The sequence below is a fragment of the Dreissena polymorpha genome, chromosome 1 (assembly GCF_020536995.1).
Source record: "Dreissena polymorpha isolate Duluth1 chromosome 1, UMN_Dpol_1.0, whole genome shotgun sequence".
NCBI classification, from domain to species: domain Eukaryota; kingdom Metazoa; phylum Mollusca; class Bivalvia; order Myida; family Dreissenidae; genus Dreissena; species Dreissena polymorpha.
This window is the reverse complement of record NC_068355.1, coordinates 172,651,119-172,723,207: the sequence shown is the minus strand read 5'-3', so window position 1 is coordinate 172,723,207 and position 72,089 is coordinate 172,651,119. Positions and strand designations below refer to the sequence as shown.

Here is a 72,089-nt window from a genome sequence, read left to right as displayed (position 1 = left end):
ATGACTCCATGAAAAGACTTGACAATGCACGCCTCACTGCGGGGAATCACGTGATCACAAAAGTACAGGTATTCTCATATTTTATAATATCAAAATAAATGATAACTATGCGCAGATTACCCGCTTTGTCGCCGTATGTACTCTGGTAATTGTCGTTTTTCTCAGATTTCTGCAGTTTTCTCAAACATTCAGGAACAATAACCAATGAAAATTGTACATCGTCTGAACATACTTTATTTTGACGTGTTTGCTATTCAAGATGAGAAACAACGAAAAAAAAATTTTTTGCTTTATAATATGCTTAGAATATTTCGTACAATGATTTGCACGTTGTTTGAGCTTTTTTTAGATCTGTGGTGAGTAATTTGGAAAATAGTACATTGTCTGAACGTTTTTTGTTTGAGTACATCGTCTGAACGGTTTTGAGTACATTATCTGAACTGCTTCTGTTTTTACTTTTAATGCGATGTTTATCATAATAAAATTGAAATAACATCTGTGATAAGCCAAGCGATTTTTCGTCCAAATGACGTTCCGTTTACATGTGAACATAGTGTTTAATTTTATTAAATTAAATTAATTAAATTAAATACAAGTCACGCTCAAAAAAGGTTGTAATTTATATATATAAAGGCATGAACATAATATTATACGAGGCATGTCATTTGGACGAAAGATCCTTGGCTTTTCACATCTTTATATTTAAAGAGACCAAATGTAGTTTGTAGTAAAACTAAACTGAACTTAACATTTCTTTTTACATACTTGGCGCATGTGACATTTCTTTTTACATACTTGGCGCATGAGAGACCTTATTAAAAATATAATGCTCGGCTCGAAACAGTGGCAGCTCTGAGCTTGCGGTGATTTTGTCAAGCTTCAATAATATAATATGTAGTATATAATATTAAATTTAAATGTTAGTCTGAATAACATATATGTGGTTATCGATATATAATTATTTTCGTGAAGATAAAATATTGATGTCATAAAATACATTGGTATAATTAGATGTCTGTTATATATAGCTGTTTTGTTATTTTAGAATGCGCCAAATGCCAAGTATATCGCTTCATCACTTGAAGAAAAGCGCTTGAAAACATCGCAAACAATACGATTAGTTACACCAAAATGCATTTCGTCAACTGCATGTCACACTGGAGTTTGTCTGCAACAAATAACATCTATCATAGTATCTCCACCCAAAAAGTGAGCAAAGAAAAGCATTTCTGCAAGAGCTCTTTTTGAGCAGCAGCCATCTTATGAAAAATATGCCGTGGCATTCATGACGCTATTGAATCAGATTTTCTTTTAAACATTAACACTGGATCAGTCAAAACGAAAAGCGAATAGTTAATTGGAATCGATATCGTGTGAATCTCAAAGCTATGAGAATACTACAACACAAGCAGACAATTTAACGAGATTCATTTTCATAAAATAGTTTGTACTAATGTATCTAAGATATGAAATAGTTGTATATCTACATCTCAAATATTAACTCTTATCAGATTCTACCACCTCCTTTTAATACCAATTTTATGAATTGTTATAGACTTTCCGAATGCTTTAAGAATGCTTTGTGCTATTTTATGCCAAATACAACTTATGTTAATGTTATGTCATGAAATAAAAATTAATGTTAATAAAGAAGTCATTATGACCTAGTGTTATATTGTATATGCAACATCATATAGAGGTCATCGGATACATGTATGTGTTATTTAATCTTGACTGGGGTCAGAAGTGGCCACACGCAGGAAGTAAAATATTTTATTGAAGCTAAATAACTGATAAAATAACTTCCTACCGGACATGTGCCCAATGTGATGTGGGGGGGGGGAGGGAAGGGGGCGGACAGATATAAGACATTAGCAAAAAACAGTAAATACACTTTACACAAGTTATGATGCTTCTAGAGGAATTTACTGGATTAAAGCATTTTGAGGACTTCTATATTTATTATCTATTTTATATCTATTATACCCGATACATGAATGTCTTCCTATACAGAATATACTGCTGTTGATAGCCTAGTGCAATGTTGAAATTATGCATTTGTACACTTCAACATGTGGTGCATTACAACTAGTGATTTGTGTATTTTCTTCATTGTAAGATATAAGTTCCAATAGACAACATCAGTGCAGCAATATTTTTTTTATAAACGATAGCGTTAACAAGGTAAACTGCCCCGCTTCCTAGTGGCCATGTTTTTCAACGGACCGTAACAATTTTCGAATTTAGCCGAGGTATCATAACAACAAATGTTCGGACCAAGTTTCATGAAGATTGAAGTATAAATGTGACTTCTAGAGTGTAAAAAAGGTTTTACTATAGCCATGTGAGCAAATATGCCCCACTGGCGGCCATCTTTTACAACGAACCTGAACCATTTTCAAAGAAAGCTGATATATCATTAAGACATACGTTGTGACCAAGTTTCAAGAACATTGAACGATAAATGTGAATTCTATTGTTAACAATATTTATCTTTATTTTGACCAAGGGACCTAGGTTTTGACCTGGTGTGACCAACTTTCGAACACGACAAAGATATCATTGGGACAACTTTTCTTACCAAGTTTTATGACAATCAAGCAATAAATGTTACCTATTGAGTGCTAACAAGGAAAAATGTTGACGACGCATTAAGGACAAATGGTGATCCTAAAAGCACACCATGAGCACCTTGTGCTCAGATGAGCTAAAAATAAGAAACTTAACGTTATATGTTTTATGAAACAAATGTAATTTTTATTTGCACTAAACTAAATTTCCAGTACTTTGTATTGGTTATGTCATAGTCAGAGAGGTAAAGATTATGCTCATATACAGTACATAGATTGGCATGTTCACAAATTCAAATATATGACTGTTCGATTAAATAAATTCTTTATCACAGTCATTCTCAAGATTTATTAAAGTCATATCACGGTGATAATTTTCTCATCAATCCCTTGACCGGTTTGGCTGTTGGGGGGGGGGAATGAGGGGCAACAATACAGAACTCCTCCTCCAGTCAGGTCTGTTGTGTGCTGCTTAGAGTAATTCATCCATGGAAAGGGAAGTCAACTCTAACATTATCCAGCCAGCTTTTCTTCTGACGGCCTCCGCGTGACCTCCCTATAACGTGCCCTGGATAACAGTCTTGCACAGAGATTCGTGCCTGGTGACGTGTCCAAACCAAGCCAGCTGTACCTAAGCACAAATATTCGTGGTCATGGAAGTGCAGTTATAAAATTGCCCTTACTGAAGCTTGTTTCATTCCGTTCACTGTTGTTTATTTCTCAATATGAAACAATCAAAAGCAATCCAGTGTAATTTGTCCACTTCATATTGAGGGCTTAATTTATTTGCCCATCGATATGAAGAGAGAACATTACCGGATTCGATTTGCTGTTGGCATATATGGTAAAGTCTTCTTGGACCTTGTGTAGTACAATCTGATCTCAGTTCTGAAATGTAAATATAATAGCATACAGTTGACAATATAACAGCAAATACATTCTTTAACACATTGAATAAACACACATTCACAGATGGGCATGAAGGATTTCTTTGCCTATTAATTTTTGTAGTAAAATTAAAAGAATACTAGCGTTATAAATAAAGTTATTGGCTTATCACAGATGTTATTACAATTTTATTATGATAAACATCGCATTAAAAGTAAAAACAGAAGCAGATGATGTACTCAAAACCGTTCAGACGATGTACTCAAACAAAAAACGTTCAGACGATGTACTATTTTCCAAATTCCTCGCCACAGATCAAACGAAAGCTTAAACAACGTGCAAAACCTTTTACAAAATATTCTAAGCACGTTATCAAGCAAAAAATGCTGTATTTATTTCGTTGTTTGTCGTCTTGAATAGCAAACACGTCCAAATAAAGTATGTTCAGACGATGTACAATTTTCATTGTTTATTGTTCCTGAATGTTTGAAAAAACTACAGAAATCTAAGAAAAACGACAATTACCAGAGTGCACAAGGCGACTAAGCGGGTACTCTGCGCATAGTTATCATTTATTTTGACATTATAAAATATGAGAATACCTTGATTTCGTCATTAAGCGAGAGCTAGTTCCGCCATTTTGTGCGTACGATGTACTTTTGTGATCACGTGATTCCCCGCAGTGACGCCTTTTGTGATAATAATAATGCGCAATAAATTTTAATCGTTACTGATACGTAATGATTAAATACATTTTTTAGCAAATTTGAAATACAAAGAATATGACACTGAACTATGATATTTCAATTTCAATAAAAACATGTTTATGTAAAAGAAACCGGCGTCTCTCGGATTTACAAAAACATATCGAAATATCGAAAATAACTTAAACACCAATTAATACTGAACAATTACCCATTCGGTTACCGTATTCATTACCAAATGCACTGTTAACTAGAATTTAAGGAAATCAAAAAGATTTCTTTAATATCGGTACGCTCTCTTTGGGTTGGACATTTTCCTGAATTATATTGATGACAATACGGTGCCGCTAGTGATCGATTTCTGTATTTAATGACTCTAAAATAACTACTACAATTCCGTTAAAGCTTTTCGTGCTATACAAACTCATTAGGGTTGATATGGACACGTTTAGAAGAGGTTTGAGTGTGTATTCCTGTCACTTTGTAAAAATACGTCGTACAATATTTGTTTGTTATAGGTAACCGGAACGCCATCGTCGTTTCTCTATTTTCTAATGATTAAAACTTGTTTTGTTTTTAATGACAAAAGGTGTTAAGTTTTTATAGGATTCTCTCCCATTCAAAGTATCGTTTTTCGGATGTTACCGATATGCTTTTAACCGATATATTTTTCCGTTTATTAATTTACGAGATGTGGTCTGTTCTAATAAAGATCAAGTTTTGGTAGAAAAGAATGTATGGGCAAAATTGGTTAACTTACATTTTAGATGTCTGGATATTTGCCACGCAAAAAAGAAATTATTTAAGAAATATATTTGAAAAAGTTGTTTTAAATTGCCTTTGACTTTCGAGCGAGCAATAGGAAAACCTGAAATAAATGAAGCTAAAGTCTTAAAATCTATAGCACGCCTTATATCAGATTGACCTCTAAAAGTAATCTTGACCTTTTGACCAGCGTTAAGAGTTTTTCTACATCGTCTCCACATGGAGTTAATTAGTTTTTGCCCGGCATTGATCTTTAATGTCCCAATTTGATTTTTTTCTCTATTATTATCAAATTTTTAATTTGGTCTCAAAACGAACATTTTAAATGCCTAGATGTTTGCCATGCAAAGAAGAAATTATTTAAGAAATATATTTGAACAAGTTGTTTTTAATTGCCTTTGATTTTCGAGCGAGCAACAGGAAAACCTGAAATTAATGAAGTTAAAGTCTTAAAATCTATAGCACGCCTTATATCAGATTGACCTCTAAAAGTGGTCTAGACCTTTCGACCAGCGTCAAGAGTTTTTTCCACATCGTCTCCACATGGAGTTAATTAGATTTTGTCCGGCATTGATCTATTATGTCCCAATTTGATCTTTTTCTCTATAATTATCAAATTTTAAATTTGGTCTCAAACCGTATGGCATTAATTTGATCAAGGGCCATGGGTCTAACAAGACCCATATCGTGAACATTTGCGCTAATTTTTTGTAAATTTGCAAAATTATTGATGGAATACTAGTATGCATAGCCTGTATTATTCCCAAAGTTTGCCTTTGACCTCTGCGTTTGTCAATGAGTTTACGGAACACGGAATTTATGCGCAACACGCTGCCAAAATAAGGTGATTATTCGTGTGTATTTCAATTTACATAATAAAGTATAATGGTTAAGTCTTAACAAGCTCAGGCGTACGTGCAAACGCTAATACGCATAAGAGAACAGACGCACGCACAGGCACAAAATCGCTATTGTGACACCTATATCGAGCTGATAACAAGCGTGCTTGACAATTGAAAATAAGTATTTCGTACAGAACAAAGGTTGCTTTTCTAAACATCTAAAATAAGAATAAGTTACAGTCTGACAATTCAAAATGCCCTAAATAAATCCTTCTGTACGATTGTATTTGAAACTCATTATGTACCGAAGGCCAAATTTGGACAGAGTCCTCACAATGGGACACAGAAATTGTCTTATATCAATGAAGCTGAGTGAGGTCGAGCAACCTATTTTATCTGGTCATGCATAGTTTCTAGGTCAGTAGCGTTTACAACTTGTTAACAATATAATTACATTACATAAATTGAATGAACGCGGTATACGCGAAGTTCTACACGATACTCCATACAATGAGCTGTCGAATATACAAAATTAGAACAGCAATACAAACAATTTAAGTGTGTGTGCGTGTCAGTATGCAAATATAATAAAGGTTTTTTTTAACGTACAGAGGACATGGTTATGTTCCTTTTCCATGCAGATACCAGTATATGGCTATAATTACGACTTTGGTGACATTGGAATGCCTATTTCAGTCAATATTTAATAAATGATTTCCTGCTACGCTGTTGTCTTTCTGGAATATGTTGCTTTAGCATGAGTCCGCATGAATAAAATTGGACTAACAACCTTATGGAATCACTCAGTTTAGACGTGTGGATTTCTTATGTTCAGATAATCAATTTATTTTCTGCGTGACGCACTCATTATATAAACGTATGAACAAACAAAAGTCTTGTAATGTATCAAACGCACAAAGCCCAGCTTGCGCATCAACGCAGTGAGATCAGGAGCAACACTGTCGGCTGTTCTATGTATTTCTTGTCTTACCATCAAATTAAAGGTCTTAAAACAATTCGAATCGTTTTATAGAAGTATGACCTCTGTCATTGCATAACTTTTATGAGTTGCAAACTGCATTATGATATCTATTTCATTTACAATTTATAATAAAAATAAAATTATGTAAAAACCTTTAAACGTGAGTTCGCTTAACTGAGAATGGCTATTCGTACCACATTAACGCCAAATCGACTTTAGCACGAAAAACGGGTTGAAACAATTTAGTTCACGTATATTCGGAACACTTCCAAACAGTTAGAATGGCTGTTCAAACAATTGGCTCAGTTTTTTTGCAACTACTCGTCTTACGTGTCAACAATCAACGCCGATTGCTTCAAGCGTCAGAAGTGAGTCTTACTGGCTACGAATTTTCTTGAGGGGATCACACAATTACAGTTCCCGCTAAAAAAAATCGTAACAAATAAGGTCGAGATAAACATTTTACGGCGAATATCAATACGATATAAACGCTATTTACTACCTTACTGATATTGGCTGGAAAGTGAGCGATATTTAAAAATTAAACAAACCTATAAAAGGGTATAAAACGGCGAAAAATACTTGTCTCGGAATAGACGTCGCCATATTTACTTTCACGTGATTATCCCTTCAGATTAATAAACTAATATTTTATCTTTTTAATTCGAGAGTTTTATTTCGTTTTCTTAACATAATGAATATTTTTTTGTTTGAAACTATGGTTATTATTTTGAAAATCGTCATTTCACCAAACTATGCACAAGTCCCTTGAAATATGACGTAAGGAACTTATTAAGGATGCGTCTGAAATGGACCTCAGTGATCAACAAAAAATAACAAATAACATTAACCAAGATGATTGATTGTGTTTGGCGTTTAGAGAGAATTTATCTGCTGTGATTGTAGCCGATTGCTTTCGTACCAAAAGTGCACTTAAGACAGGCTTCAAGTTTATACCGTGTTTGCCATTGTAAATCGACTTATTGAAGCATTATTTAAAAGACACACACGCCGATAACCAAATTATGAAAAAGTAGTTGTTTAGGTACTCTAACTGTTTTTTGCCTAGGAATTGTTAAGGCTCCATTAGGAATAAAACATATTCTCCTTACTAAAAAACAATTTTGATTTTTTAAACAAACTACTAGTACGCTTTCGTTTAAATCAATAACACCAGTGGTACAAAATCTTAAAATGAACCGTATATATCCTGTAATCTCAGTTCATACTGTATACGAGCAACACAAATAAATTTTCTCTTGTAAATAAATAATAATGTCAATACACGCCAATATTCATTAATCCTTATGTTAAAAAATGCAAAGAAATGAGTAAATAATAAAGTATTTGTCATTTAAAGAAAGGTATAAATGACACCATTACTTAAAAAAAACAGATTGACTTACGTTTGACTTAATTTCTCTTACTTCAATAGTTAATAAAAGTTGTAAATGTGTGTTGTGACATTTCACCGAAAATAGAAACCACTTTTTAAAACTCAATTTAATTTATACGAGCAGATCGTATAGGTATGAATAGAATCGGGACATACGTCGTATTCTATGTAAGTGAATAATCAAGCACTGGTATATAGACTGCCTTCGATGTAGCAATGAAATATGCTCCACAAATGACCAGAATAGAATAGGTCTTCATGTTTCATCGTTTGGTGTCATTCGTCAGACGCTGGGGATCAACTCTGGCTGTGAGAACAGATGAGAAAGTAAGAGGTTTCCCAAACATAATCGCTCGGAAAAGATGTATTGCATTCATACTTAAAGCGAAGCATATGTGACAGCTGTGAATATTTATAACGTTTTTTGCAATTTGGTGTTTCAATTACAATATTCTGTTTAATAAGTGCTTTAGGCATTCACTCCATAAGCCAAGAACCTGTGACAGATGTGATCATGTTGTTTTGAATGTTGTTTTTTCAATTACAATAAGCTGTTCGATTAGTGCCTTAGGCAACAAACTAATTATTCTAAACGGAGATATCTCATTTATTGGTACGGTTTATTATTATGTAGATAATAGTATTACATAAGAGAATCTGGTTTGTTTAAAAATAAATATATTACACAGTATATTGTACGTTTTCATGGTTTAGATCTTTTAAATGGTAATAATTGGAAAATCACAATGGCTTGCTTTGTACTATTCTTAATAATATTTACTTTCATATCGGAAGCAAATTAGCTTTTAGTTCATGATTGGTTGATATATTTTACAAGTTGTATGAACCGCACGCTAGTTAAACCACAAACACATTCCGGAAAATTATCACAACATTGTAACCGTTGGTAGATACGGCCAACCTCTCTTAAATAAATTATACGTTCTCCGAATATTGTCCATAAATAAAACAATAACTTTCGCGTGTGTATAGCCACATCTTGCTTCAAACAAATAAGCACCGATCACTTATATATGTTACAATATTCCCATCCCTTTATAACCGTTTTGATACCAGTGTCGTTTAAACTGTCTTGTTAGTAATAAAAAATAAGCCCTGTCTAATTCTTGACTGTGGCAGAATGCTACTATGTTCACAAGTTTATCTGATCGTTATATCAAGATTAATTGGAGCCAGACATCATTTGTGTCAAATTGGCTAATACGGTTTAGAAAAACAAAGTAACTGCTACTTAACTGAGCTTCATAATGGCTTATAATAGTCTTACTGGTCGGAAGAGGATAAAGGCTTGATACAGAAGTGTGGCGTATGTAATGCAGTAGACTAATAAATAAGACTCTCGAATAATAAATGTATTTAATCTGATTTTTCGGAACTAAACTTGATTTTTACAGATTCAGATTATTGGCTATGGTATTTATTTGATATCGTTGCAATTACATTTTGTTTTTGTTTGGTGGCCGATTAAGAGATTTGATTTTGGAAAGAATAATGCGTTTCAAACAGGTACATAACATTATCACACACCGATTACTCTTAATACAATATATGCTTAACCCTAGTTTTATCCGATATTTCGATTTTATTTATTGCTTGAAATTAGAAATCATGAATGTGTGCTTCCGTCTGTTGATTTAGTAAGACTTCAAAAAAGCTGCATGGAAGTATTACGCACTGATGGTGATTTATGTAATACATTTTAATTGTTCGTAGAACCTTTAGATGATTCGTATGTCCTTTTTATTTCTAAGAAAAATAAGCACTTTATGAGCATTGTCGTAAGAAGCGTAGGTCCCCTCACAATCAATCTTTTGAATATTGCTTACAACGCTGTTAAGAAGCAAAAAAGCCTTAGTAAAATAGCCAAACAAGAATTATATGTATATCCATTTGTAAGAGTATTTTAGAAGCAGTTGGTCGTAAAAATTAAGAAAATTAACCATCCGTATTTAGAGTTGGAATACTAAAATGAAAACAATTGTGTATTTGCATGGACTATATTGATAATTTCGATTCATGCCTTAACAAACTATTATTGAAAAACAGTATCTTGAGTTAAACGTAGATTAGACAGAAACCTTCTGTGAGCACAATCCACCCTGATTTATTCCAATATCTTACGATTGTTCACCTGCAGTGACCAAATTGTTTGCTTGGTTTTATTTCACCATTTTGCGTTGCACCTGCAAATCGACTGATGCACAAGTGATTGGTTTTATGTTCATCGGTTTAGATTATGCAAAGATTGTAAACCATTTCATAAAATACTTATTATGTCGTTCAGATGAGATTGTACCATTGCCAGATGGAAGCTCCTCGCTGATTCGTCTCAGAGCGTCTCGTTTACTGAGTGAAATCTAACAATATTTAGCTTTTAATTATAACCTCAGACAAGTCATATAGTGCCGCCCCTTTATTTGTCCGGTTATCGGTTTTTCCAACGTTTACACAGCTCTGCATGTCCAAACCTAATGTGACAAACTGCTACTGCAATTACCCAGTCAAGTCAAGTCAATTTTATTGACAAATACATTTGTACATAGCCAAATAACATACATAATACATGTAATGACGGTGTGAATAAATGCATATACAACAATTGTGATGAAAAGTATGGTGTATATGATGGACATGAAATAATGATTAATGGTTGTGCGAATGTTGACAAAAAAACAAAACAACAATAATCAATATACATATATATATACATAATACTAATTGTGACTAGATCTTAAATTAAATGCCATTCTAGTAAATTTAGCCAAGTTAAGTAATGTTTTTCTATTCGAAGTAGACATCAGTTGCTTAAATTTTATAATAGAAGACCAGCGTAGATAATATTTAGGTAACAATAGATTTCTTAAATCTCTATGCAATGGACAAATTAACCAGACACAGCACGTTAAGACTGGTAATGTCCAGGCATGATTCAAAAGAGCTGGCATGTATTCTCTAAACAGGGATACCATACAAAAAAGAATACAAGTCTAGTTGAACTGCCTGACCAAACTGACTCAGATGACATAATTGAAGCTGGGGTACAATGCAAAATATTATATGATTGTTTGGAAAAGAAAATAATTAAACAGAATGAACACACACAAAAACTTGTAAAAAACGAATACACAAAAGGATGAAATATTGGTACAACTGTTAGTACAATTGTTGCAGATAATTAAAAATGAAGATACTAACTCGTTTATAATAAACAATTAACCGCTGTAAAGGTGAAAATCCCAAGTCTACAAAATCAAGTTATAAAGCAAAACTACGTAAATCACCCCATACATGTATGACTAAAATAAACTTATAACATCAATATTGCCTATCTTATTGTCCCGAAGTCTGCAGTTGGTACTAAACACGGTTTGTGCGGACCATTACTTTATCATAAATGATACAAGCCTGCCATTTAAAAAAAAATTTCCACAAATAACCACCATGAACAAACAACGCGGTACGTATAATAACGTTCGTTTGAGCTTTGAGATTTTCTTTATTATGATCGAGACAATACGGCGTGCTAGAGGTCAATTTTGACTATTTAATGACTCAAGTTACCGCTGCTATTCCGTTACCGCTTTTTGTGTTACAGAAACCACAGTACGAGTTCATTTGTTCACGTTTCGAAGACCTCTGAATATTTATTTCAGCCAGATTGTTAAAGATAGTCTTGAAATATATGTATTTCGAAATGTTACTCGACCACTGTCAGGCATATTGGAACCAAAAGACTCAATAAGATGTAGTTGTTTAAGTTAAATAAGTTTTTTAATATTCTCTTCAGTTTAATGTTTATTGTTTAAGGATGTGAGCGTTTTGTTTTAATTGAAAATTTTAAATATTTTCATTTAAAGAAATCATTCATTTGATAGTGTTTTCGTGTGTTCTATTTTTATCACGATATGGCAAAAGGGCGGAATTCATGTACTTACATCTAAGAAATCTCTCCATGTAAATATCTCCAATATTCGTCTATCTAAAATAAAAAAAAAAAGCTTCTTCAACAATACAAAATTTAAATCAAACCACACAGAATATGCATTGTCCAAGCTAAAAAAAGTAACTTCATGTGATTATATATATGTGCAAACAGGAGAATCTTCAGCGGTCACCTGAGTTCACAATCAATTATTTGGAAAGTTTTATGCCGTGTTGTATGTGATGTTATGTAATTATCTAAATGTATGTACCTACGACTGATTTTCTTGATGTTTTTTATTGTTATTTCACACTAGCTTTGTTCCATTTTATTTAATTTGACAGAGACGCAAGGAGCATATTTATTATCCAATCACTTATCCTGTTTTGTATGTATTATTATATATAGTTTACAATGATAACATTTCTCTTGCAAAGAAACATAGGTACATGATATTGTAGTAAAGTTGGCTCGCCGTTCGACGTTCGACATTCCAGCTCGACATTCAAATTACCGAATGTCGAGCTGGCTCGGCATTCCAGCTCGACATTCAGTTCGACATTCGGATAAAGTGTTGTACAATTGTTTTTGAATGTCGAGCTGGCTCGGCATTCCAGCTCGACATTTAGTTCGACATTCGGAGAAAGTATTGTATGCTTATTTTCGAATGGCGAGCTGGCTCGGCATTCAAGCTCGACATTCAGTTCGGCATTCGCATATAGTGTTGTATGCTTATTTTCAAATGTCGAGCTGGCTCGGCATTCCAGCTCGACATTCAGTTCGACATTCGGATATAGTGTTGTACAATTGTTTTTGAATGTCGAGCTGACTCGGCATTCCAGCTCGACATTCAGTTCGGCATTCGCATATAGTGTTGTATGCTTACAGCGCCGTAGCCACGCTGAGGCACACCGAGGCAGTTGCCTCGGCTAAAATTTGCAGAGCAATGTTTAGATTGCAAGGGAAAAAAAGGAAAATTTATGTCAAAGAATAAAATCTATATAAGAAATTGAGGCAATTTAATGAATTTGAGGCACTATGATATTCACAAACAAATATTATCATTGAGTACAATTGGTTCATGTTGAGGCAGATAATTATTTCATTTTAATAACTTCAATTAATTCCAAATGGCTCAGCAAAATGATTAGGAAAATCCGTATATTAAACAAAGCGTCGCACTGTACACTTCGATGTTACAATCATTGTAGACATCGGAACGTACCGAGCGAGGATCGGGTGTTTTACGGCCAGGTCTGGGTCTATTTTGGACCTAGACACACTTCGGGTGGTTGGCGTTTTCGCCTTTATTGGAATTCTCCTCTTTATGGCCGGCGTCGAGTTTAATCCGGGACCGTTTCAGGTGGTAACAATCTTTGTTTACATAATAATTTTCAAATTATGATATCCCGCGTATTAAACTTTTTTGATATCAAGAAGTTCAAGTCTTTTCTTTTTAATACATCTAGTCAATGAAGTTGATGATAGAGCGTTGATGATAGAACTGTCAACTGACAGAAAATGATGGCGCAGTGCTTAAACAAAATGTTACACAAGAAAATTGAAAAATGGCCAAAAACTTTACTCATTTAAGTTAAATATTTGTACTCCTCATGATAAGCAATATGCCCCTGTGACGCAATCGGTACGGCGTCAGACTCTGTATCCATTACTCACTATTATATTGTCACTACGTTGGTTCGAATCCCAGTAGGTCCGTGTTTAAGTAAATTCCAGCAATGATCCTTTTTATATGTGTTTATGATTAAAAACGCTTTTGATTTAATGCATTTAAATATTTCTTTTAAGAGCCATATTGTGCTTTCAAGCTCTAAATGGAAAAACAAACGTCCACGATTTTTTTAACGGTGAAACTGTCTGAACTACAACAGCAAGTTTGCAAAAGCTCATTTGATGTTAACTTAAGAAATATTTTTTTTATTGGTTCTTGTACATGTGAGCGGAGTTTTAGCGCATTGCGAAGGCTTAAAACGTGGACACGTTCTACTATGAAAGAGGAACGACTTAATGGCATCGCTTTAATGTTTGTGCATAAACACATTCGAGTTGATCGAAAACAAATTCTACAAATGTGGGATTCGACTGGAGACAGGAGAGTTGAATTAGCGTTCAATAAGATTGATATTTAAAAGTTGAAGAATAATAAAACATGTTCACGAAGCATTATTCGCTAAAATGTTTGATAGATCTGTTTCTTCATATTATAAGGTAGTTCTATTTTATTTAAGTATTTCAATAATAAATATGTAAAGCACATTCTATTATCCATATACATACACTTCAACACCGTTATTTCGAAGTCGTCGGGACCGTTAAGAAAACTTCGGATTAACGATAATTCGAAATAAACATTTGAAAGAAGACTACTTGGATTCTGTAAAAAATGAAACGTTGTGGAATTCACATGGTTCGGTTACACGATTACTGAAATGCGTAAACTAGTCAGATAGAAATAGATTTCCACTTGTAACAAACGGAGGAATAAAACGATTTTTTTTCTTGTTTTTATTTTTGTCTTATTACAAAACATATAAAATATAATGAATAGCACAAATTATCAGGCATACATACATATTAATACATTTTCGGAAATGAATTAACTTTTTTTTTAACTAGTACGCGATCTCTCTCTGAACACCGGCGTTCGCGCAGACGACACAGGTGTAATTATCGGCATTTGACGAGGCACGACAAAGGTGTGAAATTACGCTCAGTATTTTGCAGTTTTGACTTCGGATTAAGGATTGATAATAAGGTGCGAATTATAGTGTTGGGACCGTCTGAATCACTTCGAATTAACGATGTCTTCGGTTTAACAAAGTTCGGATTAACAATGAAATTTTACATTAAACAAAGAAGAACCAAAATCGGGACCCGAAAAATACTTCGAAATAACGGTGACTTCGGATTATCGGTGTTCGAAATAACGGTGTTGAAGTGTACTATGGCTTGTATGAGAGAGCAGCGTCTCATTTTTTTCATTTTTCTATCTGACTTCAAATGAAGTATATGACTATTTTTATGTAGTGAAGTTTGTTACATCATTGTCACGTCAAACACCGTTCATGGTACCACAATATAAAATTGACAATGAACTTGTAGCAGATTTGTTTTTGTTAACTTTATTGAAACCAAACGGTAATATGTAGCGTTCACGATTTCGATAATTAAGGTATAAAATGTAGTTTAAATGGCCTTTAAAACGCACCAGAGACGTTCTTAATATAAAAGATTTTTACGGAGGGGGGGGGGGGACATGCTCCCGGACCCCCCTAGAAGGACCTTAGATACTGCCTCGGCTTAAATTTGGGTCTGGCTACGGCACTGGCTTATTTTCGAATGGCGAGCTGGCTCGGCATTCCAGCTCGACATTCAGTTCGGCATTCGCATATAGTGTTGTATGTTTATTTTCAAATGTCGAGCTGGCTCGGCATTGCAGCTCGACATTCAGTTCGACATTCGGATAAAGTGTTGTACAATTGTTTTGAATGTCGAGCTGGCTCGGCATTCCAGCTCGACATTCAGTTTGGCATTCGCATATAGTGTTGTATGCTTATTTTCGAATGTCGAGCTGGCTCGGCATTCTAGCTCGACATTCAGTTCGACATTCGGATATAGTGTTGTACAATTGTTTTTTATTGTCGAGCTGGCTCGGCATTCCAGCTCGACATTCAGTTCGGCATTCGCAAATAGTGTTATATGCTTATTTTTGAATGTAGAGCTGGTTCGGAATTCCAGCTCGATATTCAGTTCGACATTCGGAGATAGTGTTGTACAATATTTTTTGAATGTCGAGCTGGCTCGGCATTCCAGCTCGACACTCAGTTCGGCATTCGCATATAGTGTTGTATGCTTATTTTCGAATGTCGCGCTGACTCGGCATTCCAGCTCGACATTCAGTTCGACATTTGGAGATAATGTTGTATGCTTATTTTCGAATGGCGAGGAGCTGGCTCGGAATTCCAGCTCGGCATTCAGTTCGACATTCGCAGATAGTGTTGTATATTTTATTTTAATGTCGAGCTGGCTCGGCATCACAGCTCGATATTCAGTTCGGCATTCGCATATAGTGTTGTATGCTTATTTTCAAATGTCGAGCTGGCTCGGCATTCCAGCTCGACATTCAGTTCGGCATTCGCATATAGTGTTGTACAATTGTTTTTGAATGTCGAGCTGGCTCGGCATTCCAGCTCGACATTCAGTTCGACATTCGGAGATAGTGTTTAACAATTTTTGGAATGTCGAGCTGGCTCGGCATTCCAGCTCGACATTCAGTTCTGCATTCGCATATAGTGTTGCATGCTTATTTTCTAATGTCGAGCTGGCTCGACATTCCAGCTCGACATTCAGTTCGGCATTCGCATATAGTGTTGTATGCTTATTTTCGATTGGTGAGCTGGCTTGGCATTCCAGCTCGACATTCAGTTCGGCATTCGCATATACTGTTTTATGCTAATTTTCAAATGTCGAGCTGGCTCGGCATTCCAGCTCGACATTCAGTTCGACATTCGGATATAGTGTTGTATGCTTATTTTCGAAGGTCGAGCTGGCTCGGCATTCCAGCTCGACATTCAGTTCGACATTCGGCGATAGTGTTGTACAATTTTTTTGAATGTCGAGCTGGCTTGGCATTCCAGCTCGACATTCAGTTTGGCATTCGCATATAGTGTTGTATGCTTATTTCGAATGTCAAGCTAGCTCGGGATTCCAGCTCGACATTCAGTTCGACATTCGGAGATAGTGTTTAACAATTTTTTTGAATGTTGAGCTGGCTCGGCATTCCAGCTCGACATTCAGTTCGGCATTCGCATATAGTGATGTATGCTTATTTTCGAATGTCGAGCTGGCTCGGCATTCCAGCTCGACATTCAGTTCGACTTTCGGATATAGTGTTGTACAATTGTTTTTGATTGTCTAGCTGGCTCGGCATTCCAGCTCAACATTCAGTTCGGCATTCGCATATAGTGTTGTATGCTTATTTTTGAATGTCGAGCTGGTTCGGAATTCCAGCTCGACATTCAGTTTGACATTCGGATATAGTGTTGTACAATATTTTTAAAATGTCGAGCTGACCGATGGACGACCAACAGAAGACCGACAGACGACCGACGGACGGGAGAGGGATAACCGATGGACGATCGATAGACGGATAAGGGACGACCGATGTACGACCGACGGACGGACAAGGGCAGACAATGGACGACCGATGGACGGCCAACAGTCGGACGAGGGAGACCGATTGACGACTGATGAACCACCGATGGACGACCGACAGTTGGGCGATGGACGACATATGGACGAATGACGGTTGGAAAAGGGACGATCGATGGACGACCTATGAACGACCGATGGACGACCGACGGTTGGGCGAAGGACGAAATATGGACGAACGATGGACGACCGACGGTTGGACGATGGACGACCGATGAACGACCGATGAACGACCGATGGACGACCGACAGTTGGGCGAGGGACGACATATGGACGAATGACGTTTGGACGAGGGACGATCGATGGACGACCGATGAACGACCGATGGACGACCGACGGTTGGGCGAAGGACGACATATGGACGACCGATGGACGACCGACGGATTGACGATGGACGACCGATGGACAAACGATGAACGACCGATGAACGACCGATGGACGACTGATGGACGATCGATGGACAACAAATGGACGCCCGACGGACGCCCGATGTAAGACCGATGGACAACCGATCGGTCGTCCATCGGTCGTCCATCTATCGTCCATCGTCGCCCATCGTCGTCCATCGTCCAACCGTCGGTCGTCCATTGGTCGTCCATATGTCGTCCCTCGCCCAACCGTCTGTCGTCCATCGGTCGTTCATCGGTCGTCCATCGATCGTCCCTCGTCCAACCGTCATTGTCCATATGTCGTCCCTCGCCCAACTGTCGGTCGTCCATCGGTCGTTCATCGGTCGTTCATCGATCGTCCCTCGTTAATCTGTCATCCATCCGTTGTCCCTCGTCCAGCTGTTGGCCGTCCAACGGTCGTCAATTGTCTTTCCTTGTCCGTCCGTCGGTCGTCCATCGGTCGTCCCTGATCCGTTTGTCGATGGTCCATCGGTTATCCCTCTCCCGTCCGTAGGTCGTCCGTCGGTCTTCGGTTGGTCGTCCATAGGTCAGCTCGACATTTAAAACTTATTGTACAACACTATATCCGAATGTCGAACTGAATGTCGAGCTGGAATGCCGAGCCAGCTCGCAATTCGAAAATTAGCATACAACACTATATGCGAATGCCGAACTGAATGTCGAGCTGGAATGTCAAGCCAGCTCGCCATTCGAAAATAAGCATACAACACAATATGCGAATGCCGAACTGAATGTCGAACTGGAATGCCGAGCCAGCTCGACATTCGAAAATAAGAATACAACACGATATACGAATGCCAAACTGAATGTCGAGCTGGAATGCCGAGCCAGCTCGACATTCGAAAATAAGAATACAACACTATATGCAAATGCCGAACTGAATGTCGAGCTGGAATGCCGAGCCAGCTCGACATTCCAAAATATTTGTACAACACTTTCTCCGAATGTCGAACTGAATGTCGAGCTGGAATGCCGAGCCAGCTCGACATTCAAAAATAAGCATACAACACTATATGCGAATGCCGAACTGAATGTCGAGCTGGAATGCCGAGCCAGCTAGACACTCGGAAATAAGCATACAACACTATATGCGAATGCCGAACTAAATGTCGAGCTGGAATGCCGAGCCAGCTCGACATTCGAAAATAAGCATAAAACACAATATGCAAATGCCGAACTGAATGTCGAGCTGGAATGCCGAGCCAGCTCGACATTCAAAAAAATTTGAACAACACTATCTCCGAATGTCGAACTGAATGTCGAGCTGGAATGCCGAGCCAGCTCGACATTCAAACATTATTGTACAACACTCTATCCGAATGTCGAACTGAATGTCGAGCTGGAATGCCGAGCCAGCTTGACATTCAAATATTATTGTACAACACTATATCCGAATGTCGAACTGAATGTCGAGCTGGAATGCCGAGCCAGCTCGACATTCGAAAATAAGCATGCAACACTATATATGAATGCCGAACTGAATGTCGAGCTGGAATGCCGAGCCAGCTCGCCATTCGGAAATAAGCATACAACACTATATGCGAATGCCGAACTGAATGTCGAGCTGGAATGCCGAGCCAGCTTGACATTCGGAAATAAGCATAAAACACAATATGTGAATGCCGAACTGAATGCCGAGCCAGCTCGCCATTCAAAAATAAGCATACAACACTATATGCGAATGCCGAACTGAATGTCGAGCTGGAATGCCGAACAAGCTCGCCATTCGAAAATAAGCATACAACACTATATGCGAATGCCAAACTGAATGTCGAGCTGGAATGCCGAGCCAGCTTGACATTCGGAAATAAGCATAAAACACAATATGTGAATGCCGAACTGAATGCCGAGCCAGCTCGCCATTCAAAAATAAGCATACAACACTATATGCGAATGCCGAACTGAATGTCGAGCTGGAATGCCGAACAAGCTCGCCATTCGAAAATAAGCATACAACACTATATGCGAATGCCAAACTGAATGTCGAGCTGGAATACCGAGCCAGCTCGACATTCGAAAATAAGCATGCAACACTATATGCGAGTGCCGAACTGAATATCGAGCTGGAATGCCGAGCCAGCTCGACATTCTAAAATTAGTATACAACACTATATGCGAATGCCGAACTGAATGTCGAGCTGGAATGCCGATCCAGCTCGACATTCAAAAAAATTGTTAAACACTATCTCCGAATTTCGAACTGAATGTCGAGCTGGAATGCCGAGCCAGCTCGACATTCAAAAACAACTGTACAACACTATATCCGAATGCCGAACTGAATGTCGAGCTAAAATGCCGAGCCAGCTCGACATTCGAAAATAAGCATACAACACTTAATGCAAATGCCGAACTGAATGTCGAGCTGGAATGCCGAGCCAGCTCGACATTCAAAAAAAATTGTACAACACTATCTCCGAATGTCGAACTGAATATCGAGCTGGAATGCCGAGCCAGCTCGACATTAAAAAATTATTGTACACGCTATATACGAATGTCGAACTGAATGTCGAGCTGGGATGCCGAGCCAGCTCGACATTCGAAAATAAGCATAAAACACAATATGCGAATGCCGAACTGAATGTCGAGCTGGAATGCCGAGCCAGCTCGACATTCGAAAATAAGCATAAAACACAATATGCGAATACCGAACTGAATGTCGAACTGGAATGCCGAGCCAGCTCGCCATTCGAAAATAAGCTTACAACACTATATGCGAATGCTGAACTGAATGTCGAGCTGGAATGCCGAGCCAGCTCGCCTTTCGAAAATAAGCATACAACACTATATGCGAATGCCGAACTGAATGTCGAGCTGGAATGCCGAGCCAGCTCGACATTCAAAAATTATTGTACAACACTATATGCGAAAGCTGAACTGAACGTCGTGCTGGAATGCCGAGCCAGCTCGACATTCGAAAATAAGCATGCAACACTATATGCGAATGCCGAACTGAATGTCGAGCTGGAATGTCGAGCCAGCTCGACATTAAAAAAATATGTACAACACTATCTCCGAATGTCGAACGGAATGTCGACAATGTCAAACTGAATGTCGAGCTATATTGCCGAGTCAGCTCGACATTCAAAAATTATTGTACAACACTGTATGCGAAAGCCGAACTGAATGTCGAGCTGGAATGCCGAGACAGCTCGACATTCGAAAATAAGCATACCACACTATATTCGAATGCCGAACTGAATGTCGAGCTGGAATGCCGAGCCAGCTCGACATTCGAAAATAAGCATACAACACTATATGCGAATGCCGACTGAATGTCGAGCTGGAATGCCGAGCCAGCTCGACATTCGAAAATAAGCATACAACACTATATGCGAATGCCGAACTGAATGCTGAACTGGAATGCCGAGCCAGCTCGACATTCAAAAACAATTGTACAACACTATATCCGAATGTCAAACTGAATGTCGAGCTGGAATGCCGAGCCAGCTCGCCATTCGAAAATAAGCATACAACACTATATGCGAAAGCCGAACTGAATGTCGAGCTGGAATGCCGAGCCAGCTCGACATTCGAAAATAAGCATACAACACTATATGCAAATGCCGAACTGAATGTCGAGCTGGAATGCCGAGCCAGCTCGACATTCGGTAATTTGAATGTTGAGCTAATGTCGAACGTCGAACGGCGAGCAAACTTCACGCACCTATGTTAGACATGATATGGTCATTATGTATTTACTAACATGTGACACGCTCACGAAAACATTTAGTTTTATTACGTGTATTTTTAAATTGATCTTTGTTCGAAATTATATATTTTATATATTTTCTTCAAACGCATGCTGTTATTGTATATGTTTGTTTATAACGATGAGCTTTATATGCTTAAGTCTACTTAACTTATCAGTTCTGTTCTGTGTGTAATTATCTGGCTTTATCGAATGTCATTCCTTATATTTTTTCAGGAGTTACATTATTCTTATATATTTATTTGCTCATACATAACTTGAGGAATTTTAGGATCATAAAAGAGTCATATTGAAATAAACCAAATTTAAACGATCAATCATTATTGCAATATCGTTGTTAAAAGTTCACTAAGACATTCTGTGTGATTTTGTGATTTAAGAAATATAAACGTTGCTTATGATAGAAATAATTCATAAATAAAATGAACTACCATTTACCCATGCTGTCCATTTTACAGATGAATTAGGAAGTTATGGTCTTCACAAGCTGTATTATTTCCATATTGTTGAATTGATCTCAATGTGAGATGATGACCATTCAACTAGGTGATTCTTAGGTCATGCACAAGAAAAGCCGTGTCCATATAATTAGTGGTAAGTTATTTTAAAATACACCATGAATGATCAAACTACCGCCTGCACATGCTGTACAATGCGAAATTTTGACATTTGTTGCAATCGACGCGTGTCACTAGCTGGAGACACCGGTTTTAAACGAAATATGCCTCCTTCATAAGTATAAAATAACGTTTCTTTTCGATATAAAGATATCCAGAATAGCGGACCACAGACTGACCTTGATATTCTGAGAGATATTACGTTCAAAGAAAGATATTTATGCTGCACTGTTGGCATAGAAAACCTGATATTTTAAAATGTTTGCATCTCAATATACAACTATATAAACCTGATGTTTCGTGAGTCTATCATGGTAGGCAACAAAATGGAACATGAATTATAACATGATATACAGTATATGTATGCACATAACGCAATACGAACATAATGTCTATATATTAGAACACAGCCTCTAAGTATAATGCACTAAGTAATATAAAAGGACGCGCAAAAAATATTTTGTGGGTTCGGTGTGGAGCTCTACATTTCTATAATGATCTACGATAACTTCACGCTCAATATTAGGCTAGAAAATTTATGATGATAATGATATTTTGATTGATTGTCATAAAAAACCTGGTTTGAGTTTGCTACGTTGGGTCGCCAAAGCTACAGAGGCAGACTTACTGTGGCACAGATGGGCATTATCCGGCTTTGTTGTCTGACCTAGTTTATCACATGCTATACCCTGTTTCCCATGTAATACAACCATTACATATTGTTTTTATTACACATGTGTAATACAACATTTTTAAGCGTTTTCATTGGCTTAGTTTTCGTTAATTGACCAATCGCATTTTGTTATTTTGCTCATATGACGTCACGAAATGTAAACCACATTCAGGATTCATCATTATGTTTGCGTAAATATTTATTTAATTTGCTCATTTAAAAGCATGTGATAAAAAAGATCTGACACTCGTTGTCATATCATACCATATTTTTTTAACTCGTCCAGGAAATTCGTTAGTAAGCTCGCCAAAGGCTCGCTTACTAACAAAATTCCTGAACTCGTTTTATAAAATATGGTATGATATGACAACTCGTGCCAGATCCTATATGTATGACATGTTTTAATACGAGATAATACGATTTTGTCAAATATTTATGAATTTATACAAAATGTGTAAAAAAAAATATTATACATATATTTCAATATAAATTATAAATTATAATAAAAGTTAAGAAGAACATGTGTCGAAAAATGCGAAATAAGCCAGATATTTAATTCTGAAATCGAAAAAGTCTGTACAGTCGAATTCGCCAGCATGTATATCATGCATGTACGGTGTGAATCATAATTTAGTTTTAGTGCAGATTCGTTCATACGACACACAGACACAATTTTGTTTTACGGAACATTTTAACGATTATCTTCGTCGCAATCGGCTCTGGGCGCTAATTTGTCTTTGCTGCATTTTATGAAATTCGTTTTCAATGTATAATTTTTCTTGCCTTTTTTGTTTTTTTGTGACATATTTTTATCATTATATTACAATTTAACACATATAAATCGTATAATCTCGCTTTAATCAACAGCCAGTGCAATAGTTTTGAAATAACCCGTCAAAAGGCCCGAATGAATAATTGATCTGCGTTGCCCAAAGAGATTATGATAAATATTACAGTGGCTGCTTTATAAACACGTAGGATATTCAAATGAAACATTAGTAAACAATTTAAACAAAACCTTAAGCAACCATATACCAATGGTTGATTAACACTTAGTATTTAAGCCATTAGTTGGCGCTGATAGCTGCTGATATAGAATCGTTTGATAGGAGATGCAAACTTGGCAAATAAAGTGAACAATCGAGAAAGCGCATGCAGTATTGGCGTGTATTAAGCGATCTGCTTTAGAACGTGTTTATCACTGCATATATTTGCAAGATGTATGGTAGTAATAAGGCATAGTCAGTCAAATACGAAATTATCGGCTTTAAAAAAAACACTCAACGTACGTAAGATTGGAATGGAAAAGGTTAACGAACTGTATTTAATTAAAAGCAAGTTATTTAAGGAACAAAGCGCATTCGTAGGTTAAACTTGAAACATAAAACAGTCAATTTACGTAATCAATATTAAGACATTAAACTGATTTAATACTGACGTTGCAATAATCTATTTTCAAGATACGTATTCAAATATTTAAGAAATTCTTTCAAATAAGCAATGCAATCTTCTGGATTGTCAATTCGTGTCTACTTGCATGAAATAAATTCAACAACTTATTGTTTGTCAAAAATATTCATTTGTATTTGCATACAGTTTCATATGTCCTTACAGCGTCCTTATCGCGTTCTAACAGCGTCATCACAGCGTCCCTACAGTGCACTCACGGCGCGAAAGAAATCACAACACCGCGTACACGAATCTCTCACAGCGCACACACCGCATGTTCATGATGCCGCGAAGGCGATGTTACGACCCCGTGGGAACATCACCCACATCTACAGCGCCGTCTCGGCGCGCTCAATGGGCTCTAGAAGACCTCAAAGAATTGCTAAAGCGTTCACCCTCGGAAACCCGATATGCTGTGAGAAGTTGGATGTGCTAGGAGAAGTTGCCGATAGATTTCGATAAATTTCGGTAGGGTAAGTAAATCCAGTTCTATAATTGTTTAAAGGCATTTTTGAATTAAAATATATTTTGGTGTATGCAATGGATGTATTATCATGTATGTTAGAACAATCCTGGTTATTAATATTCAGGATTTATTGAAATACGGCTATTTAAAGTTTACGATGCAGGGATTTGTCCCATATTTAGCACTTTATTTACAAATTTGTTTAAAGGTATGCCAGTGAAAAAGTTTTTGCACCGACAATTATATTAACCAATGTCCCCGAGTAACATATCCGCCAGGGTTTCTTAAAAAAAATCGTATTGTTGGAAAAAATCGACTTTACATGCAACATGTTGATGAAAAAATGGTATGACATGGTTTTGTACAAAGATGTCGAGATATGACAAGTGTAAAGTTCATTTATAAACTTAAAAGCTCACTATTACAGCTGATTTATGCCCACTCTGATGCATTGTAGATCATTTTCATTGAACTTTGAGGTTTTATAATTATATCCGTTCTGAAGCTAAGTTAATTTCCAGCTTATTTGTATCCTTTTTTTTATTGTATGAAAATCATTGTAAATGTAAAGCAATTGATTCATACAGGTAAAAATATACGTCCGGTAGGCAATCTAAACATTTATAATAATATTTTGTGCCTATAGTTCCAATTATGGGTAGACTTTCATAAATGGGAACTAAATTTGGATCTATTATGCATGACTTCAAGGTTTCCGGGGGTGGATATGACATTTTATGAAATGGCACAGCAACCCTGCAGCCTTGACACGGCGTTGCTGCCTACTTCACAGTGCAAATATCAGCTTTCTGCATATTTTAGGACACGATTTGAGCGCCGCGCAAAGGCCGTCCCGGTTTGACTGGGATTAGTATATTTGAGTTTGATGCATATTAATATCTTTAAACGTATTCTACAATAAGATTCCTCTGCTAGAGTTTCGTTTTTAAAACCTCAAACATTATTTCGGTTTCCATAGGGTGAAACAAGTAATGAACGTTATTCAAAGTAAAAGAAAAGAATGCAAAGTATAATTTGTCCGAATATTATTAATATCTGACGTATACGGTGCCACGCACTTAACTGAATGGTTAAATAAAATCAACACATTTAAAATTCTTTAAACACGGTGAGACGTTTAAAACAAATGATATGAAATGTATGAATAATATTGAACTGTATTTATGTTTTTTTTTAATCTGAGATTTTGAAGCAAATTTTTTTTTGCCAAGTAAGATTTGTTTAAAGCTGTAAAGAAGAAGAACAATATCAAGTGAACATGCGCAAGCAGAAGTTAGAAAGACATTCCATACTGTCATTTCAACATACAAAAATGCATTAAAATCAAATGCATAAAAAGTCCATTAAGGAATATTTTTTGGGATCGATAGCCCTGTTCCATAGTTCATTTTAGTCAATCAGTACAATCTGTATACAGTGTCCATCCTTCAGTATTGTGTGGTGTGCAGATCGTTTTATCACTGTATTAACGTATTCTTATTTTCAAAGTCTGTTGAAAAAAGTCCTTTATTCATCAATCGTGCATGGCATATTACGTGCATTTAAATTCAATGCGTTGTTAAGAAACGATCGAAAAACAACGTCTGCAAGAAAACAACAAGCAGTCAAAGGAAAACATATATAAGACACAAACATACATGACCGATATATGAGTATGTCAGTTTCATGCACAGCCAAATGTGTTAAATTCATATGACAAGAATAACAATCTGTGCTGACATTTACTCTCAATTGCCTTTGGCACGGATTTTGGGGTCAAACCAATTTATTTGACACCACTTCAGTTTGTATCCAAAAAGTGTGATCTGCTATTCAAGAATTGGCTCAATTTTGCAATGAGGCTTTTCATGTGTCAACAATGTACGGTAGCGAAAGATACGTGTTATTAATTTGGCGTCGGTAAGGGCGCAATAAAGGTTACTGAAATAACACAATTGTAGGTCATACGATTGGTATGTATTTGAGTCACTCTCAGTTGAAACAGAGCCCACTGTTAATACTAATGCAGTACAAATAACATTACTTAAACAAAAATTCGAATTCCAATACGCATATTGCATTTATCTATTTTGCCATAGAAATTTAGAATAGCTCCGTCTCATTTCTTCTACTGATTAATCCATGTCCTACACGCACAATCTCCATGTAGAGTTATCGTTCCATGCTCTCACATACAATCTCTACCATCACAAGAAAATCCTTCCAGATTGGTAAGATTTTATTTTATTTTGTTTATGTATATATTATGAAAAGTAGTATCATTTTCTTTTATATTTTGAAAATAGTGTATAGGTTTAGGTTCATAATAAAAAAAATACCTGAACTAAAAAAGTCAAGAAATAACAACGGGAAAATAATTGTACCACGTGGCTCGACTATAATCACGTGGTTGGTTATGACGGCAGTGATTTTATTCATCCAAGCTGGTTCCATTCAAATCTCTACGCGGAGGTTGCTACACGCACTGCTCATGAATGATGTGTTGCAAAGCTACAATAAATGGAAAACAAAATCTTACATGTGACGTCATCAAAAACGTGACGCCATTATACATGCAAGGTCATCATATATGTAACGTCAACATAAATTTTACAGCACCAAACACCTGAAGTTCCAATGGTGGGGTAACGGCACTAGTCTGCTGACTGCTTATAATAATATCATTTAATGTTTGTAAATTTTACTAAACAGAACAAAAAAAGATAAATAAAAAAATTAGTCGTCTATGATGCGTTCGCACAAATATTGGATGATCCAACACCTGTTAAATATATGCACTGGTATAAAATGTCTCATTTGAATTTTAGCGTTGAAATTCATTTGAATGAGCGTTTGCTTCATTGTAAAGAGTTATATCAGCAAAACACAAATAATTGTTACTATGTAATGTCTACGTAGCTTAAACTTAGTCTCTCTTAGCGTAAGGTAACGGTGTCAAATGTTCTTAAGAAATTGCATCATCGCAAAACTAACCGTCCGTTGTCATAAGAATCTTACTTTTCTGCTCTCGTTTACATTTTGTTTATATCGTATGAAATTGGAAATGCCATATACGCACCCCCCTCCCCAAATATTTGGAAACTTGTTATAATTTGACGTCGCATACACGGCAATATCAAGTCCGGTGGGTATTAATAAAGAGGTAGTCAATAGGACGCATAGATGTGATTTAGGGGGTTTTCTCAGATGATTGAGCAATCAGAATCGTACGTCAAAGAGAACTAAAACAATGTGCAATATCTACCAAGATGATTGACTGTAGTTTGTTCATATGTTGGAATAGTGGACGAATCAGGAAGTAATATGTTCGCTGGACTTAAGTGTAAATACAGAATCGCTGTCCGATACTATCGTGTTTTGACATCGTGAATGTTAAAGTATTATTAAATAATTAACAAGCGACAAGAAGCATACACAGAAACGACTGGTGTAAGGACGCTAAGTTTTTACGAATAGTAAAAAATAGATCAAGAATAACACATGTCGTTATTACAATACAGTATGTATGCATGCTTTCAAAAGATACATGCTATGCAAATGGCATAATCATAAAATAAAAAAGGAAAAGTCCACAAATCGGAAAACTATTCACACATTTGAAAAAATCAAGACTAACGTTTTCATCCAAGATAATTGATAACGTAATCAATCGTTCTTTCCGAAATCAAGAGAGTTTCGTTACCAGAAACAGCACGATGTTTGCAATTAAAAAATGATAAAAGCTTTAATAACATGTTTTTTTTAACAAAGTTCTTTACATCCAAATCATATGTGTTCACTGAAATAAATATATATTTGAAAAATCAGCTGAAAGTATTTCGAGATGCGGAGATGCGTTTATTTATCTACAAAGCGAATCATCAGAAACTAACAGACAGCTCGCTGAAGATAGCACTGTGATATATGCTCCACAAATGAACGGAGTATTATACGTCTTAATTCTTCATCGGTCGGTGTCATTCACCAGACGAGTGGTATCTTGCATTGTAACCTTAAGAAAAAGCAAAGTAGGTGTCCGCAAAACACTAATTTAAATAAATATTCTGTACTCTTATCGTGAGTAATAAATATGTAACAGCTGTGTATAGAAGTTAATTAGTGTAAATATAAGATTATTATACTAAAGTTTTAAACATGCATTTTTCAGAAGAGTGATCAATTTGTTAATGCTGTGTTACTATCAGGTGTTTGCGATCTCGCAAATGCGTGCTTAAAAGCCTTAGTTGTTCAAGTAAATTCATAAGAAATCAGAATCGCAATGTTTTGGGTTGTATTTTGCGTTGAAACGTCGGCTTTTTTTTTTGTCTTGATGACGTCAGTAATTCCGGATTTTCATAATTCCGTGTTGACAGAGTTGTCGTTTGTGCGGGACGGTATACGTACTTCCGGTGTCAGTATGAACAGTGGCAAAATACTACTGCTGCATCTTTGAATGTCACAATTTTATTAGCAGAGTCAGAAATTTTCTGGGAAAAAAAATTACCAAAGGACTAATATACAAAAAAGACTGGGTAAGAGCAAATAGCCGGAAGAATTTGATTCCAATGTTTTATACACACGTTTGTTGGAACCACTTCCTATACGGTAATGTGCCAAACTCGATTTGTCGACCTTAAGAATCTTTGAAAATGAGAATTTACGCCATCAAAGAATTTTACAACAGCATGAAAAAATAATTTGTACAGCCCCCTCCAAAACTTTAAAACATTGTCTGTCTTAGATCATGATGAATTATAACATGAATAGGGACAGATAATTGTTATTTCAACAAACAAACATCTTGTTTGGAAGAAGGATATGCCAATCTACAAGAAAACAATTATTTTGATGTTATTATATACTTCTAGCGACCCACTTAAACAGTCAAAAATGTTGACATTAATAAAGGAGGGAAATAAAGTGTTGTAAAAAAATATCTTCTATTGAAGTGTAATAAGGTAACTTCCAGTTCCAACAGCCTTTCTGTTGAGCTAGCCTTTAAGCGACGCGGTTAGAGTTTCTGGTTACAACTCGAAGACCTGGGTTCGATACACGGTTGAAACTCAGAAATTTTCACTTTACTATTATCAACAATCTATATTCTATTCACCATAATGGAGTTTATGCTACTTCATTGTGACAATGTTTTGTAGACTCTTGAAATGTGTCTATGTAAATAATAGTTAAAATCATTATTATTATGGATAAACACCAAGTAAAACCCTTTCTATATCAGAATTGGACTCATCCCTTATAGTCTCCAATCTTTGATGGCACGAGGAGTATATAGAACGAGTTATAAGAAGGTATTAGAGGATTACCTCATTTATTTCAATTTCATTTGCCATCTGCATCCTCTTAAAATTTGGGACGGTTAAAATGTGTCATTTGGTGAAGGGTTACAGCATTTTGCAATAAAATGAACATGAAAGTAATTTTGTTTAATGTGTGCGAAATTTTGTTTTCTCTGTAGAAAATTACCAACATACAAGCATAGCATATATAACAATATGAATTTCATACATTAGTTTTGCATTTTATATACAATGCATTTCATGTACAGCTTCTTGATTGGTACGGTACATAAATATACTTGTCTACATACATTATTGTACAATTCTAATTTTCAAGGATTGTACAAAATAAACTATCTTTAACATACAAACAAAATTAATTTTAAATATAAGAATGTATAGCATTTATCAATAAAATGTTGCACATAAGAAAACTAACTAGCACATGCTGAATTACTTTGTGTAATATAAACTGATAATGCAGGTTTTACACAATACTTGAAATAAAGAATATGTATATTATGCGTTATTATGTGTTATGACATCATGGGAGACATCAGTAAATATTATAACAAACGGACCAGACACATAATGTTTCATCTGCTTTAATTGTTTATTGTACATTTCAAACCTGTGTCTCATGCTATTTACAAATCCATGCTTTGTAGGGCTTCTAATTTTCAATAAAAGATATATCTCTAGTTACACTATTTTATCATTCATTTTTGGATTTGTATTATCTCCTGATATTTAAGATGAATATGTAAAACCCAGCGATTTCCATTGAAGCAGACTCCTGCTTATAGAGGAAGCATTGTGTAACTGTGTCACTTTTGACTCCTCCAAATGATCTTCCTTGCATCATTTATATGCAAATGTTACTGGCGCCATCTGATCTATATTCCCTTAGTTAGATTAATCAAGAGTGCATGAACATTTTTCCAGTCAATATTAAAGAATTCAAGTTCCATTTTTGTATAACAAACTGGAATGTCACAGTTTTTAATTAATCCTCTCAATGGTTTTTTACTATTTTCTTAACCCTTTGCAAGCTGGGTAATTTGTCTTCTGCTAAAATGTCGTCTGCTGAATTTCTAAAATAAGCATTTTCTTCATTTTTTTTCAAAGAATACTATCAGAATAGCAAACAGTTTGGATCCAGATGAGACGCCACGTTCTGTGGCGTCTCATCTGGATCCAAACTGTTTGCAAAGGCCTTTAAAATTCGGCTCCAGCGCTTTAAGGGTTAATGTAACTTGGTAATATAGGTAATATAGGTCATTGGGATTTTTTTGTCAAAATATTTTCTGCAAACATTTTACCAGTATTAGATATTGTTTTGAAACTTATTAATGATGAAACCAGTGAATAACAATTTCCTTCGCCTTACACTTATCTCTTAAGCCATGTTATTTTCATGTATTTTTCAAAACAACATATATCTATTATATTTAAACCACCTATGTCACATTCATTAAAAATTACAGTTGAAAGAAGCATATAATTTCCCTTTTAACAACACTGTTTGTTAGTCTTATTATACGTTAAATTACATAATTAAGAGCTAATGACATAGGTGATTCATATATTTCAAATGATATTTCTATTTTGAACAAACCTCTGTGTTTTGGGGTGCTAATTAGAATGTTGGTTTATTAAAGATTGTTGAATACAATCAATATAAGATTTATTGAGCAACATACCAGTTTTTTATTTGTAAAGACACCTTTTACTAATTACCAAACACTAACTTAATTTTAAGAGGTTTTTTCAGACAGTTCTAAAAATTGTGGGATATAGAAATATTGCTCATTTTGAGAATTTTCCCTTTTTACCACAATTATTTCTACCACATGTAAGCTATTTCTTCTTTTTTTGTTTAGTTAATAGTTTAAGAACATTATCTAGACAACGGTTACTTTTGTTTTGCAGACAACATTTGAACCATATTGCTGAATGAAAATTTAAATCATAAAAAGCAATGACTTCTTTTGTTACAATGTTGACAATACAAGCAAAAGCTCAGATATAATTTAACTTAAAGGGGAAAATGTAATAAATTATTTAATTTTAAAGACAATACAGTAACAGTTATCTATTTAAAAAAAACAAGTAAAACTGTATATATGACAAACAATAATTAAAGTTCACCTGCCGCGGTTTTAAAAACCCGTAAAACACCTTTATTTATCGAATTAAGTGCATATCTAAACTATTTCGCACCTCACTTCATTTCAAATACGGTGTTATTAGCGAGAACGAATAGAACAAAGTCGCGATTTTTCACACATTCCGATGTTCTCGCCATTTTCATTCAAACCGGAAGTGACGTCACTGGCACTCAATAACGACTCAATTACGAGCCGGCATTATAAATGGCTTCGGATGTATTATATCGTGCAACTTTAGTTAAACAATTGTTGAAAAATGGAAGATGATAGCGATTACGATGAGTTTTCCGTTCAACCGTATATGTATGAGCCAGAATTTAGTGACAGTCAATCAGATTTTTCTGATTCTGACTCGGGCAGCGAGGACAATTTTGCCGATGCCCAAGACGACCATCGTGTTGGGAATACGGATTGGTAAATATATAATTTTGTTACATGCAGGTGTCGGCAAAAAAAATAAATTAATAATTCTTTGTTATTCTACAGTACAAGCTTGTTGAATATGACTAGGTTGTATGGTCTAATTATTATAAATTAGAACGAATACTTGAACCTGTTCTGAATAGGAAGGAATGTTTGTATTGCAATTCGACGTATTTCTTTTATTTTCAGGTGTACATGTTCATGTTGCACACCATATCGTGTGCAGATAGAGTGCAAATGCTGCACAGAATACCCAGAGCTGATGGAAAGGATGGACGAGGCAGGGGTAAAATGCATTACTGAGCACACTGGCTTCAAAGCTAACTGTCTCCATCCAGATGTCATTGAAGTTTCGTTTTATGAGTTCCTTGATGTAAATGGTCCCATCGGTGATGAAGAACCAATACATGAGTAAGTTGTCATTAATTATTAAAAATGTTTATGAAACCAGGACAGATTGTTTGTAAAGAAAATACACTGTAGACATTAAATAACACAATGTTTTGTGTGAACTTGTCATTTGTATTTCATACTGTAAATATGTTTTGATACAAATAATAAAAATAACATAAAAAGACAACAATTTTAATCAACATTAATATACGCGTGTATACAAGATGACTGGGTTATCTAATTGTAAAATGAAGTATCAATTTGCTACACAATGATTTTTGGTTACTTACAAATGCCAGTTCATTATTATTTTTCAACATTTGAACTAAAAATATAAATACAAGCTGTTTAATTTTTTCAAAAGAACACTACAATAACAACCTGCTACAACATGATGTGAAGTTGCTAAAAAAATCTGATTTCTGACATAATTTCAGTAAAATATATATTATATACCATTATATTCAAGCTGAGTAAGTTTGTTAAACTGTAAACTTAAGTAAGAATCTGCTACAGCATGGCTTGTGTAATTGTCAAGTTGAAAAGTACCTTTGTTTTAATAAACATACTAATATTTATCATAATGGTATCCTTATACATTTATAACTTCAGAGTATACAGATACATTTCATATAGAAGACTGGCTCGTTGGATATGGCACCGTCTGAGCAAGAAGGACCGACGACCTCTTCCGTCATGCGCTGTGGCAGCCATTCGCCAGAGATTTCCGTCCGACTCATACATTGGATTTTGCTTCGCCAGGGATGGAAACTAACGTTTTACAGTTGGTTGCCCACATGGACAACCATCTATGGTTTTTTGGTTTCCCATCGTAAGCCTTAACGCGCCCAGTACTATGTTCATGTAGTGTCATGTGTAACCAATACTTTCTTTAAAAGTAATAGATAACAACAACAAAACGGGCAACCACTAATTTCCATCCCTGTTCGCTAATTAAATCGCGAACGATGGTTCTGCACAGCCTCTGACTTCAGGATTCTGTTTGCAGATGAAGACAGGGGTGGCGGTGAAAACAGAATGTTGCCAGAGGCAGCCCTTGCATTGGCATCGCTCTTGTACTCCTCTTTCATCCTAAGCAGCTCTGCCATTAGTTCATCAACATAGTCTGAAAGTTATATTAAAATAAATTATAATTATTGAAAAATTGTTCCTTCTTATTAGAGAATAATAAACAATGAATGTTTTTTGTATTGTTGCCTTCAACCATGTATTACAGAAATCTATTGCTTTAAGAACCCAAACATTTTGATAAAAGATTGCATGTAAACTCATGTATTTATTTTGATATTTTAGATAATTTCACTATCTGTTCAGAAAAAGAGACTTGTATCAAGATTATTCTAAAAACTCAACGAGTTCAACATGCAAATACATTTAATGTTGTTTTACATTGAGAATAATCACCAGATTTTATAATCATAATTTCTAAATTTTGTTTCAACATATTGGACAAGTTCAGGTGATTTCTGTAAGCGGTGATGTATTTTTTTTTATGTGCAAAAACAAAATTCTTCAACAAGATAATTCAATATTGCTATCTGTGGTTATTATTTATACAATAAAATTCATAATGAATACATTACCATAAGTGCAATTCTCTTTAACTGCTTTAACCACATGATGTCCAGCCTTGTACTTAGGATAGGAGAGTCTGTACCTTTTTTCCCCCTGTCTGGTCTCAGCCTGCTTGCGGTTTGCATTTGCCACAGAATGCAAAGCAGCAAGATGTAGTCTGCAATATAAAAGTAACATTATTTAAATGAACAAGCAAATTCGTTGAATTGATATCCCCCGCCTATATGCTTCTGGGCACAAGAGTATTATATTTGACACTCAAACACGCATTTTTTTAAGATACAAAGGGCCATAACTCCGTTATTAACAGATGGTGTACAATTCCATTTGGCGTGCATTATCCTCTTATCCATATATATACTCATACGAAGTTTCAATGAAATACGCCAAAGCACTTCCAAGATATGGCTCCGGACACAAAAGTGACAGCCGGACGGACAGCCGGACAACGCCAAAACAATATCCCTCAGCCTCTGGCGCGGGATATATACTCATACCAAGTTTCAATGAAATCCGCCAAAGCACTTCCAAGATATGGCTCCAGACACAAAAGTTCCTATAGTAAAAGCATATTTTCAAGATACAAAGGGCCATAACTCTGTTTTTAACAGATGGTGTACAATGCCATTTGGCGTGCATCATCCTCTTATGCATATATATACTCATACCAAGTTTCAATGAAATCCGCCAAAGCACTTCCAAGATATGGCTCCGGACACAAAAGTGCCTATAGTAAAAAGCATTTTTTCAAGATACAAAGGGCCATAACTCTGTTTTTAACAGATGGTGTACAATGCCATTTGGCATGCATCATCCTCTTATGCATATATATACTCATACCAAGTTTTAATGAAATCCGCCAAAGCACTTCCAAGATATGGCTCCGGACACAAAAGTGCCAGACGGAAGGACGGACGGACGGACAGACAACGCCAAAACAATATCCCTCCGCCTCTGGCGGGGGATAATTACAATATGAACTGAGACACACAACAGAGGTTTGATTGAGTACAGCATCAAGGATTATTGCAATTACTTTGTCAGATATATATCACTAGAATTAAACTATGGTCAATATATATACAATATAAATTTAGAAGTTACAGTTTCCACAAGCCAAGGAGACCCATATTATGTAGGTATGGGACAGGATCAGTGAGTAAAATGTACACTTGTAATGATACAATGAGCTATATACCAGGTATTTGTTGCAATAAAAGCTTACAAAAACCTATAAGTTTATTTTTACATATTGTATCTTATAGATTATAGAGTTTGTAAGAATAGTGACAGAATTTCACCAGACACAGCATGGGGTACTGTGTGGCTTAATGTTACAGAAAGTCGAACTTGAAAAGAAACACAACATTTGACTTTTTCAATGTATGATGAAATGTAATGCACATGTATAACTTCATATCACAAGGACCAATGCCATCAAGTGTCCTTAATTGAAAAAATTAAAAAAATAAATATCGCCCTTTTGACACATTTTTGTTGCCGGATGGACTTATATGGTGATTCCAGTATATTCAATTTGCGGATGTGGAGCCTTCCTACCTTTGTTTCATTGCTGCATAGGAGAAGCTGAGGAACTTTGGGGCAAACTGACACACCACCTTGTGCTGCGCCTCCAAGGCTGATGTCTGCTCAGTGGGTGACAGCATCCGAATATCTGCCACGAAACGCTTTCGTTCCGTTATTAAGAGGAGCTCTTTATGGGCCTTTGAACCTGAAATTTAAAAAAAAAATAATTTCTTCTCTGCAATGAAATTCTAACACACCGATTATCACTGTTATTTCAGAAATAATCAAGAAGAGAGGGAAATACACAAGGGGCTTATATAAACAATAAGGCCCTGCTATTTCAGGAACGTGTAACTTTACTAGTTTTGCATGTGTATAGGAAGAAATTGATAAAGTTGCTACTGGTTATTATGTGTTGATCTATTTTGTATTTTACAATGTCTTTAACAAATTTAACTTTGCCGTACCAGCCTTTATCCATTTTTTGCTTCTGTCTATCGGTCCATGAAGACATCTGGGAAACAAGTCACCATGGCCATCATGACGATTCACAACATGGTTCCCAATTGAAAGCCACTTTGCAACAACCAAGTCACCGTTTCCCTCACTACATATAGTACAAGTTGACTAGAATGAGTAGTCTCATTTTTAAAAGACAAACTATACAGCCAAAAAAATAAAATAAAGTATAAGTACCTGTACAAGCTGTACATCCAGGACATGGTTAGTCTCAAGATCCATGAGAGTGTACGAGCCATACTTTGCCGTGTGTCCAGGTGAGCAACACCGAGCGTCCCCTCCCAGCCGTAGCGATTTACCAGTGCGCATCTCAAAAAGGCGTGCTTGAGTCTTTTTCCACACATTGTCAACCGCTGGCAATATGTAAATGGATTGAAGACGCATATACGTCCTGTATGACAGAATGGGAACTTTTATAAAACTTAAACAGTTCACGAATTTCCTCAGGCAGACACCACTAAAAAACAAGGCCCCTGCCACTACCAGGTTTATTAGTGGTGTTCCACATATGTTGGGTGAACTGTCCCATGTTCTCCAATGTCCAGTGCCACATATAGTTGTCACTCTTAGCTGGCCTCCTCTGGTCGACTTCTTGGTGATGGTGCATCTGTCGCCACACACAGAGCACATCAACAGTAGTGGCAGCAGACAGCTTTCATACACTAAGTATGGCCTGTCAGTCTGCTCACTGCAGTCTACCCTGAAAAAACATTCTACATTATTAAGGTTAAGACAATGTAAATGTAAGTAATAACTTAGTTTACAGATAATACTTCTTTGAAATACATGTATACACCACATGCAGTATAATATTGTTATTCACTAGTTACTAGGTCCAACTTCATTATTTCTTTTTACACAAGCAGTTGATATTATAATAGGTTGATGTCATTTTGACCAGGAATAACTGATGTCAATGAAATACCAAAGAAATACAAAATATAAAATGTTGATAAAATATAACTGAACTCAATCTGAAAATACTAGACATGAAAATTAAAATACCTTACGATTAGAATTTTTTTTTAAACATTGTACTTCTCCAGAAAAAGAATCCTGGTTCATTTATTCGTGTACTGGGCACGGATGGCGAACATTCCAGTTTTGCAGGACTCCATTCATATATGACCTTTGACCTCTAAGTGTGAACAAAACCTTGCCTTAAGTTATGATATTTAGCGTTTGTACCATGTTTGTTCAAAATCAGTCAACACATTGCAACCTGATGACTGAGGCATGAAGTTTCACGCAAACAGATAGACAAACATATTGACTGTGTCATATCTTCTTAGGAATATAAAAATAAAAGTATCGTATTGAAAATATTCATCGTTAAATAAGAATAACAACTTAATAATCATTATATGGATACATATATATTAAACATAAGTTTTCACTCTACTTATGGCAGTTTTTAAAATACTTACCAAACGTTTTCTTCATCGCCTGATTCATATTCCTCATCGGAATCGTCTTCTGGCTCCCATTCAGGATCATCATCAGCGTCATCAGCAACATATGCATCATTCATCTCATCATCTTCAGCATCTGATGACTCCGACTCAAAACAGGTAGGGTCTGTCCCCACATCTGACATCACTGGCATGGCCCCAACACTTTTGTCCTTTCCCTGTGGTTTGACAGTGAATCCCTTATGTTCTGTTGGCCGAAATACAACCGTCTGAAATGATGAACATTTTGCATTTTTCAGAAATACACAATGCCCCCTGCTGCGCCACTTTACAGCATATATTTGACATTTGACCTTGAAGGATAGCCTCGACCTTTCACCACTCAAAATGTGCAGCTCCGTAAGATGCACATGCATGCCAATTATCAAGTTGCTATCTTCAATATTGCTAAAGTTATGACCAATTTTAAAGTTTTCGGACGGACTAACAGACTGACAGACGGACGAACTGATGGACAGTTCAAAAACTATATGCAACCCTTTGGGAGCATAAAAAAATAGAAAGTTTCCCCATGTATAGAAACAGAAAATAAAGAATAAAAACTATATCACAAGAATTGAGGATTTTTTTCAAGCCAATGTAAATATGTAACTCCTATCACATAAAAAAAGGCTGTTTGGAAATAATTAAACACACTTATTAATAATTGACATTGTTTGGAGATTGTTAATCAAACTAATTATTAATTGACATTATTACGAACCTCAGATGTCTGTGATGACTGCGAATACACATTATCAAAATGTGATTCAGGATCACTGATCCGAACAGGCGACTGTTCACAAGACATTTCTTCACAGACATCTGGCTCTTCGACACATGATGAATATGGGTCCTACAAATAATTGTCATGTTACTTTTTATAAATTCACACAGAATAATGACAGAATGACACAAATGTTTATATCACTTAATATAAGCCAAACTATGCTATTGAACTTTGAAATAATATGTGTCGCCAGTGCTCCAGCTAGGATTTGAAAAGAGCAGGGGGCTTTTTTGTCAAAAGGGCACTTTCGAAGCGCAGTATTTTGTCAAAAGGGCACTTTCGACGCGCAGAATTTTGTGAAAAGGGCACATTCGAGCGCGCGGGTGTTTCTGGAATGCTTCCTATTGCATGTTAATTTATATTTTATAAATAATTGTATTATTCCCATTATTATTAAACCATTCAAATATAATGTCTACAACTAGGATTAAACTAATAACAATGTAATAAGAGATTTATGAATTATCATATGTAAAAAAAAAAAAAAAAAAAAAATTTTTGAGGGGGGGGGGCCAGGGCGGAGGTTGGGGGGGCAGGGCGGAGGTTCGGGAGGGCAGGGCGCGGCGCCCTTCTATTTAGGCCTAGCTGGAGCACTGGTCGCACTCTGAGAAACTGGGCATAATGCAGGTGCATAAAGTGTTGTCCCAGATTAGCCTGTGCAGTCCGCACAGACTAATCAGGGACGACACTTTCCGCTGGAATGGTATTTTTTGTTTAAAGGAAGTCCCTTCTTACTGAAAATCTTGTTAAGACGGAAAGTGTTGTCCCAAATTAGCCTGTGCGGACTGCACAGGCTAATATGGGACGACACTTTACACACAGGCATTATGCCTAGTTTTCTCAGAACGCGACAGATATATTGCAATCATTAGCCTTTTAGTGGTAGTGGGGATAGTCTGATCAGTTTCCTTTTCGGATTTTGAAATTGAAGGGTGCTAATTCTTAAAAGAGCTCTTCAGTGCACAAAGCCATATTATCTCATTTGCATAATTTTAATATAAAAGCATGTGTTTCATTTTAATTACTAAGTAAATATTTCTAATAACATGATTGTTTATTGAAAACACAATTTCTATTATAAATAAAACTAGTTTCAGTTTGAACATTTATATTAAGTTATTGATAAATACAACTTCCTTTATAATCATATGATAAAATCTACACAAGAGCATTGTGTAGGGCATAGTGAAACCTTGGGTGGGACTTGGAACTGCACCCCTTGGTTAGCTAAGCTAGGGCACTGGTCTGATAGTAATACATTTTATGATTGTTTGTTGATTTAAATGGGCTAGGAATAATCTTTTATCTTGAAGCCATACTGTGTTCTACCATAATCTTGTGATATATCCAAAGATAAGGCGCTATTCAACAACCAAATAGCCATAAACTCCATGACACTGATGGCAGTTCTGTATGGATTAATACACAACACTGGTAACTGGTGTCAATTTGACTGGTAACCATGGACATTATTGAAACTTAAGAAACTAAGAAAGCAATCATGTGCTTTGTTATATTTAATTGAATCTAGAGAATTTTATTTTAGAGAAATGCCAAGCTGTTCATTATTTAAGAAATAATAAATTGTACAAATAATTACAGTACATGCACAAAACCCTTCTCAATTTACATTTTTATCTGAATAATTCAATACAGCATGCTGAATAGTGTTAGTAAATACTATTAATATTTTTATTAATACTATTCTAATTTACTTTTACAATGTCTATTTATCTTCGGTGTAATAGACAGTACTTTTTTTATTTTGTTCAATATATCAGTATCAGAAAGTTTACATAATTATTGTTTTACCAGCACTTTGATTCTCTCATACTTTCTTATCTTATGGAAATGTAATTGAAATAAGCCCAATATTATTTTTATACTTTGAATATTTTTGGTGAGTTAGCTAGTCTTATTTATTTATCAAATGGAATGTTTTTGTCATTTTTAAAGCTGTTCCACTGATTTACCTATTTTTCCGTATTAATAAGAGAAGTGTTTTAATTAATTGTTTGTCACTAAGCCATTAATTCATACCTGCATACAAAATATAAAAAAAATTTGAAAAATATATATTAAAAGGTAAAAATTATTAGGCATATCCATACTGGGCATAAGGCTGTACATGATCGAACCCATGTGTGCCCCAGCATTCCTTATAAACTGACTAGACTTTTAAAGTGTGGATGAAATTGGAATTATCATATAAGCAGCATTTTCCAGCTACTTGGTACAGAAAGATTTCCTTTTTTTGCGGATGTGTTCTGAGTGGAAGGCTCACTATCCAGAAAAACCTAATCCATCCTGTATGTTGACCATCAACAGCTCTGACATTAATCAACAATATACAGGAAATGGCCTTGAGCTCAGGTCACCTAGCTGAGGACACATATCAACCACTGCGCTTATAAGACCACCTTTATGTTATTGATAAAATATAATTTATTTAAATATAATGCATGGTTAATACTGTGTAGAAATACTTATAAGTTGTTTGCGGATTCAAATGTTTGACAAAACAATGTGTGAGAATACTATAGTCTATAGGTCAAACAATATTTCTACAGTACAGTACAGCTTCCTCTCCTTTGTATTAGCCTGACCAGTATTTGAAATAAACTTGCATCGGAGACTATTGTGCATTATTTTCTAACCAGATCTCAACGCATTTTTTAATACAAATGTCTTGAAATCATTTGTAATAATATGCTGACTAATCAGACTAAATTTATTTAGCACTGTGAATATCAAAATAAACAATTATAGATTAGTCATTAGAAACATAATTACCGGTTTCTGGTTCCTTTTAGAATAGGCGCCATACTTCGCTCGGTTGTGCTTCCCTGGTCCAAGGTCGTTGGGATTTAGTGGAGCTTTCTTTGAAGCTTTGTATGCCTCTGTTTCCGGAAATATCGTTGGAATTGCACCAGCTTTGAGCTTGAGCTTTAACTCCATTCCAACACTAGCCATAACACTTGGAGGATGAAAAAAACAACTGTCGTCAAAATGTTTCAAGCACAATCTAGCTGCCTTACTCGGTTTGAAATCAACCAGTCTCCCATCGATTACTCTCCTGGAATTGACTGCCTTTATCCATTTCTTACAAGTAACATCATCCTTCGGAAAACGGAAAAAACCCTTCTTTCCCTTTTCCTCGCGTTCTTTGCACCCGAAAGCAACACACTGAACCATATCGAATAACGATTGTCATGCAAAAAACCCAGAAAAAGCACACGATTTCAATAAAACTTGTGTAAAAGAATTGTATTGTGCTAACGTGATAGATCTATTGAGTGTCAAATTTGACATTAAGCGCGAAGTGTTCACGCTTCGATTCGTAATAACAATGGACGAATTTCCGAGTAATGCGCGTTGAGTGCCAGTGACGTCACAACCGAAATAGGTGGCGGAAATACCCGGGCGGTTTACGCAAAACAAAAACATCGTTTTTTAGTATCGTAATATTTTTTGCCATAGCTCTTGATGATACCACTCGTTTTAGAATATACATATTTATAAAAATGCATTTTTCGTTATAAAATCGACAGTTCACCTTTAAAGTTCACCTGCCGCGGTTTTAAAAACCCGTAAAACACCTTTATTTATCGAATTAAGTGCATATCTAAACTATTTCGCACCTCACTTCATTTCAAATACGGTGTTATTAGCGAGAACGAATAGAACAAAGTCGCGATTTTTCACACATTCCGATGTTCTCGCCATTTTCATTCAAACCGGAAGTGACGTCACTGGCACTCAATAACGACTCAATTACGAGCCGGCATTATAAATGGCTTCGGATGTATTATATCGTGCAACTTTAGTTAAAAAATTGTTGAAAAATGGAAGATGATAGCGATTACGATGAGTTTTCCGTTCAACCGTATATGTATGAGCCAGAATTTAGTGACAGTCAATCAGATTTTTCTGATTCTGACTCGGGCAGCGAGGACAATTTTGCCGATGCCCAAGACGACCATCGTGTTGGGAATACGGATTGGTAAATATATAATTTTGTTACATGCAGGTGTCGGCAAAAAAAATAAATTAATAATTCTTTGTTATTCTACAGTACAAGCTTGTTGAATATGACTAGGTTGTATGGTCTAATTATTATAAATTAGAACGAATACTTGAACCTGTTCTGAATAGGAAGGAATGTTTGTATTGCAATTCGACGTATTTCTTTTATTTTCAGGTGTACATGTTCATGTTGCACACCATATCGTGTGCAGATAGAGTGCAAATGCTGCACAGAATACCCAGAGCTGATGGAAAGGATGGACGAGGCAGGGGTAAAATGCATTACTGAGCACACTGGCTTCAAAGCTAACTGTCTCCATCCAGATGTCATTGAAGTTTCGTTTTATGAGTTCCTTGATGTAAATGGTCCCATCGGTGATGAAGAACCAATACATGAGTAAGTTGTCATTAATTATTAAAAATGTTTATGAAACCAGGACAGATTGTTTGTAAAGAAAATACACTGTAGACATTAAATAACACAATGTTTTGTGTGAACTTGTCATTTGTATTTCATACTGTAAATATGTTTTGATACAAAAAATAAAAATAACATAAAAAGACAACAATTTTAATCAACATTAATATACGCGTGTATACAAGATGACTGGGTTATCTAATTGTAAAATGAAGTATCAATTTGCTACACAATGATTTTTGGTTACTTACAAATGCCAGTTCATTATTATTTTTCAACATTTGAACTAAAAATATAAATACAAGCTGTTTAATTTTTTCAAAAGAACACTACAATAACAACCTGCTACAACATGATGTGAAGTTGCTAAAAAAATCTGATTTCTGACATAATTTCAGTAAAATATATATTATATACCATTATATTCAAGCTGAGTAAGTTTGTTAAACTGTAAACTTAAGTAAGAATCTGCTACAGCATGGCTTGTGTAATTGTCAAGTTGAAAAGTACCTTTGTTTTAATAAACATACTAATATTTATCATAATGGTATCCTTATACATTTATAACTTCAGAGTATACAGATACATTTCATATAGAAGACTGGCTCGTTGGATATGGCACCGTCTGAGCAAGAAGGACCGACGACCTCTTCCGTCATGCGCTGTGGCAGCCATTCGCCAGAGATTTCCGTCCGACTCATACATTGGATTTTGCTTCGCCAGGGATGGAAACTAACGTTTTACAGTTGGTTGCCCACATGGACAACCATCTATGGTTTTTTGGTTTCCCATCGTAAGCCTTAACGCGCCCAGTACTATGTTCATGTAGTGTCATGTGTAACCAATACTTTCTTTAAAAGTAATAGATAACAACAACAAAACGGGCAACCACTAATTTCCATCCCTGTTCGCTAATTAAATCGCGAACGATGGTTCTGCACAGCCTCTGACTTCAGGATTCTGTTTGCAGATGAAGACAGGGGTGGCGGTGAAAACAGAATGTTGCCAGAGGCAGCCCTTGCATTGGCATCGCTCTTGTACTCCTCTTTCATCCTAAGCAGCTCTGCCATTAGTTCATCAACATAGTCTGAAAGTTATATTAAAATAAATTATAATTATTGAAAAATTGTTCCTTCTTATTAGAGAATAATAAACAATGAATGTTTTTTGTATTGTTGCCTTCAACCATGTATTACAGAAATCTATTGCTTTAAGAACCCAAACATTTTGATAAAAGATTGCATGTAAACTCATGTATTTATTTTGATATTTTAGATAATTTCACTATCTGTTCAGAAAAAGAGACTTGTATCAAGATTATTCTAAAAACTCAACGAGTTCAACATGCAAATACATTTAATGTTGTTTTACATTGAGAATAATCACCAGATTTTATAATCATAATTTCTAAATTTTGTTTCAACATATTGGACAAGTTCAGGTGATTTCTGTAAGCGGTGATGTATTTTTTTTTTATGTGCAAAAACAAAATTCTTCAACAAGATAATTCAATATTGCTATCTGTGGTTATTATTTATACAATAAAATTCATAATGAATACATTACCATAAGTGCAATTCTCTTTAACTGCTTTAACCACATGATGTCCAGCCTTGTACTTAGGATAGGAGAGTCTGTACCTTTTTTCCCCCTGTCTGGTCTCAGCCTGCTTGCGGTTTGCATTTGCCACAGAATGCAAAGCAGCAAGATGTAGTCTGCAATATAAAAGTAACATTATTTAAATGAACAAGCAAATTCGTTGAATTGATATCCCCCGCCTATATGCTTCTGGGCACAAGAGTATTATATTTGACACTCAAACACGCATTTTTTTAAGATACAAAGGGCCATAACTCCGTTATTAACAGATGGTGTACAATTCCATTTGGCGTGCATTATCCTCTTATCCATATATATACTCATACGAAGTTTCAATGAAATACGCCAAAGCACTTCCAAGATATGGCTCCGGACACAAAAGTGACAGCCGGACGGACAGCCGGACAACGCCAAAACAATATCCCTCAGCCTCTGGCGCGGGATATATACTCATACCAAGTTTCAATGAAATCCGCCAAAGCACTTCCAAGATATGGCTCCAGACACAAAAGTTCCTATAGTAAAAGCATATTTTCAAAATACAAAGGGCCATAACTCTGTTTTTAACAGATGGTGTACAATGCCATTTGGCGTGCATCATCCTCTTATGCATATATATACTCATACCAAGTTTCAATGAAATCCGCCAAAGCACTTCCAAGATATGGCTCCGGACACAAAAGTGCCTATAGTAAAAAGCATTTTTTCAAGATACAAAGGGCCATAACTCTGTTTTTAACAGATGGTGTACAATGCCATTTGGCATGCATCATCCTCTTATGCATATATATACTCATACCAAGTTTTAATGAAATCCGCCAAAGCACTTCCAAGATATGGCTCCGGACACAAAAGTGCCAGACGGAAGGACGGACGGACGGACAGACAACGCCAAAACAATATCCCTCCGCCTCTGGCGGGGGATAATTACAATATGAACTGAGACACACAACAGAGGTTTGATTGAGTACAGCATCAAGGATTATTGCAATTACTTTGTCAGATATATATCACTAGAATTAAACTATGGTCAATATATATACAATATAAATTTAGAAGTTACAGTTTCCACAAGCCAAGGAGACCCATATTATGTAGGTATGGGACAGGATCAGTGAGTAAAATGTACACTTGTAATGATACAATGAGCTATATACCAGGTATTTGTTGCAATAAAAGCTTACAAAAACCTATAAGTTTATTTTTACATATTGTATCTTATAGATTATAGAGTTTGTAAGAATAGTGACAGAATTTCACCAGACACAGCATGGGGTACTGTGTGGCTTAATGTTACAGAAAGTCGAACTTGAAAAGAAACACAACATTTGACTTTTTCAATGTATGATGAAATGTAATGCACATGTATAACTTCATATCACAAGGACCAATGCCATCAAGTGTCCTTAATTGAAAAAATTAAAAAAATAAATATCGCCCTTTTGACACATTTTTGTTGCCGGATGGACTTATATGGTGATTCCAGTATATTCAATTTGCGGATGTGGAGCCTTCCTACCTTTGTTTCATTGCTGCATAGGAGAAGCTGAGGAACTTTGGGGCAAACTGACACACCACCTTGTGCTGCGCCTCCAAGGCTGATGTCTGCTCAGTGGGTGACAGCATCCGAATATCTGCCACGAAACGCTTTCGTTCCGTTATTAAGAGGAGCTCTTTATGGGCCTTTGAACCTGAAATTAAAAAAATAAATAATTTCTTCTCTGCAATGAAATTCTAACACACCGATTATCACTGTTATTTCAGAAATAATCAAGAAGAGAGGGAAATACACAAGGGGCTTATATAAACAATAAGGCCCTGCTATTTCAGGAACGTGTAACTTTACTAGTTTTGCATGTGTATAGGAAGAAATTGATAAAGTTGCTACTGGTTATTATGTGTTGATCTATTTTGTATTTTACAATGTCTTTAACAAATTTAACTTTGCCGTACCAGCCTTTATCCATTTTTTGCTTCTGTCTATCGGTCCATGAAGACATCTGGGAAACAAGTCACCATGGCCATCATGACGATTCACAACATGGTTCCCAATTGAAAGCCACTTTGCAACAACCAAGTCACCGTTTCCCTCACTACATATAGTACAAGTTGACTAGAATGAGTAGTCTCATTTTTAAAAGACAAACTATACAGCCAAAAAAATAAAATAAAGTATAAGTACCTGTACAAGCTGTACATCCAGGACATGGTTAGTCTCAAGATCCATGAGAGTGTACGAGCCATACTTTGCCGTGTGTCCAGGTGAGCAACACCGAGCGTCCCCTCCCAGCCGTAGCGATTTACCAGTGCGCATCTCAAAAAGGCGTGCTTGAGTCTTTTTCCACACATTGTCAACCGCTGGCAATATGTAAATGGATTGAAGACGCATATACGTCCTGTATGACAGAATGGGAACTTTTATAAAACTTAAACAGTTCACGAATTTCCTCAGGCAGACACCACTAAAAAACATGGCCCCTGCCACTACCAGGTTTATTAGTGGTGTTCCACATATGTTGGGTGAACTGTCCCATGTTCTCCAATGTCCAGTGCCACATATAGTTGTCACTCTTAGCTGGCCTCCTCTGGTCGACTTCTTGGTGATGGTGCATCTGTCGCCACACACAGAGCACATCAACAGTAGTGGCAGCAGACAGCTTTCATACACTAAGTATGGCCTGTCAGTCTGCTCACTGCAGTCTACCCTGAAAAAACATTCTACATTATTAAGGTTAAGACAATGTAAATGTAAGTAATAACTTAGTTTACAGATAATACTTCTTTGAAATACATGTATACACCACATGCAGTATAATATTGTTATTCACTAGTTACTAGGTCCAACTTCATTATTTCTTTTTACACAAGCAGTTGATATTATAATAGGTTGATGTCATTTTGACCAGGAATAACTGATGTCAATGAAATACCAAAGAAATACAAAATATAAAATGTTGATAAAATATAACTGAACTCAATCTGAAAATACTAGACATGAAAATTAAAATACCTTACGATTAGAATTTTTTTTTAAACATTGTACTTCTCCAGAAAAAGAATCCTGGTTCATTTATTCGTGTACTGGGCACGGATGGCGAACATTCCAGTTTTGCAGGACTCCATTCATATATGACCTTTGACCTCTAAGTGTGAACAAAACCTTGCCTTAAGTTATGATATTTAGCGTTTGTACCATGTTTGTTCAAAATCAGTCAACACATTGCAACCTGATGACTGAGGCATGAAGTTTCACGCAAACAGATAGACAAACATATTGACTGTGTCATATCTTCTTAGGAATATAAAAATAAAAGTATCGTATTGAAAATATTCATCGTTAAATAAGAATAACAACTTAATAATCATTATATGGATACATATATATTAAACATAAGTTTTCACTCTACTTATGGCAGTTTTTAAAATACTTACCAAACGTTTTCTTCATCGCCTGATTCATATTCCTCATCGGAATCGTCTTCTGGCTCCCAGTCAGGATCATCATCAGCGTCATCAGCAACATATGCATCATTCATCTCATCATCTTCAGCATCTGATGACTCCGACTCAAAACAGGTAGGGTCTGTCCCCACATCTGACATCACTGGCATGGCCCCAACACTTTTGTCCTTTCCCTGTGGTTTGACAGTGAATCCCTTATGTTCTGTTGGCCGAAATACAACCGTCTGAAATGATGAACATTTTGCATTTTTCAGAAATACACAATGCCCCCTGCTGCGCCACTTTACAGCATATATTTGACATTTGACCTTGAAGGATAGCCTCGACCTTTCACCACTCAAAATGTGCAGCTCCGTAAGATGCACATGCATGCCAATTATCAAGTTGCTATCTTCAATATTGCTAAAGTTATGACCAATTTTAAAGTTTTCGGACGGACTAACAGACTGACAGACGGACGAACTGATGGACAGTTCAAAAACTATATGCAACCCTTTGGGAGCATAAAAAAATAGAAAGTTTCCCCATGTATAGAAACAGAAAATAAAGAATAAAAACTATATCACAAGAATTGAGGATTTTTTTCAAGCCAATGTAAATATGTAACTCCTATCACATAAAAAAAGGCTGTTTGGAAATAATTAAACACACTTATTAATAATTGACATTGTTTGGAGATTGTTAATCAAACTAATTATTAATTGACATTATTACGAACCTCAGATGTCTGTGATGACTGCGAATACACATTATCAAAATGTGATTCAGGATCACTGATCCGAACAGGCGACTGTTCACAAGACATTTCTTCACAGACATCTGGCTCTTCGACACATGATGAATATGGGTCCTACAAATAATTGTCATGTTACTTTTTATAAATTCACACAGAATAATGACAGAATGACACAAATGTTTATATCACTTAATATAAGCCAAACTATGCTATTGAACTTTGAAATAATATGTGTCGCCAGTGCTCCAGCTAGGATTTGAAAAGAGCAGGGGGCTTTTTTGTCAAAAGGGCACTTTCGAAGCGCAGTATTTTGTCAAAAGGGCACTTTCGACGCGCAGAATTTTGTGAAAAGGGCACATTCGAGCGCGCGGGTGTTTCTGGAATGCTTCCTATTGCATGTTAATTTATATTTTATAAATAATTGTATTATTCCCATTATTATTAAACCATTCAAATATAATGTCTACAACTAGGATTAAACTAATAACAATGTAATAAGAGATTTATGAATTATCATATGTAAAAAAAAAAAAAAAAAAAAAAAAAAATTTTTGAGGGGGGGGGGGGCCAGGGCGGAGGTTGGGGGGGCAGGGCGGAGGTTCGGGAGGGCAGGGCGCGGCGCCCTTCTATTTAGGCCTAGCTGGAGCACTGGTCGCACTCTGAGAAACTGGGCATAATGCAGGTGCATAAAGTGTTGTCCCAGATTAGCCTGTGCAGTCCGCACAGACTAATCAGGGACGACACTTTCCGCTGGAATGGTATTTTTTGTTTAAAGGAAGTCCCTTCTTACTGAAAATCTTGTTAAGACGGAAAGTGTTGTCCCAAATTAGCCTGTGCGGACTGCACAGGCTAATATGGGACGACACTTTACACACAGGCATTATGCCTAGTTTTCTCAGAACGCGACAGATATATTGCAATCATTAGCCTTTTAGTGGTAGTGGGGATAGTCTGATCAGTTTCCTTTTCGGATTTTGAAATTGAAGGGTGCTAATTCTTAAAAGAGCTCTTCAGTGCACAAAGCCATATTATCTCATTTGCATAATTTTAATATAAAAGCATGTGTTTCATTTTAATTACTAAGTAAATATTTCTAATAACATGATTGTTTATTGAAAACACAATTTCTATTATAAATAAAACTAGTTTCAGTTTGAACATTTATATTAAGTTATTGATAATTCTAACACGGCACGTGACTTCTTTTCTATAGACAAAGAAGGAAATCAAGCGTGGGTTATTCTGCAATAACTTATGGGCGGAGCTTATACACTGAAAGCACGCGCTGTAGCTAAATAAAACATGCCGATACATTTTCCTCCAGCGTAATAATCTGGTATTATATGAATGAAAGTCACGTGACAAAATACTACGCTATGAACAGAAATGCGTAAAATTGACCCAATTTCCCACGGTGTTCGTCTGCTGCTTCGATACTAAAATGGCTGAAGTTCGAATCGGAGTTCTTTTCTTGTAGATTTAACACTCTTGCGTTAATAAAAAGTGTTCAGTGAAAACATGTTAGTTTACGCAAGTTGTTGTTGTTCTTAGTTAACCAAACGTGAGAAATAAAATGTTGTTTTTTTTCATCCAGTTTGGCTGTTATTGAGGGCGGAGATCTGATCGACAGAACAGCCGAAAGCTATTTTTTTATGGGCGGAGCTTCACATAAAATAGTATGCAAGAAAAATAAGATACATTCTATAAATCTTTAGTAAAAATCGTGTTAGAATCGAAATAATTCGTGTTCGTTATAGTTTTTTGTCGAATAACCCACGGCCGGAAGTTTAGATGCGTGGTTTCAAATCACTCGTGCTTCGCACTCGTGATTTAATCCCTACGCATCTAAACTTCCGGCCGTGGGTTATTCGACAACAAACTATAACGTACACGAATTATTTCTTAATTCTAACACGGCACGTTACTTGTTTTCTATAGACAAAGAAGGAAATCAAGCGTGGGTTATTCTGCAATAACTTATGGGCGGAGCTTATACACTGAAAGCACGCGCTGTAGCTAAACAAAACATGCCGATACATTTTCCACCAGCGTAATAATCCGGTATTTTATGAATGAAAGTCACGTGACAAAATACTACGCTATGAACAGAAATGCGTAAACTTGACCCAATATCCCACGGTGTTCGTCTGCTGCTTCGATACTGAAATGGCTGAAGTTCGAATCGGAGTTGTTGTCTTGTAGATTCAACACTCTTGCGTTAATTTAAAGAGTACAATGAAAACATGTTAGTTTACGCAAGTTGTTGTTCTTAGTTAACCAAACGTGAGAAATGAAATGGGTTTTTTCCATCCAGTTTGGCTGTTATTGAGGGCGGATATCTGATCGACAGAACAGCCGAAAGCTATTTTTATGGGCGGAGCTTCACATAAAATAGTATGCAAGAAAAATAAGATACATTCTATAAATCTTTAGTAAAAATCGTGTTAGAATCGAAATAATTCGTGTACGTTATAGTTTGTGGTCGAATAACCCACGGCCGGAAGTTTAGATGCGTGGTTTCAAATCACTCGTGCTTCGCACTCGTGATTTAATCCCTACGCATCTAAACTTCCGGCCGTGGGTTATTCGACAACAAACTATAACGTACACGAATTATTTCTTAAATACAACTTCCTTTATAATCATATGATAAAATCTACACAAGAGCATTGTGTAGGGCATAGTGAAACCTTGGGTGGGACTTGGAACTGCACCCCTTGGTTAGCTAAGCTAGGGCACTGGTCTGATAGTAATACATTTTATGATTGTTTGTTGATTTAAATGGGCTAGGAATAATCTTTTATCTTGAAGCCATACTGTGTTCTACCATAATCTTGTGATATATCCAAAGATAAGGCGCTATTCAACAACCAAATAGCCATAAACTCCATGACACTGATGGCAGTTCTGTATGGATTAATACACAACACTGGTAACTGGTGTCAATTTGACTGGTAACCATGGACATTATTGAAACTTAAGAAACTAAGAAAGCAATCATGTGCTTTGTTATATTTAATTGAATCTAGAGAATTTTATTTTAGAGAAATGCCAAGCTGTTCATTATTTAAGAAATAATAAATTGTACAAATAATTACAGTACATGCACAAAACCCTTCTCAATTTACATTTTTATCTGAATAATTCAATACAGCATGCTGAATGGTGTTAGTAAATACTATTAATATTTTTATTAATACTATTCTAATTTACTTTTACAATGTCTATTTATCTTCGGTGTAATAGACAGTACTTTTTTTATTTTGTTCAATATATCAGTATCAGAAAGTTTACATAATTATTGTTTTACCAGCACTTTGATTCTCTCATACTTTCTTATCTTATGGAAATGTAATTGAAATAAGCCCAATATTATTTTTATACTTTGAATATTTTTGGTGAGTTAGCTAGTCTTATTTATTTATCAAATGGAATGTTTTTGTCATTTTTAAAGCTGTTCCACTGATTTACCTATTTTTCCGTATTAATAAGAGAAGTGTTTTAATTAATTGTTTGTCACTAAGCCATTAATTCATACCTGCATACAAAATATAAAAAAAAAATGAAAAATATATATTAAAAGGTAAAAATTATTAGGCATATCCATACTGGGCATAAGGCTGTACATGATCGAACCCATGTGTGCCCCAGCATTCCTTATAAACTGACTAGACTTTTAAAGTGTGGATGAAATTGGAATTATCATATAAGCAGCATTTTCCAGCTACTTGGTACAGAAAGATTTCCTTTTTTTGCGGATGTGTTCTGAGTGGAAGGCTCACTATCCAGAAAAACCTAATCCATCCTGTATGTTGACCATCAACAGCTCTGACATTAATCAACAATATACAGGAAATGGCCTTGAGCTCAGGTCACCTAGCTGAGGACACATATCAACCACTGCGCTTATAAGACCACCTTTATGTTATTGATAAAATATAATTTATTTAAATATAATGCATGGTTAATACTGTGTAGAAATACTTATAAGTTGTTTGCGGATTCAAATGTTTGACAAAACAATGTGTGAGAATACTATAGTCTATAGGTCAAACAATATTTCTACAGTACAGTACAGCTTCCTCTCCTTTGTATTAGCCTGACCAGTATTTGAAATAAACTTGCATCGGAGACTATTGTGCATTATTTTCTAACCAGATCTCAACGCATTTTTTAATACAAATGTCTTGAAATCATTTGTAATAATATGCTGACTAATCAGACTAAATTTATTTAGCACTGTGAATATCAAAATAAACAATTATAGATTAGTCATTAGAAACATAATTACCGGTTTCTGGTTCCTTTTAGAATAGGCGCCATACTTCGCTCGGTTGTGCTTCCCTGGTCCAAGGTCGTTGGGATTTAGTGGAGCTTTCTTTGAAGCTTTGTATGCCTCTGTTTCCGGAAATATCGTTGGAATTGCACCAGCTTTGAGCTTGAGCTTTAACTCCATTCCAACACTAGCCATAACACTTGGAGGATGAAAAAAACAACTGTCGTCAAAATGTTTCAAGCACAATCTAGCTGCATTACTCGGTTTGAAATCAACCAGTCTCCCATCGATTACTCTCCTGGAATTGACTGCCTTCATCCATTTCTTACATCATCCTTCGGAAAACGGAAAAAACCCTTCTTTCCCTTTTCCTCGCGTTCTTTGCACCCGAAAGCAACACACTGAACCATATCCAAAGACCTATCAATATACAATATTGATAGGTCTTTGCCATATCGAATAACGATTGTCATGCAAAAAACCCAGAAAAAGCACACGATTTCAATAAAACTTGTGTAAAAGAATTGTATTGTGCTAACGTGATAGATCTATTGAGTGTCAAATTTGACATTAAGCGCGAAGTGTTCACGCTTCGATTCGTAATAACAATGGACGAATTTCCGAGTAATGCGCGTTGAGTGCCAGTGACGTCACAACCGAAATAGGTGGCGGAAATACCCGGGCGGTTTACGCAAAACAAAAACATCGTTTTTTAGTATCGTAATATTTTTTGCCATAGCTCTTGATGATACCACTCGTTTTAGAATATACATATTTATAAAAATGCATTTTTCGTTATAAAATCGACAGTTCACCTTTAAGGATACATTCATTCTAAATATTTATAAAAAATAATGCAAGCATTTAATTTCACATGATTAAATCATTAAATTAACAGCCAAATGCCTTAATTTTATAATATGAAATAACTGGAAATGAAATCAAAATCTTAAAGCAAACAGACGAATAAGGCATTTGCTAAATAGATCAACTCTATCTTTTGGGCACAAAATCTTTGATCTCGAAGGAGTGCTGTATCTGAAGAAAATCTCTCTTAAATAACTTGGTCAGTGGACATTGAAAATAAACAACACAACACTGAACTATGACCAATCACAACATTTCCCACACAGCATTCTAAAGAAAATATTTAAACTAGAAACAGGTCAAAACGGTATAATTTATTAATCGAAAAATCAAGAAATGTGCACTTAACTGATAAAAAATTGCTGTAAAAACAAATGTTTCCAGAAACTGATAGGTAAGTGTGTCAGTGGCAAAAGAATATCAACCAATTTATAAACCAAACAAACATTGATACTGATTATGAATCAATGAAGAACTTAACATCAACGGAATAAATGTTGGGTATCAATTGAATAATGCAACAGAAAAAGTTTTATAAGCAGAGAGCTATTATCAGAGTTTAAAAACTTTCATTGATGAAAAGTTAAGAGTCGCGAAATGTCGACAAACGAGAATTATAACTATATCATTCAATGAATATATAAGTGTATACGTAAATTTGAATTAAAATGAAGAGTAAATATTACGATTTCAGCGATCTGAGGTGCAAAACGTGTTTTCGTTTTGTTTGTTTACCTGTTTACCCGATAGTGCGATACCGCCCGAACGAACAACAACTCCTGTTTGCTCTTAATTACGAAAAGCCCCAATACATGCAGAGTGAACTATTAATTTTAAAACGCTGACTTAACCGATTTTGTACCTACTGTGGCATAAAGGGGACATAGGAAATATTTTATTTAACGGTCTCCTTGACGTTCGCAACGTTTAAAATGTTTAATGATCTACTGTAAAATGTATTTACATGATCAAGAATGCTGGACAGTAACTTAAATAAAATTGTACAGGTCCTTACAATATTGCCTTTATAACTTTTAAGTGAGTACAGCAAAAAAAATGCGATCTGTCAATGTGTGGTCTAGCTCTTTACCAACTGGGCAAGCAGGCCAAACTACAATTGTGATAAAAAGAGGATAGAATGATTTTGAGCAGGTCATGTTATATTTAATACCGAACAAACAATTGAACAGATCCACAACATGTACAAACTTTATTCTATTATATTTGTAAATGAATCTATGCCGGGCCGGTATCTTTCATGGAAAGCAATGCTTTCGCTTTAAAATATTTTCGTAAAATAGTATTTACTATATTTGACCGGCATAAGTAAAAAGAATTACAATGTATGATTATATTTGTTTGTAACAAGCCTTTTCTTCGAAAGGCATTCAATGAAAAATATATACTAGTAATAACATGTAATTTGCATTACAAGAAAACTTTAAAGGACCGTTAGAGCTATTTCAAAATTTTTTGACCGCGGCAAAGTAGAATGTATTTACCTAAGTAATGAAATTACAGCAATAAATGAAATTCTGGACGCATTAATACAGACTCATGATTTTCACAGCCAAATCAAAATCAAGCCGCAAAATAAACATGTGCGCAGGTGCTCCCTATAAATCCGCTTCCAAATATCCGACATAAGTGTGCAATCTATAAAGGCTAACCAGAGACGACACTTTCCGCATTGATGGCATTGTTCTTTTAAAGGAAGTCTCTTCCAAACGAAAAATCCAGTGCAGTTTGGTGGACAGTATTGGGTGGACAATATTGGGTGGACAGTATTGGGTGGACAGTATTGGTAGGACATTATTGGGTGGACAGTATTGTCCTTGATTAGCCTCTGCCCACTGAACATGATAATCTTGGGACTATACTTTATGAGCATGCATTAAGTCCGGTTTCCCAGCGCGCGGCTCCACAGCAGATTTGTACGCATAGCGCTGTGTGGTGTTGTTTGGCACATGTCGTTTCACTAAACAAAGTACAATAAAAACCTAAAAAATAGTAATATTGGAGCGGAAAAAAACATGAGATATATTCATTTCCATCTGATATGGATTCTGCATTTTATACATTTAGTGTGCGGAAAGCACTGGCTAATGTAGAATGATGCTTTGCCCGCATGCATAAAGACTCATAATGTGTTATGTCGTTAAGTATTGGAAGTAATCACGAGTGTTGGATGCAGGTTCAGAAATAGAAAAACTTATGTAATCAATATGCAACCAATGCAGACCATCGCGCTTTTACCTTCTGAATAGAAAACAGTTTCAACTCGAGTAATTAATAATGCACGTTCACACTAATCAATCTACAGCGGCAAATCATGATGTCTTTAGTCGATATATTAGCTTCAACATAGCAGTTGTCGACATCAGTTTATCAATTCAGTTCAACTTGGGTGTGTGCAAACTTTGGTTAAATTTTAGAATACCAATGCATTAAGTTTCTCGTCCAAAACAAGGACATTTCACTTAAAGGGATCTTATCACGCTTTGGTAAATTGACAAAATTGAAAAAAGTTGTTTCAGATTCGCAAATTTTCGTTTTGGTTATGATATTTGTGAGGAAACAGTAATACTGAACATTTACCATGCTCTAATATAGCCATTATATGCAACTTTTGACGATTTTAAAACCTAAAAATTATAAAGCGTTGCAACGCGAAACGATTGAATAATTTGGAGAGTTCTGTTTTTGTCGTTAAATTTTGTGAAACTACGAAGATTGCTTTTATAAGGTATAAAATACGATAAGTATGTGTATTCGGCGGAATAGCTCAGTAAGCTGGAGCGTTTTTACTTCAGGACTCCAGGGGTCACTGGTTCGAACCCTGCTCCGGGCAATGTTCTTTTCCTTTTTTAAATTTTATTCTTGATTTTTTACTGGAGCTTTTACGATCCAATGTTTACATTTATCAATATAAAGCATTTAATGAATAAGTTAAAAAAATGCCCAAATCTGTGAAAAGGCCCCTTTAAATAAAAAACAAACATCACTCCAATATGAAACAACCTGTATAAGTGTATATAAATTCTACTATGTAAATAAAGGCACGAATCGTCATTTTCCCCCATGACCTGTATTAAACATCGTCACAACAATGATGTATGTTCATTAAATATTATCGTAATTCATTGTTTTAGTTTTCCAGACACAAGTGTGTCAATATTGTCAATGTGCGTAGTCTTTGTATAGAAACCTTTAATCGACTATGCGTAAAACATAATCTACCGTATCGTTACACCATCGACAAGCCTCAGGTGTCATACGTGTAGATAGCTAAACATTGCACTGTTAACGTTTTGACATACAGGTTTATCCAAGGTTTTAGATTTGAAGTGGAAAATAAATTCGCACTATGTACAAAGTGTGCAGTTTGCATTATGATCAGTACTTCATGCGTTTTAAGTGTTAAGTATATATTCTTAAAATGCAAACACTCATACGTTTAACAATGTCTGTGTTGTTCAAACAGTGCTGTAAACAACGGAAGGTATACATACTCGTTGTTATTATTGTTGCAGTGTTGCTAGTGGGATATTCCCTTAGGAATTCAATGTCATCTGAGAGTTTTACTGAAAACAAAGGTGTAGACGTTGTGAATAATATGGAACAGGAAGTTATTGAATACATTGCGAAGTATGTACAAATATCAATTCGTGTAACGGGCTATGAGTCAATAGCTATACATTTTATAAATACGGGAAAGACAGATGTAAACTATGGAAAATGGCGAATTTATTTCTATGCTGTTCGACAGCTGTCAGCGATTAGGGGTAATGGACTAGCACTCAAACATGAAAATGGCGGTCTGTATTTCTTCGAACCTGTTGAAAGAGAATTTAAATATTTAAAGTCAGGTTTTAATGTAACATTCGACATTGAACATTATCAAGTTGCATCTAAGTCCGATTTCTTTCCAAACTGGTACGTTGCGTCGACAGCTGAACAAACGCGTCCGCGGGTTCTAAAATACACTGAAGGAGATAAGTCATTTGTGAAGGATTTCACGCGGCCAGACCACTGGAAGCAAGGTCCGCATGACAACAACAACCCCTTGACAAACCTTGAGCGGTACCAGTACTACCGTTACCTTAACAATCATTCTATAAGTGACGTCCAATATCACGTGATTCCAACACCAAAAGTCATGACCATCCGTTCAAGAGAAAACGTCGAAATTGACCGGAAGTGGACATTATGTCTGAATAAACATTTTCTTTCAGCTGGAAAATATTTAGCAGAGGCGCTAAATTTAAAAATCCGCGATAGTTCTGGAGGGAAAATGTGCATATCTATGATCAAAGCTGCTGAGTATGGAAGCGAAGAATACAGTCTTGAAGTACAGGTAGCCGGTAAGGCTGTAGAGATTAAAGCTAGCACAGAAGCCGGGGCATTTTATGGTGTCCAAACATTACTATCTGTTATGTCGAAAACCAAGATAATCACTGATATATTTATAAAAGATCAGCCACGGTTTCAACATCGCGGTTTAATGATAGACGTTGCAAGAAACTTTGTGAAAAAGGCAACTATTCTTAAGGTGTTGGACGTAATGTCGATGTATAAACTCAACGTTCTACACTTACATCTCTCCGACGACGAGGGATGGCGCCTTGAGCTGCCGTCCATACCGGAACTGACGCTCGTCGGCGCTCATCGCTGCCACAATGCTGGGGGAAGCAAATGTTTAAACTCGAGTCTGGGTTCTGGTCCGTACCCGGACACTTCCGGTTCCGGGTTCTATTCTGTCAACGATTTCAAGGAAATATTAAGGTACGCAGCCTCAAGACACGTAAAGGTCGTTCCGGAAATAGACGTTCCGGGTCATTCACTAGCCGCAGTCGCCTCAATGAACTACAGACAGAATGTCATTTTAGCGAGCTCTGAAAATGGCGGTAACTCGGAGCCATCATACCTGCTTATGGAGCCTGAACGAAGCGTATTGGGGTTTAATAACTGGCTTGACAGCGCTATAAATCCGTGCCTCAATACAACTTACCATTTCATACGGGCTGTTTTCAATGACCTTGTTGATATGTACGACGGGATACAGACGTTTGATTTGATACACGTGGGTGCGGACGAGGTGTATCACGACACGTGGGCCGGATCCCCAGCCTGCGACAGGAGGTTCGGGGCCGGCAAGTACACGCATGACTTTCTCAAAGATTTTTTTCTCAAGCAAGTCTCTGCAATTGCCGCGGACCACAACGCGAGAATCGTAGCGTGGGAGGACGGTTTGTACAATTTCCACACAGGGCCATACGACCGAGCCGGCTTCAAGAATAAAGAGGTCTGCGTGCAGGCCTGGAATAACATTTGGGAAATGAACAGAGGTGGGCGCAGCATCGAGTTTGCGAATGCCGGATATCCGGTGATCTTGTCTATGGCGACGCATCTCTACTTCGACCACCCATACGAACCTGATCCGGAAGAGCGGGGATTCTACTGGGCCACCCGCTACACGGACACATTCAAGGTGTTCGGCTTCATGCCGGGGGATCTTTTCGCGAACGCCAATTTCGACCGGTTGGGGAATCGCCTCAGCAAAGAGGGTGTGTGTAGAGATCCCAAAAACTGCCCGGAGCTACGCAATCCGGCTAACATAAAGGGCATGGAAGCCTGTCTGTGGACCGAGACAATACGTAGCGAGCATGACGTGTTCTACATGCTGTTCCCTAGGGTTATAGCGTTGGCGGAGAGGGCGTGGCATGAGGCCTCATGGGAGACGAACGAGCAACTGTTACACAGGGAATTAGAGCGGTCCAAGGACTGGGGCCGTTTCCTCAGTGCTCTCAGTTTGAATGAGCTACCCAGGCTGGCCGCGAAAGGCGTGACGTACCGCGTGCCGCCCCCAGGCGTTAACGTCAACGTCGAGGAAAACGTCTTCCGAGTTACAACTTTATACGCGAACCATTTGGTTGAAGCCAGCGTTGATGACGGATTGACGTGGAGTGTGATTGAGGACACGTTTCCTATCACTAAGTCTCTAAACATCTCAATCAGATCGCGATCTCCGTATACTAACATAGTGAGTCGAACATTACGTGAAAGTATATACAGGACTAACGATGCAGAAGATCGAATCTCATTTTTAAGTCATATTTTGTTAAATGTGTACATATGCCGTTTATTTTATTTGTCTCTTATATAATTATTTCAATACATTTTAAATAGCTTGACTCATTAACATTAATGAATTATACTGATTGATGCAAACGTTAACAATATTAGTAGATAAAATAATTATTAAAATAGAAATGTATTTTAACAGAATCGTAGCTTTACATCGCTAGACTTTCGTTACCATGCATCACGTTTTTCATCGTTGTCACTGTGCTTTCATTAATAGAATACGCGTTTTCAACACGACGCATCAACGTTATTAGCGTATCTTTAAAGTATAACGCATTCCTGGGAAAATGAACCTGGACACAATGGTTCACTTATCACAACGTTTGACACTGAAATAATTGTGCAATGATGATTTCTTAACAGGCAGCTTGTCATAATCAGTAATGTGGTTTCACTGTTTAATATTGTGTCATTTCATTCATCTGATGTTTTTGCTATTTATTTGACAAGTATTCCACTTCATAAATGTTCTACACAAAATTTGTCGTGTCGTGTTGTTTTTTTGATTTTGTTATATCAGACAAATGTGTTAAAACATATATTAAATGGATAAGTGATTTTATTTTTGTTTGATCACCCAATACACAGTGAGGAAAAACTGTCTATCTGAAGTTCAATACGAGTTCATGACCAACATATTTTTTAAATGGCAATATGTGTTTTACGGCCATGTTCAACTAAACTTTTCGTTAACTCAAGAAATAGTAAACAAGCTTTGAGTATAATACTAGTGTTTCATACAGTCGATGTTTTAAATGTTGCAAATACTTATTTAACCAGCCTTAAATAACGTATTTGTGTATGTACAAAAACTGCCATACTCAGTCTAATGTTCGTAAATTGCGTACAATTAAACCATTTATGCCTAGCGTCTTGAAAAAAGGCCATGCCAAACAGCGTAGACCCAGTTGAGACGCCGCATCATGCGGCGTCTCGTCAGGGTGTACGCTGTTTGCTTAAAGGAATTTCTCTAAGAAATATGCTAAATATAGAAATAAATATACTAGAAATCCCTTTCTTTTTTTTAATAAATTGCTCCGAAATAGAAGGATGGGAGAGTCCACTAGGCATAAATGGGTTAAGGCAATATCGGACATCACGTAATGCACAAAGTTGATGACATTCCTAATGAAGAATGTTACTGGCAATGCTTTATAGTTATGGCAATAAATAAAATTAATTTTCTATTTACCGGGTAATATTCACAACGACATTGAATGCGTGCTAACCATATGAAAAGTTGTTTCCGCTAATTTCATATTGAATGATCATTTATATATGATACACATTTATTTGTACACGAATTATATGCGAAATTCATCATTTATTGAAATTCAATTAATATAAGGGGTTTTTTTCTCCATAAATCAGTAAAAAATCACTGATACAAACGTCATTGGGCGTAAAATAAGAAGTTGCTTGTTTTCATTAACCAGATAAAAGTAAACGCAAAAAATTCGGCCGACGAACCTCATATATTTGATTTAGAGATGTTTGTGGAAACTCTTAAAAACCCATGACACTTAAAATCAACGAATAGTTCGTAATATATTTCGAAAAATAAAGCTAACACATAAAAAAATCAGTGTTCCTTATTGCAATAGCCAAAATTTCAACGCTACATGTGGTCTGGTAACATAGATATAACGCGATACAAAATGCTTGTTTTTATTTCTTTATTTTTACGTGTCAATACAATCCATTTGAATTTCCCGCCACGATATCCGCACATTAACGAGCGAACTCGAGATTGGCTTCGGGCAGCGTCGGAAGCACGATGTAGTCCTCATGAATGCGTCGTGCTTCCGACGCTGCCCGACGCATATAAGTAATTTAATCTCAATGATATCTCATATTTGAATGTATAAAGTAACACATATATGAAATTGGGTATCTTACGCGATATATATAAAAGGAATGAGTCGATCCTTTTGTGGCAGAGTAACGATAGGTAAAATCCAGCTGCTGATCAAGAGCGTAAAGAAAACAAAATACATATTTACACTTGAGTACTATGTAGCAGTAACAAAAAATAGCTGTAAACGCTTTTGCAGCGAGTTATTCATCCGAATACTGAATTGAGGAAAAGTGTATTGATTTTAAGCGTGAATCAAGTTAAATGAGAATTTAAACTTTTGACTGACATAAGCAGAGTTAGTGAAGGGGGGAAATCGATGTTAACTTATCCAAAAGCTATGCACTAAATTGGCTCCCCTGTCCCAAACATTTTATATAATGGTCTTCCATGTTTATCTGACGATCATTATATGCGTTATGATTGATAATATAAAGTGACATGCAATGTTTAGCGGACAGAAGACATAAACGAATCTGGAGACATCATTAAGAGGTTTCGTGGTACAATTAGCTGAACAAGTACCTCATGACCACACTGCGAATGCATGGCTGGTCTTTCGATTAAATGGCCATATCTGGCATAAGCAAGTTTCTCATGACGCGGGTCATTATGATAATCTTCCTATTTAACTTCTGATTCAAATGATAAATAGAATTATCAAAACGTATATACAAATATTCTTATTAAACTGAGAAAAAAGCGGCTATTATAGTTTATCTACCATAAACGTATCACGTAAATTACAGTGGGTACATTCAAATTCTACAAATTATGACGGTATTGAATTTATTTCGAGTCATCCCATTATACACAAACATCGTGACGTGACGGTTACAATTTTCGTGACGTCATTCATACGTGTAATCCTTCCGATTAAGCAATTCAAACTAACAATTTAAATGATCTGATAAACAAAAGTAAACTGAATAGATATATAAAAGTAACCACATTCACTAATTTAAAAAGAGGGCCATGAGACCTTCGGCGTTCACCTGAGTCCCAAAGGAACAAGACTATTCTGAAAAATTGCGAGCTAATTCATGAAGATTCCAACTCTACCGGGAAGTCATTAGAACAATGTTCTTACTAATTTTCTTTAAAACTGCACTAAAATTTGACTTCTAGAGTGTTAATATGGTTTAACTTTAGCCATTTTAGGACCAATGTCCCGTGGGGCCATGTTTTTCAATGAACCATAACCATTTTCAAACTAAGCGGAGCTATCATATAACAAAATTTAATGTTCTTATCAAGTTTCATAACTGGACCATAAATGTGACTTCTTGAGTATTAACAAAGTTTACATGTAACAATAGCCATATCAGGACAAACGTCCCGCCCCGTTGGCGGCCATGTTTTTCAACCAACCGAAACCATTTTCGAACACGTCCAAGAAATCTTCGGGACACATCTTCTGACCAAGTTTCATGAAGATTAGACGATAAAGGTGGCCTCTAGCGTGTTAACAAGCTAGAATATTACGAGTAACGACGCATGACAATCACAAAAGCTTACCATGAGCATGTTGTGCTCAGGTTATCTAACATATTAACATACATAACACAGATCTACTAAGCTTCGGAAACTGTCCTTTCCCTCTGCGCTTCGGTATAGAAAAAAAAATTATGAAAGGGGTATTAAATAAAAAAAGGTAAAACTTATGTGAATTGATGTCATACTGTTTGAATACCCAGACACGTATTACTCCCTTTTTCTTCCATCGCCCGCTTCCTGTGACTCCAGCAGCCACTTGAGGAAATCTTTAGGGTCATACGCGTACGGCCCCAGTCCCTGATATACCACGCGGCCATCCTTAACGGCGTACAAGGATTCCGGAAACGCCGCGAATTCTCTGGCGACCACATTCTCCATCCCGTCAACGAACAGCGGGCATTTTAGGCCAGCCTCCAGAAGATTACGAGAAGCGGCGATACGCTGGTCTATAGTCTCGGGCTGCGATATTTCGTAAGCATTTCCGGTTAGTTTCCAGCCGTCGATGGGATGAGCCTCGCTAAGGTAGACAGAAACAAAGTCAATAGAGTCGGCGAAATTGTCTACAAGTTGATTAAACTGAGCCAGCTTCGCCATGAACGGGGGTCAGGTGCAGCTGCCGAAGTTCACCACCAACAAGCGGCCAGCTTTCGCAACGTCCAGCAACTTAACTGTCCTTTTGTCCAATGTCAGTAGCTCCGGATTTGGACAGTCCATCCCCACCTTCAGTTTACATTTTTGCTTCGCATGCAACATCTTGAACATTACCACGTACGATTTCCAGTTCACGTTTAACGACGCCGTCTTCTGCAGTCTGTGTATTTGAATTCGCTTCGGAATCCAAGATGGCGGCAGTGGCCTGAGGACGAGCAGAAGAACCTTGGATGCCACCGTTATAAAGAAGAACATGACATTGGTCCTGCAGAACACGACCAGGCACACATAGGCCTGGAACAGGAGGTCTAACATCTCTCAAAGGTCTGAAAATACAAATTGAGTTTACCATGCATTCTCTTTAAGAGTACCTAAATTTTATCACACGCTATGATTTATAGTATTATTATTAACGTTAGTATTATTATTGTTTTGTAATACATTTATAATATAATTTCAAAATGCCAAAGAGGTAACATATAAAGTTATACTTAAGACATTTATCCCTTATTCTCATAGTATCGACTCTCCTAATTGTATCGTGCATTTGACGAAAACCCCTCAAAAAGTGCTGAACACTTAATGTTTTTCTATTTTTAGAAGTTTTAATTTATTTGCTGTTTATTAATGACTATTGTGACGATCTTTCTCATGATTTCCTGTATTCGTTTAATTCATGTTTATTGCAGGCCGATATAATGATTACACATAATTGTGTTAGCTTGTTGTTTTATTAGTAGGTTTATCAAATGTTGTATTCGCCGCTTGTTTGTGAAAAAAAATATTCAAGAGAAACGTGAACAAGAGTTTCGTTTTTTCCATTAAAAACTTTTTAAAGATTAAGAGCACGCGCATAGTAACAAACCTTAGAAACCAATCACAAGGGCCGATATAATGAGAAACGCTGTACATGATACTGATTACAATATGGGGACTAGTATCGCCAGTATTTTGGCAAAACATTACAGAGTGTGCTGCAGTTTTTTTGTTATGTCCGAGAATACACATTAAACTATAGATTATCGTATTAAACATGTATGTTTTTTCAATCTGTTCGCTTAAAATATTTAGATATTTTTATTAAGAGGGCTGATAATACGGATACACATGCTAAAGCACACGAAAAAAAAACTTAGAGGGTATTGCAATAACTAATGCTAGATTTACTGTACAAATAGTATTCAGAATTTATTATACTTCACTTTTATTCACAATGCTAAACTCCCATAGGCCATCGTGACATAGAAATACTGTCAGACCGAGCGGGAAAAAATTTACTGTCCAATAAGTACTGTCGCCCGCCTCCTTGGCAATCACGTGCCACCAGCGCGAAAAAAATTACTCTACAAAAAATACTGTATCCCGCTGCCTAAGCAAGCACGTGCGGAATGTTCGAAAATTATATGTCCCATTCGCGCATGCGCAGTACGCAGTTTTGCCTTTCCGCTGTAAACAGACGACAAAATGGCAAGTAAACGTTTATCAACGATAAGCGAGGAGGATTTGAAGGCATTGGATCGTGACAAGGACTCTAAAAACACTAAACGTGTAGTTAAACATGGTATGAACTTGTACAACGAATGTCTTCGTTCCAATTACATGTAGCTTGGTGATCTCGTGGAAAATCCAGCTGAAATTAACAACCAGTTATTGAGTTACGCTTTTTCTATGCATCTGTACGTCAGAAAAACGGCGAGGAACTAGACAAGTAATATTTTTTTATAAAGATATACGGCGTTGATTGTGGTTGTGGTTGGTGAAAGATAAAGAGTTATATCAATGAGACAGCAAATTCCTTTTTCTACGCAGTTCTTAGCAGCATCACATGCAAATCAATAACCTTGCGCCAGATTTCGTGGCTTACTTCGCATTATTAGGTATTGTTGATCATATATCTATAGATATAGAACAAAAAAAGAGTTTTGTTCGTCAGAAACACAATGCCCCCTACTGTGTCGCTTTGAAACAAAAAAAATTACCTTTGACCTTGAAAAATGACCTTGACCTTAAACTTCCACCACTCAAAAACTTCCACCACTCAAAATGTGCAGCTTCATGAGATACACATGCATGCCAAATCTCAAGTTGCTATCTTCATTATTGCAAAAGTTATGGCCAACGTTACAGTTTTTTTAGGACGGACAGACAGACTGACATACTGACTGACGGAAAGTTCAACTGCTAAATGCCACCCTACCGGGGGCATAAATATACAAGAAGAATAGAAATTAAATGAAGATATACAAGTATATGGCCAAACACAAATCAACCGTACGTATTTGAAATATTAATATGCTCGTTCTTCGAACAGACATGTATTGTTGTAGTGGTTTTTCGGACATAGTTATTTGATTTGATTGTTAATAGTATGATAAGTATTGTGAATCATCGCGCTCATCTTAGTAAATTGGTTGCTATGGTGGAATAATTCTTATGAAATTTATCAAAACTAGTACCTTTCATGGAATGATTGACAAAATCCTTTATTGACATACCATAATTATATCGCCGAATATCTGCAATGAAGATATTCCCAGTCATGTTCACCGGGTTAACGCGATAGAGTTTATATGATGAGTCTTGTACTGACCGCGAACTGAACTTTATACCTTGCGAGATGGAATTCAATGTGTTAAAGTGAGGTCATGATTTCACTGCTGGAACGACGGTTTGTTTAAAGCTTTATACTTTTACATATAATTTTTGCTTTTTCAAAAACAATTTAACATATTTTGGTCAAAACAAATACATGTATCAGGATATGGAACAACAATATATGTTGTGTTCTAAAATATACGTGATCACAGAATGCAATACGGTAGTTATAACTTAATATGAGAACGCAGCCTTTAAAAACAAACGCTATTACGCTGACAATCCTCTGAAAATATAAGGTGCACGCACAAACCGTATTGATGTCAAGAGTTAATTGTAAAACTGTTCTATCAAGCCTTTTCATTAGAGATAAAATTGTTTCATGCTGAACACGCAGTGTAACAGTGTTACAAAGACGCGGACATGTTTCCAATGTTTTGGTTGTATGCTGAAATCAGCCAATGGAATAAATGAAGTGTATTCATTTGTGTCTAGCCGCGGTCAGGTCAAGTAAGGTCAAAAGTGACGTTAAACAGCTATGCCGAAAAAAATCTTTGGACAGTCTGAAGTATGGAATTTCCAAGCATCTCTTAAGCACGTATAACATTAATTTGAAAGACCAGCAATTTTCATCAAGTAATGAAACCTACAAGTCAAAAGTTAAGCAGCTTAAGCGAAGTGGACATGGAAGTGTCGACCACAAACCTGTAAATATCCGACAGCGATCTGGAAAAATTAAGTGGCAACAGTGTACCGTTTAATATTAACATTTTAACACTCCATGTGGTTTTCGAAACAGGGTGTGGTTAATTTAATGTACTACCTTCTGAGGAGAGGTCAAGAGAATTTAGGGTCAATGACGAAGTGACAAGTCAACATTACTATAGCAACTGATTCAACCGGGAGAAAGTTCATACACCAGGTCATCGCAGAATCAACAAAAAATCACAGGTAGGTTCAATTAAAAAAATATATATACATGTCAACATTTCAACTAAAAGCTGGCAGTTGCTGCAAAGAATTTAACAATAAAAGGTGCCTGTTAATTTGTTTGACAGAGGGAAAAAAACATAAATTACATGGAATTTTAGTGGTAAATACTCTTTTAGCAACAATATCTATTTTCGGTTTCAGGCAATTAAAAATGTCAGACCAGTGTCTAATTTAATGAATTCATCTTTTTAGGATTGACAATACGCCTGACAAGGCTGATGATACCACAGGAGACGGAAAGATCTACGAGCAGCCTGGCAGTACGTTTTGCCCAGTCCAATGCTTTGAGAAGTACCTATCTAAACTGAACCCTAAACTCGAAGCATTATAGCAAAGACCTTTAGAAACATTTCAAGAGACCAGTGACATTTGGTATTGTGCTGCAACATTAGGAAAGAATACTTTGACTGTGTTAACCAGTGTACTTTTATTTTTGTTATCAAAATGTAAATGGTTTTCCATTGCTGAATTTAACTACAATTATTGAATCTTAAAATTGTTTATGGTTTTTATAAATTGTTCATGTTTGAAAAGTTTGTTCGGTATAATAAAATAAATATTACATGTCTTGCAGGGTTACCCCTGTCAGACATGTAATATTAATTATTTTATTATACCGAACAAGTGATAAGAAATTTACTGTGTTAACCTTCAAATCCTCCTTGCTTATAGTTGAAAAACGTTTGCTGGCAATATTGCTTGCCATTTTGTGGTCTGTTTACAACGTCATAAATTGCGTAATCAAGTGATAAGAAATTGACTGTGTTAACCAGTGTACTTTTGCCTTGGTTGACAGTAATTCCTCAAGTTGACAAATTTACTGTCACCCTGTCAGCCATTTAATATTTATGTAATGCATTTATTGTATGCTTAAAGCTAAAACGACGACTATTGCTATTCAAATACGAAATAAACTACTTGTTTTAAGAAGAAAGTATTACCTGTATTTGCTTCAATATATCGTTTTCCCTTTCTGCACATACTATCAGAAACGTTGCTTGAAAACCCGCCTTAAAGTCTTGGTTTAAGATTAAAACAATGTGTACGTTTATCAGTTTTCAACGCGTTCCATAAAATGAACCAATTTTGGAAAGCGTTCCATAAAATAACCCTTTTTATCAGTTTTCAACGCGTTCCATAAAATGAACCAATTTTGGAAAGCGTTCCATAAAATAACCCTTTATTACGGAATCCGGATAGTGCCATCTTTAATCTCGCATTTCTTTCATCAAGGGCGACACAAGACACACGAAGCGATACACATATTTTTCGCAACAGTCGCGGCGACGCACGATAGTTCGCTACAGTCGCGGCGACGCACGATATTTTTCGCGACACTCGCGGCGACGCTCGATATTTTTCGCGACAGTCGCGGCGACGCACGATATCGCCCTTGTGTAGGTAGCCCAAAAGGTGATATATCGTGTTAAATATATCGTGCGTCGCCTCGACTGTCGTGCAAACTATCGTGCGTCGCCGCGACTATCGCGAAAATATTGTGCGTCGCCGCGACTGACGCGAAAAATATCGTTATCGCTTCGTGTGTTCAAAGGGCGACACCAGACACACGAAGCGACGCACGATATTTTGCGCGATAATCGCGGCGACGAACGATATTTTATTATTCAAATATCGCCCATATTATCCGAATCTCGTGTATCGCGGTCTTATTTCAGACCTCGACACTAGACACACGAAGCGATACTCGATATTTTGCGCGACAGTCGCGGCGACGCACGATATTTGTACTGTTCAATAATAATATCGCCTGTCGACTGTCAAGTTTTTAAACGGTGTTACAGTTATTTTTAACCAGATATTATCAATATTGCTGCCCTCGACACACTTATAAAAGATTATTCTAGCATTAGTAAACCGAGTACAAATTTATTTATGTTCATAATAATTTATATATATATATATTGACAAGGATACATGCATATGTTTAAAACTATTCAGAAATTTGAACAACGGAGTAAACTGTCTACCAATTTTAAGATAATATATCATTATATTCTGTATCACTTCCAATAGGATTGCTGATTTGTAGATAACGTTTAACTTCAGGTAAGACATCAATATGAAACCAGAAGATTTCTTTTCAGTACATGTGTAGTCATCATTTATAGATTATCCAGATTATTGACGTGCAACATTAATGTCCAGTCTATGGATACATTAGTTAGATGGAATTTTTGTTGCTGGTATTGTTTTACCTTTTAAATACCTTTTATAATGCTTTATCAAATAAATTATCTGCATAAATAAAAGTGCATACAGTGCAAACAACAATTTTAAAATGTTTATATTGGCTATCAAAAACGCTTTTAAAGGGCGTAACACGTTTGTTTCATTTCGCTTAACAGGGTTCCAGATAAAATGTATATGTAAATGACTATTACATAATTATATTCAGATCAAGTTCACATTGTTACTTTTGTGCATGTTTAATATGATTTAAACAAAAAGCACGAAATGTACGTTGAACCGTAGAATCGAACAACTACTTACTCAACCTATGGAACTCAGTGTTATATTCAAAAGCGTTATTCCAAGCGATTTTCCTAAGAAATCATCGAATATACGTTTATATAAAATATTTATGTAATATTAAATATTTATTTATGTCCAGATTGAAATATAAGAAGCGAATAGCTTGCTATATCTATAATATACATTTTGATTGCTGATCAGACATAAACATTATTATAAAGTAATATTATATCACACGATATATATACCACATGTTGCACATGTTTGATGACGTAAAACTATCCCCTTTTTGTCTCCCCTGATTTTTTGAAAACTTGACAGTCGACAGGCGATATTATTACAGCGATATTTGAACAGTACAAATATCGTGCGTCGCCGCGACTGTCGCGCAAAATATCGAGTATCGCTTCGTGTGTCTAGTTTTGCGGTCTGAAATTAGACCGCGATACACGAGATTCGGATAATATGGGCGATATTTGAATAATAAAATATCGTGCGTGGCCGCGACTTTCGCGAAAAATATCATGCGTCGCTTCGTGTGTCTGGTTTCGCCCTTTGTACGCGAGACACGACACAATTTGCGCGACAGTCGCGGCGACGCACGAAATATATATATATATATAAGGGGCCTTTTCACATTTTGGTAAATTTACAAAATTAAAAAATAAAATTGTTTCAGATTCGCAAATGTTCACTGGTATTTGTGAGGAAACAGTAATACTGAACATTGACCATGCTCTAAAATATCCACTATATGCATCTTTTGACGATTTAAAAAAATGACAATTATAAAGCGTTGCAACGCGACATGATTGAATAATTTGGAGAGTTATGTTGTTGTCGTTATAATATGTAATACTACGAGGAGTGTTTATATAAAGTATAAAATTTATCACTTCTTGTTTAGCGCACGGATGGCCGAGTAGTCTAAGCGATAGACTTTTACTCAAGGAGTCAGTGGTTCGAGCCTAGTTGAGGGTTACTTTTTTTCTTTCTTTAATTGTATTCTTGATTTTTGACTGGAGCTTTTTAAAATCCAATGTTCAATTAATGCCAAAATCTGTGAAATGTACCCTTAAAGTACTATAAAGTAAGATGCTGACCAATGGAAAATAAAAAAATAACATATCACTATTCATAAAAGTACAAATAACATTAATAGGAGAAGTTATATTTTTCGTAATTATGTGTAAATGATTTTGTATGTTAAAAACACGTTTATAGGGCATTTAACATTCAGTGTGAAAGTGAGTGAAGATTTCCTTGTAAGGCAAAGGCAAAGACATAGATTCATATGTATTAACTTAAACTAGATAAATATTTATTATCTTAAACTAACAGAACTAACAGTTGAATCAAAGATAAATTCATCATATTTCCAATTAATCCTAGCTTGTGGTAAAATGTCACAATTTTAGTGTTAAATTTCTAATATCACGGTGTTAACGTCTGAGTGTGTGTGTGTGTGTGTGTGTGTGTGTGTGTGTGTGTGTGTGTGTGTGTGTGTGTGTGTGCGTGCGTGCGTGCGTGCGTGCGTGCGTGCGTGCGTGCGTGCGTGCGTGCGTGCGTGCGTGCGTGCGAGTGTGTTTCTATTCAGCTGTGCGGCCCTGCAGACACTTCTATTTAGAATGTCCTACGATATTGTATGTTTATACGTATATTAT

General features: G+C 36.2%; 4 protein-coding genes and 1 pseudogene across 4 annotated transcripts; 2 read left to right on the top strand and 3 right to left on the bottom strand.

Annotated features, from left to right (window-relative positions):
• The first annotated feature begins 32,367 nt into the window (after nucleotides 1-32,367).
• On the top strand, nucleotides 32,368-33,702 carry LOC127864534 (uncharacterized). The gene is made up of 3 exons (XM_052404203.1): nucleotides 32,368-32,508; nucleotides 32,761-32,945; nucleotides 33,540-33,702. Exons 1-3 carry the CDS (start codon nucleotides 32,368-32,370, stop codon nucleotides 33,700-33,702), a joined length of 489 nt encoding a protein of 162 aa, XP_052260163.1.
• Nucleotides 32,946-42,152, bottom strand: LOC127864528 (uncharacterized). The gene is made up of 8 exons (XM_052404191.1): nucleotides 41,604-42,152; nucleotides 38,745-38,876; nucleotides 37,997-38,199; nucleotides 36,747-37,269; nucleotides 36,518-36,677; nucleotides 36,084-36,255; nucleotides 34,532-34,680; nucleotides 32,946-34,053 (listed from the first exon to the last, which is right to left on the bottom strand). The coding sequence occupies exons 1-8, from the start codon at nucleotides 42,003-42,005 to the stop codon at nucleotides 33,878-33,880; spliced, it is 1,917 nt and encodes a 638-aa protein (XP_052260151.1). The 5' UTR covers nucleotides 42,006-42,152; the 3' UTR covers nucleotides 32,946-33,877.
• A 1,279-nt stretch (nucleotides 42,153-43,431) lies between these two features.
• Nucleotides 43,432-53,585, bottom strand: LOC127864520 (uncharacterized). Its single transcript, XM_052404180.1, has 8 exons — nucleotides 53,343-53,585; nucleotides 49,034-49,165; nucleotides 48,286-48,539; nucleotides 47,036-47,558; nucleotides 46,807-46,966; nucleotides 46,373-46,544; nucleotides 44,821-44,969; nucleotides 43,432-44,341 (listed from the first exon to the last, which is right to left on the bottom strand). Exons 1-8 carry the CDS (start codon nucleotides 53,520-53,522, stop codon nucleotides 44,166-44,168), a joined length of 1,746 nt encoding a protein of 581 aa, XP_052260140.1. The 5' UTR covers nucleotides 53,523-53,585; the 3' UTR covers nucleotides 43,432-44,165.
• Nucleotides 53,586-57,474: 3,889 nt separating this feature from the next.
• On the top strand, nucleotides 57,475-61,111 carry LOC127861331 (beta-hexosaminidase-like). Its single transcript, XM_052399754.1, has one exon. It carries the CDS (start codon nucleotides 57,634-57,636, stop codon nucleotides 60,358-60,360), a length of 2,727 nt encoding a protein of 908 aa, XP_052255714.1. The 5' UTR covers nucleotides 57,475-57,633; the 3' UTR covers nucleotides 60,361-61,111.
• Nucleotides 61,112-62,900: 1,789 nt separating this feature from the next.
• LOC127861315 (type I iodothyronine deiodinase-like) lies at nucleotides 62,901-69,039 on the bottom strand (annotated as a pseudogene).
• Between the last annotated feature and the right edge of the window lie 3,050 nt (nucleotides 69,040-72,089).

What these genes read in the sequence shown, in the direction of transcription:
- LOC127864534 (XM_052404203.1), top strand. Translation starts at nt 32,368, where the DNA reads ATGGAAGATGATAGCGATTACGATGAGTTTTCCGTTCAACCGTATATG. An exon ending in ATGCCCAAGACGACCATCGT is followed by an intron (nt 32,509 to 32,760) that starts GTTGGGAATACG and finishes TATCGTGTGCAG; the next exon opens with ATAGAGTGCAAATGCTGCAC. An exon ending in GATGAAGAACCAATACATGA is followed by an intron (nt 32,946 to 33,539) that starts GTAAGTTGTCAT and finishes TTATAACTTCAG; the next exon opens with AGTATACAGATACATTTCAT.
- LOC127864528 (XM_052404191.1), bottom strand. Translation starts at nt 42,005, where the DNA reads ATGGTTCAGTGTGTTGCTTTCGGGTGCAAAGAACGCGAGGAAAAGGGA. An exon ending in TGGATGTACAGCTTGTACAG is followed by an intron (nt 36,678 to 36,746) that starts GTACTTATACTT and finishes TACTCATTCTAG; the next exon opens with TCAACTTGTACTATATGTAG. An exon ending in TAAAGAGAATTGCACTTATG is followed by an intron (nt 34,054 to 34,531) that starts GTAATGTATTCA and finishes TATAACTTTCAG; the next exon opens with ACTATGTTGATGAACTAATG.
- LOC127864520 (XM_052404180.1), bottom strand. Translation starts at nt 53,522, where the DNA reads ATGGCTAGTGTTGGAATGGAGTTAAAGCTCAAGCTCAAAGCTGGTGCA. An exon ending in CTAAAAGGAACCAGAAACCG is followed by an intron (nt 49,166 to 53,342) that starts GTAATTATGTTT and finishes AATTATTTGTAG; the next exon opens with GACCCATATTCATCATGTGT. An exon ending in CAAAAAATGGATAAAGGCTG is followed by an intron (nt 46,545 to 46,806) that starts GTACGGCAAAGT and finishes TTTTAATTTCAG; the next exon opens with GTTCAAAGGCCCATAAAGAG.
- LOC127861331 (XM_052399754.1), top strand. Translation starts at nt 57,634, where the DNA reads ATGCAAACACTCATACGTTTAACAATGTCTGTGTTGTTCAAACAGTGC.